Here is a 72,089-nt window from a genome sequence, read left to right as displayed (position 1 = left end):
CATTCCTCCTAACTTACTTAAATCACCTACTGTTGTTCAGTCTTTAGTTAGAAACAAGATTTCATCAGCTGCAATCTCTTCCGTTATGCATGACATTGTTACAACAGCTAAAGGAGATCCATCTAAACTGAGCCTTAGCTATGCAACTACTCAAAGATATAGAGTTGAAACGGTACAGACGATTGCAGAGAAAATTGCAGAGCATTGGACACCACCATTTGTTGCAAATCTCCACTGGGATGGAAAGTTGATGGATAATTTGGATGGTGCTAGCAAACAAGAAAGATTACCAGTTCTTCTATCGGGAGTTGGTGGGACGAAGCTGTTAGGAGTACCAGCAATTCCTCATAAGCCTAAGGAAAAGATCGGAGATCTGATCGCAGAAGCTAGCTGTCAACTAATTAAGAAATGGAACTGTGCAGAGTGTCTGACTGGTATGGTGTTCGACACTACTAATTCTAACACAGGATCCCAAACGGCTGCATGTGTGACGCTACAAAGGAGACTCAATCGCCCCCTTCTCTGGTATGCATGTCGTCACCATGTTGGTGAAGTAGTTCTGACACATGTGTGGGATGCCTTGCACATTGAAGTATCCAAGAGTCCTGACATTAGCCTCTTTACAAGGTTTAAAGAAAATTTCTCAACCATTACACACCAAAACACAGAAGATATTGATTTTCCAGAATTTCCTCCTGCTTTATCTACAAGAAAAGGTGAAATTGCAGACCTGTGCAAGAGCTACTTAATGCAAACATTTAGCAGAGGAGATTACAAGGAACTAGTCACTAGTTCTTCTGTATCTGAGTGGTGGAAATGAGTTGAAAGGGTTTTCGTTCAACAGGCCTGGTGCATTACATAAAGCTCGTTGGATGGCTAAACTTCTTTATGCCATAAAAACTGATCTAATGGGTTCAAAGATATTAAGAGAACTACCGAAAGGGGTCATACTTGCAAGAGATCAGCTGCCAAAGATAAGGCGCTTTGTGCAGTTTGCAGTCTTTTGCTATATCCCATGGTGGCTCACAGCACTTGCACCCTCAAGTGCACCACACAATGATCAACTTTTCATCAATTCTTTAATCAGTTTCAAGGATATAGATGGGGTGATTTCTAATGCAGCAATCAAGAGCTTTGGTAACCACATGTGGTACCTCACAGAAGAACTTGTACCATTAGCTCTATTTAGTAATGCAGTAGATGACAGCATTAAAGAGCTGACGGTGACCAAGATGTTGAAACATGAAGTTGATGATGATCTATTCACCAAGAGACATGGCACAGGATTTGGAAAACCTACTTTTCCAAAGATGCCAACAGAGGCAACACATGATCTTTCAAGGTACGTCGGGATGGATTCTTGGTCTTTTTTCAAAATTATGAAATTAGACCATGGATTTCTCTACAAACCTCTGAAAGATTGGCACATTGACGATGGATATAACAAAGCTAAGCTCATTGTAAGTAGCATCAGCATTGTAAATGATGCTGCAGAGAGAGGAGTCAAACTTGGTTACGACTTTATTGGTACAGCAATGAAGGAAGACCGTTACCAGAAAGTATTGCAGGTAGTTGAAAACTGTAGACATACACTGCCAAATCAACGCAACAGACAATTGGGTTCATCCTCATGGTACCTCACTCTATAAATGGAACTTGCACTAATACTTGGAATTCAGACACTGTCTTACTGTTGTGAACATTTCTACTGTTTAATTTCTGTCTTCATTTATTCACTCTGCTTTGAAAAAGTTGACTTGCCTTTTCGTTTTTCAGAAATTTCGTGCAGTGTTACCCAAATTCGCCAAAAATCAGGTTTTTGAGAATAACTTGACCAATAAAGGTTTTAGACCTATAGTATGTTAACAAGTTGCATATAAACTTGCCAATTACGCATCTTTTGGTGCAAAAATCAAGTCTCTACCCCTTTCTTGAACCGAGATATGGTATTTATACGCCATTTTATTCTCGAGCAACATGTTGTCATAGAAACAAGCCATCTGCTACCCCTTAACATTGTCCAATCAACTCCAAACTTCACAGTCTTTATTTTTAGGATGAACCTCACCACCAAAAAAAAGGTAGGGTTAATAGAAAAAGGTGAGGGCATTCGATGCACCCTAATATGTAGCCTTTGTGAGATATGTAATATTAAATTTTTTGATATGATAGACTGTAGAAATAAAAACAACTGAACTAAATTAAAGACCACGAATAGAAAGAGAACATTAGTAAGCATGTATCTTCTCTAAATTGTTGATTTCAGAGTCATGTTATTCTTCAAACTGGCACAAAATGGGTCGCAAAGGTTCAATTTTGCAATCTTCTGCTTTTGTATCCAAATCTTGTGTTTTTTTTTCTTATATCTTGTGCTTTTTCCAAATTTGCTGTGGCAGCATTGCTGGGAAGGAGCCAGGAGGCGATGATGTGGAAACATGGGTGTAGAAAGCAAGGACTTTACTGACTACGGTCTATGGGTGATGTAACTGAGTTATGTTTTGTTCAAGGAACGTACTGTTGTTTAAATTGTCTAGCCAAGGGTCACAATTTTTTTTATTGTGATATAGTAGGTTGTTTTGGGTGCACAGTGCACCACATTTAAGAGGTGTTCTTAAATTCATAGGGTCTACTGGGGTAATACAGGTAGTATTTTGGCCAATTTTTATTTAAAAATCTTGTAAAATCTTAACAGATGAAGTATTACAATCTTTTAAAAAAATTTGCAATGTAACATTTGATATGGTATTAAATTATATAGCCGATTTAATTAATATTCACTTATATCATATATAATATACGTTAAGTTACCTATATCTTGTCTAGGCCTATCATTTTGAACCTGCATTTTGGTACCGGTACCCATTTTACTTAGGCCTCAGGGTCTTGCGCAAAAATACTTCAAAATCAATAAATGGATTAACTAAACACTTCTCACTTATTTTTGTAATAAATTATAGCTGTTGGTATAAACAACTATTTCTGAAAGTAGCTTTACATTTTAACAAGTTAACAGTTAGGGTCTACAGCAGTGATTCCCAACCGCGGCTCTTAGAGCCGCGTGCGGCTCCAAGCTAGCCTTCTTGCGGCTCTCATTGACCCCTGAAAATCCCACAAAACATATAAAAAATCTATTTATAATAATTAAGGCGATTATTTTTTGACTTGTCAAAATAGTTTACGAAGTCAAAATTGTTTACAAACTGTGCATTGTCGTTGTGTCGTAGAGGTTGGACTGTCAGTGAACTTTTCATTTTACATCTTACACCAGGGGTTCTTTACCAGGGGTACGTGTACCGTTTGGGCGTACGAAGTACCAAAGCAGGGGGTACGACATGTGAAATTATAAATCAAATCCTATTGCAGTTAATGTGGCCACTGCTCCTGATAATTTACAATTGGAGTTGCTACTTGAATTTTGGAGTCGAATTCCAGAGGGAAAGTATCTCAACTTGAAAACCAATGCCCAGAAAAACGCCTCTGTATTTGGATCAACTTACGCATATGAAGCACTTTTCAGCAAAATGATCAGAATCAAAAATAAATATCGCAATCGGTTGACCGATGAGCACCTCAAGCAGCTACTGCATCCTCTGCAATTGCGCCTCGCTTTGACAAACTTGGCTCAAAGCCAATGCCAAGTTGGACATTAAATTGATTTGTGATATTTTTCTTGTTAGTGTCGCTATTCGTTGGTAGCCTACATGCTTTCATGCTTTAAAATTTTCGCTATAATTACTTGAGTGTTTTCATGCGGCTCCATACGCACTCTGAAGTTTGAAATTCGGCCCCGACACCAAAAATGGTTGGGAACCACTGGTCTACAGTATCGGTAATGATGCAACCATTAAAATAATATAATTACCCATTCCACCCCTGTAGACCCTAACCTACTGTAGCCTACTAAATTATTTGTGTTTTTAATGGCACAACCAGTTGCTAGAGGATAGTTCACTCAGTTGAATTTTATTTTTGTCTAGTTTTCCCTAGTATAGGCTATAATATATCTGTTAGTTTTGTAAGAATAGCTTATAGTTATATTTTCACTGTCAACGAGCATGTGTGGTGGCTATACCGATAAGTTTGCTATCTTTTATTTGTTTATTAATAGGAAGTGGCTATTTTTCCACAATCAGGTGTTGCCAGAGTTAGGATTAAAGTTGGGAAGGGTTAAGATAAGGGTTAGAGTTAGGAATAAGATTAGGGTTTTGATGTTCTCAAGACTAAAAAAAATTTCCAAAATACAAGTTTTTGTTTTCAACAGGTTTAAACTTTTCTCAAATTAGGGCAGAATTCTTTATCTGGCAACACTATTCAGGCTATTGTTACACTAAATAGTGTAAATATAGCAACAGCCTTATTAATAGTGCAATAGGAAAATTGGGAGCTGGTATACAAGTCAGGGTTGAGAAAAACCCGGGTTTTTTTAAAAAAGCCCAACCCGCCCGGGTTTTTTTTAAAAAACCCGGGTTTTTTTGGGTTTTAATGGGTTTTTTTAAAAAAGATGCAAAAAAAGGTAGATTCATGCTTATTTCACCTCAAAACTACTTTTTACGAATGAAATGCCTTTCACTCACAGTACATGCTTGCATAACTCAATAAAATAATGCACTAGGGCTGTTGTTGCTTGAATGTTGCATCATCCATTAATTTCAAGATCAAGTTGGATGTTGCATCATCCACTGATTTCTATACCAAGTTGATGCTATCGTGGTAGAAATCACATTATTGCATCATTTGCTTTAGATTTGAAGGCAAGGAGCATTTATGCCATCATGTTTAAATATTTTTTATCATTTATATATATATTATATATAGTAATGAATGAGCAATTGCGTGGCCATTTAGGCAAATGCTCTGAAACAGCCATGCATTAGAATCCAGAATCTGTAATTGGTAAATAGCCTCCTAAATTGCATTTCACATCATATATACAGACTACAGTAGAGTAGTAGCCTACTTTCACCAGTTTAACTATCAGGCCTTCTTGCATAGTTTTAGTGTAGTATATATACACAAAGTGGCATTACTTAAATTTTGTGTACTGTACAATATCCACTGCGTTTTCAGTTTATTTTTGGAAATTTACTTCACAATCACATCCTTAAGTCCTAATTTAAAGTTTGTTTTAAGTGCCTTGTAGTGTTTTTGTTCATTTTTTTAATTTTCTAATAAAAACTGGACACATATGATGCTCTGGGTTTTTTTATGGGTTTTTTTGGGTTTTTTTAAGTGGGTTTTTTTGGGTCGGGTAAAATACCGACAACCCTGATACAAGTCCCCCCCCCCCCCCCCTTGGCAACTCATGACAAAGAGGAATTAACCAAAACATGTGGATTATTAAAGTAGTTTCACCCTATATGTTAAAGCAAAGGTAAAGTAGTTTCACCCTATATATTTGGTCGAGTCCTGTTTTTGTCATGAGTTACCAAGGGGGGGGGGGGACTTGTATACCAGCTGCCGAAATTGTGTATTGCAAGAGTATAATATAGCTTACATTTGGGTGCAACCTAATTCGTACTCTGAACAATCTGTACGGTACCCTCATTTTGTACCCTGAAAAGATCAAGAGAAAAATTAGCATAAAGCCGAAGTCGCTAATCAGAGTTTTCGCAAACATTTTAAAGTTAGGGTTAAGGAAAACTCCAATCTGTGTGCTATTTTAGCTTTTTTTAATTTTTTTAGGATACGAAATGAGGGTACGAATTGTTCAAGGTACAAATTAGGTTGCATCCCCTTCATTTGATGTATACATGGAACATAGGCATCATCGTTTCAAACACATGGTTGTCGTTTGTGGCAACTATATATATTAAGGTTAAGGTACCTGATAACTTTTAACTGTCACTGATTTTCAGATGGAGGAAAGACGAAAAGTTGTTCTGAAAAGAACACCTGATAAGTATGTTTGTGCAATGATGCATTTTTTTATGATTGGGATCTATTTATTTGAATTACTTGTTATCTTGCCGAAGATTTACGGAGATGAGTTTTCATCTTTTCCAAAGATTTGTCATATTTTAACAGGTATGTGATTAACTTGCATGTTTTCACTTGCTAAATCAAAATCAGAACCACAAAAGTTTCAAAGTTGTCAGAAAAAAAGATTCTAAATTTCTAATGTGGCAATGCTTGTTGAGTCAGCACCAGTTCTTAAATTCCTGCAAAGCTTTTGTTGGCAGAAAGTGACCGACATTTTTGGTTCAGTGTTCATAAAATACAGTCTGCCTCAATGGCACACTTGATTAAGTGCATAACTTCATGAGCTCAAACAAATCGCTCGTCTAGAACCGAACTATGTTATGTCCATTTTTCAAGTTTTGGGAAAAACAGGAAAATAGATTTTGAATTGGGTTTTTGTAAATTCTCTCCCAATATATACGCAATATTTTGTACCGGTGTGACTAGTAATATCTAGCTGGTTCAATCAATCAGCAAACATGCAATTTTGCATTTCTATTCCTTTATATCATTATATTGCTTGGCAACCATGCAAACATTTTGTATCATATTATTTAATTATCCCAATTACTTTTTGGATCGGCATACATTATAATTTAAAATGCAAGTAAAATTGAGCAAATGCAAAAAAATTAAACATTACTGCCCTTGGAGATTTCAGATAATAGATTGTGTATTATACAATACATGTATATGTATTATATTCATTTCAGCTTTGTTAGGCAATTCTTATCATTAAATAATTTGCTCATTCAACAAATAGACAATGTTCCATGCCCATATAATATGTACTTTTAAAATGTCTTTAACTTTCAGCTTATATTATATTCACTTTCATTTTACCACTACAGTACTCACACAGTAAGCAAACGTTTTAAGTGCAAGAATGATACTGATATGTTTTTGTTTTTAAATAGAGACAATCTCAAAAGTATGAACTGAAAGTTTTTTAGGGTTTGTGCTGCATGTGAACTAATAGCAGTAGGATAATCGTTTTATTTGGAAGGAGTATTTTTGTTTGACCTGCAGGACATTACTTGATGAATTGCAATTCCGTACATACTTTTTGTCATTATTTTCAAACAAAAAATGTTTCATACAATACATTTAGCAGGCCTTAAAACTCGTGTTTTTTTCTGGCAGCCATCGTGGCCTACCGAGAGCTCCTTCTCGGCGGCCAAATCTGCGTGCTTGGAGGCCAAAATACAATAACGATAGCACAAGTAAATAGCATTAAAGTTGCAACAATGTTAAAATGATCACTATAGCGTTGTTGAAGTCTGGGCGACGTCCTGCAATAGAATCGTTGTACCAGGCATTAAATGCTTTATCGGGATTGTAGTCCGGTATTGCGGGACCATCTAACAACCCTAAATTGTTTTAACTGCTTGCAGCTCAGTAAATTGTTTCAACTGCATACCGCCTTTCATAAAACCTGACCATTTATTCCGTTATGATGTCACCATTGAGGGTGTGAAGTCACTAACCCACAGTGTTCTCAACTATGAAGACACGTGTTTTACCCAAGGATGTCAACTAACCTAGTTATCCTTTTAAACAACGATTCAATGTCCGACAACATTGAATCGATATAAAAACGACAATATTGCCAGCGGATGTAAATTAGCACTTCGGATTAACACTTCGTTAAAATAAACATCGGGAATTGCAAACAAAACTTACAGCGCTGGTGATCGCAGCTGGATGTATTCAATACAACAGTAGTGACTATGATGCGCTGACCTAATTCTGCGTCACTATTTTATACTACATGTTTTCGACATTTAACCCACGATCATTCTATTGCGAAATAAAATAATTGGCTAGAAGAAACCGGCGGCCAAACTTGGCCGACGGAGGAAGTAGCACATGCGGTCATTCAAGCACTACTTAGCGGCCATGGCCGCGATGGCCGCCGGCTGCTTTAAGGCTTGATTTAGCCACAAAATATGAAATTGAAAACTTTTCTGATTTATGGTAGGCTAGGCTATTTGTTGCATTGATTGTTCAATTTATTACAGGAACTTGGATCCTTGTTAATGTTCTGACCAGTTTTTGGAAATTTTTGTTGATTGACGTTGGCAATGGTAGCATGATTCTTCCCAGTGTTTTGAAACCAGGATGGAAGTATTGTTGGAAGTGCCAAGCGAACTTTCCTCCAAGGTAAATTGGTTTTAAATTAATTTATTCTGATTTTTACCATTTGTGGTACCACCGGTAGGTGTTTATTCAGGTTGAAAATAGGTTTGCAGAAGTGTGTGGTAATGTTTGAACTTAGCATATATTGTACAAGAAAATAAATGTAATTTGTTGCTCAAATTACCCTATCCCCAAATTATGTTAAGTTTAGTCATGTTCCAAAATTATACGTGTAAAGAATAATTGTTTCTTGCTAACATTTGGTTTTTAATTGCAATTCTTAAATAGAATGTAAATGGAACAATTTTGTTTTGGATTGTTTGGTAATACAGTGTTATCATTTTTGCTATTCTTTTGTGCTGATTACAGATCTTTCCATTGTTTTGATTGTGACATCTGTGTTCTTGTTCGAGACCACCATTGCGTCATTGGAGCAAACTGTGTGGGCTACAAAAATCGGAGATACTTTTTGCTGATGAATTTCTATCTTTGGTTGGCTTTACTTTATGCAAACATTCTGAACATGGACTTTGTTTGGGAAATATATCATTCACTGCAGTACAAGTATGCCTTTTATAAAGTAGGCTACTCACTAAAAGCAATTTCTGTAGCAACACAATTTAGACCACTCAAGCGGTTGGATTGATATCAATCAGTGTAGCCATGTGGCATACTGTCACATGGAAAGTTGGGTGGTCGGCACCCTTAAGGGGGCAGTTCCACTTAGAAAACAATTCAATTTTTTTTTATTTTATTGATATATATTGGAAATGCAGTCAGTTTTTACCTATTTTCCCCCATTAGGCTTCAAACGGAAGGTTTTCTGAACGCACCTCAGTTTAAAATGTGAATAAAAATTTACCTAATTCTATTTTTCAAATGCGATTTACTCAAAATCATGTTTTTGTGCACTAAAAATATTTCTTCTAGAAAACTACTTGTCAGAATTAACTAAAATTTTTAACAAATGTACAGTAGGCCCTTACAGACATAATGACTGAGTTTTGTTTTAATATTCAGAGTAATAAATATTTTATTACCAAATCCTGAAGTCAAATTTGCTTTCGATGCATAGCAATTATGAATTTTTTTATATTTCAAAAAATAAAAGAGTTAAAAGAAATCCCCTCTATCAATTTATGGCTAGGATACTTCGAGTTTTTAGGGCTGCAATGGAGACAATCGGTTGGTTTTATGTACAAATTCAAAATGGTATAAACCCTTAATGGATTGCCCTAGCCTAACAAAGTAAATATTTTGGATTGCTTGTTTCCTCCTTTTTCCAGCAATACATGGTTTGTTGGGGTTTGTGGGTGAACTTTTGTGTGTAGATTGTTATTTATGACAAGTACGAAAAATACGATTCTAAGTAGAACTGCCCCCTTAACTAGAAAGAATACCGTAACATTTTTATATCATACTTATTTAGATTATATTCGTATCAGTTTTATGAATCCTGATATGTAACTGTGAAGTTTCGTTAAATATAAAGCACTTAAATGTGTCATAAGTGCAACGATTAAGGCAACCTTTGTTTAGATCTTTATTAACTATGTTCATACCTTTGCTCGCTTGGGTTTTTGGCATTGCTGAAGGGGAAACACTAGTGATGGCATTAGTCTCATCATTTTGTATTGCTTCTTTCTTGTATTCATCCGCTATCTTGCTTTACCACATGAGAAACACTATCAAGTAAGTTCAAGCAAGACTTAGACATTTTCCTTATCCTTGTGGACAGCCATTAAATCTTAGCATGCGGTAGTAAGAATAATTGTCATTTAGCTTTGTTTTCAAAGTTTTCAAATATAAAGGTTTGTTCAATCAACCTGCTAAGCAATGGTTACTAATTACAATATGATATTTTAGTACAGTTCATTCGTTGCGGTTAAAAAATAATTTATTATGATATTGAATTGATTAAGTTTTTACTTTTAGCACCATGTATAAGCGGCATTCATTTGTGAAAGTTTGTTGTTAATTTCAGGGGAAGAACTACCCATGAGATGACAAAGAATATTGGGCTTGTGTATGATATTGGTCTTGTTGAAAACTTGAAAGAAACTTTCGGAAAAAATTGGATAATTGCCTGGATTAGTCCATTGATTCCCAGCCCTCTGCCTGGGGATGGTGTGAATTTCAGAGAAAGGGAAATGATTATGCAGAATGGAAAGAATTTGTAGTCTTAGAATTTTACAGTTACGTTTTACTGTGAAAGAACATTAAATATCAACAATATTATACATTATACAGCCATTTTTAAAAACAAATTTATTTTTTCAGAAATTTTAGCACTTTTCATTGGAAGCTTTGATTTGTTTTATGCAAAGTAGCTAGTAGAAAGTTAATTTATGTCACATTAGAATGGTTGAAGTGTGGTTGCTGAAAGTTACTAGTGTTTTCTCATTTATACCTCATTATTAAGTCAACAGATGCTTTAGTGAGATATACAATTATACATAGATCTTGATTTGTATTCAATGAAACTCTTACCGGTATAAGTCAGACAACACTTTGTAGATTACGAACTATCGAAATGAAAGACACAACATGATGCCTCCTTCCTACTCTGAAAACCTGAAAGAGTGTTAACATTTCAACATTCATTGTGAAGAAAGGGACGTTCTTCCCAGCTATCAGCACAAGGCTGAGCACTCTTTCTTCACAATGTCCTCTGCCCTGGCTCCTGCTGGTTTTGTTGGCTCTTTTCTTTCCACAAAGATAAGAAGAGTTAAACTGACTGGTAAAGCAGCGGTCGAATAAATTTGTGGCTAGAATACGGTGCGATACTGATGAGCCCAGCCGCATGGGCGAAACACGTGTCTATCGCTGTCAATTCTTGCTACAAATCGGCTGCCGAGAAACATTTCAACATTCACTTTGTTTATTTTTTCTTGAAGACTTTCTTGGTGTTTGTTGGACAGGATTGTTTTTTTTTTACATCTGCTTTATCGGCGGTTGGTTAAAGCGTGGTTGTTGTTTTGTTCAATGTGCTTTTTCCCATTCTAGTCCGTATGGTAACTTGTGTGCAGCTTCGAATATTTTGGTTTCCACAGCTGGGGCTCACTTAAGGTCTTGTGTCTGTGGGGTCCGCAATACAACGCATGGCAAGGGGTTCTGACTTTAAACTTTGGCCCTTTCACGTTCTTAAGTGATTCCGCATTTCCTTCCCTGTTCACTTGCTTGATTTGCGTGAATTTAGGTGGTAATGATAGCATGACGTCGATCTTGGCTTGTACACAGCGGCCTGATAACAGTCCATACGGTGTTCTTCAATCTAGTATTTAAGCTGTAGAAGGCCTAGTTGGGTTGGCAATTTTGATTCTTTCAGTTTGTTTTGTTCTGTTGGCAAATACCATACACGAAAATATACAATAACACAATGAACACAAGTAATTTGCACAACGAGGATGGCAGCATAAGGACAAAAGGTCAAAAGGAACATTAATAATAATTCTGCTGGTAGATAACGCAAATAATACATCCAATCAATATATACCATACATAACAGTGAAATAATAAAACAAGGCAACATAAAACATAAGGACTGTGCAAGGAGATAAGCAACAGATATATGTTTTACGAGTGATTATTGTATATATGTACAATAGGGTGCATCAAACCCGCCATAATTTTTTTAATGTGAGTTTCTTATTTTGGCAATTTAACAAAAGTGTTCTACCTCCTGAAAAAATGATTTTGTCAAAATTTTGTACATTTTTAATAACATGTACCGGGTCAACATCGAGGTTGAAAATTTTGAAAATATCAAAATTAAAAAAAAAATGTAATATTCATTTCAGGATAAAGAAATATAAGGGTTTCAAGTTCTTAACACAGTTTTTGCACAATTAATGTGAGGTTAATGCGTAATTGTACTTTTACATCATTATTTTATGCAAAAACTTTTTAATAAAAACTCATTTTTTGCAAAAATGTTTAAATTTTTTAGTACAATAATTCCTTGTTATCATGTAAATTTTGAAATACGGTCATCATAACAATAAAACATTGTTTACATGTTTAAAATTCAAACAGTCAGCAGTTATGATTCATTTTCGAAGGTTTGGCCTCTTCTTTCTGTCAGTTTCTACCACTTGGAGGACATTCTGAAAGTGTTCTTCAGCTTTGGCAGCACTAATAAAGTCCGCACTTAATTTCACCCCTCTTTCTGCACAATCATTTACGACATTAATGGCCAGATTTTGGCTTTTGAAGCAATGTAAGATGGCAATTTCTTCCATTCATCTACTTCTTCAGTCAAGAAATCACTATTCAGATGCAAAACGCTGAAAAGAAACCAAGAGTCACACATGACCAAATCATGAAGGGATGTAGAAGGAGTGATATCAATTGGAAATTGTGGCTTCCCGAAACCAGTGCCAATGCGATTTCTTGGGTTTTCCTGATTGTCTCGATCTTTCAGTTTTAATACTAACAGCCTGTCAGCCAAGTGGCGAAGCTCATGTAGTGGGGTAACATCGCTAAAAAGTGCAAGTGGTACCATTTCTGCAGTCAAGTACCATAGGTGACGTGCTAGAGCTGTTACAGCACTCTTTGACACAGTTGGATTGACTGCCTTGTACTGCAGAGACTTCTTGTACAAAGATAAGTCATTCCAAGGAGCATCCGAAGCTGTGGCACAAGTGTTCCACCATGGACTGTATATCAGGCACACAAATGTAATAAAATCATGCAACTTCACACTCTGTTGTTTGCTAGTAATTATTCCAGATGGCAAAGAATTTGTCTGTTGTTGCAGAAAAACAATTTTTGCAGAATACAAAAGTTTGGCCATTCATCTGGCTTTGTGCAAAGCACCGGGACGCTTGAATTTGAATTCTCTGTCGTGACCATCTAAATATAACAAACACAGTTCTGAGAATTCCTTGTAATCATCACGTTGATGGTGCGTGGAAGCTGCTACATGATGGAGTGCCTCATTTGTCCATTCATGTACTAGAGCTTTTGTCTCATCAGAATAACTTGTTAGCCGCTGGTCTTGAGTTGTAGTTGACGAACATAATCTTTGACTATATTTTATGTATTTCATGAAAGTTAAAACCAAAGTTTTCTAGTGAATGAAGCACTGAGCCTATTTTTGGTCTGGTTTTTCATAACTACCGTTTTGAAGAAATATAAAGTAACTTAGGCTACATGCAGGCCAACCGGTAGTCAAAACGCCATCAACGGCTCGGTGGCTTAGTGGTTAGTGCGCCCGCCTCTGAATTGGTAGGCATGGATTTGATACCTTGTCGGGTCATACCAAAAGCTTTTTAAAAATGGTACTGAATCTAGTTCCTGCTTGGCACTGAGCAATGGAGTGGATTCGGGTAATAATGTACTCAGTTCCGCCTCTATACGGCTGCATTGACACTGTCTGCTTTGTAGAGCGCTGAGGAGCAACGCATTCTGCGATGGATACAGTGCTATATAAAAACTAACATTATTATTACTATAACCTTCAGTGAGTAGGCTATCACAGTCTCACATGCAGGGAAGGCTTTCACTTTTACGAAAGTGTTGAACACTTTGAGATTCCAATGAATTTCTGTTGGACTCTCATCGAAAACACGTGGCACGAAACTTAAAGTCAAGAATAATGATTTCGTGGTGAGAATATTTATCCTTGGGATTCATCTTTCGCATACTTACAGAAGGTTTAATCTACTGACCAAGTGAAGTTTCAGTCCATTTACAAGTTTTCCCAAACAAATTTCGAAAAAGCACACCCACTTACACTAGCAGTGACTTTTGGACTGCTTTTGCGGCATTGCAGTCTGGAAGTTACTGTCAGTCCAAAAGTTACCAGGGGTGCCCGTCGTTTTCGCAATTGACAGAAAAGCGAAAATTGTTTTAACTGTAATGAATTCATTGCTCTCAAACCAATGCAAGCTTTTCAGTTAACATTACAAAATACTTATAATTATTAATCTGACCTTTTGAGAGGTTAAAAATTTAATTATTTTTCAAAACAAAATTAAATAAAATTTAAATGAAATATTTGGCAACCCTGGTAACTTTTGGCCCGCAGTAACTCTTGGACTGCTACACCGGTCTCACTGGTATTTCTCGAAGTTTAGCATTCTTTTCAATCAATTCAATAATTTTATCACAGCCCCTTTTATGTGGTACCATTGGAATGTTTCCTTTGAGATAAAATGGAATTATCTTTTCTAGAACAATCTTTGCATTGTCTCTTTTCGTTCTGCTAGATTAGCCGATGCTAGATTAGCCTAGCATCGCCGATGTGTACTATTGTTATTCTGATAAGAGTAAGCAGTGATACTGTAAAACAAGAGTCAGGAACCTGTTACGACATGAGAATGTTAGGACTGCCACTGTAAAAGACTTTTGTGTGTGAAAATACCTTTACATCATGTAAGACTATATCATTCCGCATGATTTTTGCTTATTCTGATTTTGCCATTATTACAGACATTCAAGGCCAATGTTGACCCAGTAGAATTAATTCAAATTTTCTGAAACTTTACAGATTGTATTTTTACCAGAGGTAGAACATTTCTAATTAATTGCCATGACCATTTTTTTTGATCGGGGATTTGATGCACCCTAATGTACAAATTCTTTAATCTTTTACAGTCGGCGAAGACTACCTCTCATTATTTGTTCGTGGTTTTTTCGTATGTATTGTAGTTGTTAGTCTAACTAAGAGTATTTTATGAAAAAAATTTAAAATTTTTATTGCTTTGTTTGTTTTTTATTATGTTCCCAAAATGAGAATGTTGGCATGGAAAGGTACCACTAGTATCGTATCGTGTTGTGTATTTGAATACGACGTAAACTTGGGTACGTAGCCTACTAAGTGTCACACTTTATTGTTGGTGGTATGCGTCGTTTTTTCGCATTTTTTGCATTGCAACCTTGTATTTTTCGTGCACACTACACATCTTCCTTGTGACGATGATACAAGAAGATGATTCAACGAGTTGAATTGCACGGTTGCAGACGGAGGTACAGTAGGTCCCCCAAGTCGACACCTAGGTTTCTCTACTTTCACCCATGACTGAGCAATCTCGTGTCTGAGCTGAAGTGGTTTTCAAAAAAATTGATTTACGTCATTATAAAAACGGAAGGTAGCTACAGTACAATTGAAAGGTTGACAATATGGGCAAAAAGATTCCACTACCATTTTTTCGATCGAAGTTGTGGCCGGGAAGAAGATAGCATACATCTGCAGAACACCTCCCATTCCCTGATTGTACATAGCAATCAGAAATGGTCGTGTCACTGATTTTTTTCTTATGTTTCACTCTTCGTTGAACTGTTTGATTTGGTACTACACGGTACTAATTGCTTGCAACAGTGACAGCACAATTATCGTTCCATCTGGCACAAATTTCAGTACCGTCTGATCGGTAATCAAATTCTCCTCTAGACTTTTTCTGGAAGGTTTTATTACTGGAGAGAGGACCGGAACCGGTCATGTTCTCTCTAATTGTATCACATGCTCCGATGTTTTCTCTGGCAAGATCAGTAAGTAGTTGATGGCTTGTGAAAAAATTGTCAACGAATATAATATGTTGGTCTTTGTGGGCAACACATGACAGCATTGTCTCAACTATGTGCGCTCCCAAAGGTTTAGTTCCTTTTTCATCTTTACCAGCAGCAGATTTTGAAGTTGTAGGCCTGGATAACCATCGGAGCTACACAACATCCATAATTTGTAGCCAAACTTTACTGGCTTTCTATTTATATGTATATATATTGTTTTGCACCAGCGTGTACTGTGTAGTCCTCGATAAGGAACTATCGATTCGTCAATGCTCAGTAACTGGTGAAATGTACCAAATTGTTGACAATTTGACCTTAGCAGATCTAACAGTGGCAGTACCTTGGCCATTTTAGACCGAACTAGATTATGATTGTCAGCCAGGTGCAATTATATACGTTTTTAATTTTATATTGCGGAAACGGTGTCTGCTTATGGTCTTAGAAACTATTGGTGCCTATTCATTTTCTGATGGAAGACTGTGGTAACCACTGATAATTAGTAAACCAATAAATTTTCTCATATCAGCTTTATCAACTTTGAAGTTTATCCTATTCTCGTCTCTCCTTGCATATAAGTTTGTTTGCTCTATGAGTAAAGAGATCATCATGTCATCAGCAAAGGACAGAGAAAATATCTCAAACATGCTTTTCTCTCCATGAGCTTGAACCTTATCGGATGGCTGCAGTTCTTTTGGGTCGCACAGTGATGCTTTATCTTTTTTTCGCCTTCTGGAAGCTTTTTTCGTCCCTTCGATAGAAGTCATAACTTAGAAATGTTTTCTGCTGAAGATCAAGGTGTAAAAACATCAAGCTGTGACAGCATCAAGCTGTAAAAATGTTCTCTTGGTAAAAGTAGTGAAAACTTTTTTGAGATAAACTCTGTTATTTGTGTACCACATGTTGCCAAAGTTCCCATTTTGGGAACACCGTATAAATTTAATTATGTGAAGAAAAAAGTTAAATATAACTAAACAAATGGTACTGGTAGGGGAAACAAGTTATTAGTAATAATCTCACATAAAAAATGCAAATATTTTGAAAAAAAGTTTGATTTGTGTTTTTGAGAAGCACTTTTTTCGAAAGATGAAAACTATGATTTTTGACTAAATTCATCGCTTTTATAAAGGAAAAATTTAAAAAATATTATTTTTTCAACAAATGCATCTGAAACATTTTGGGGACGTTGGCGTGTAAAGGGTTAAAGAAAATTAAAATTTACAGGTGTTGTAAGATTTTTGTTTTGGATTTGATTCCATTCGATTTTCAGTGCTTACTTAAATGACTGGACGATTCGATCTGTGGCCTCATTTCTTGCTAATTGATAAAGTGCGCCTGTCAGATGCACTATACGTCTTTCTTTGCATCACTGCTGGAATTCATCGGATTTAAAGCTTGTGGTGTTGTTGTCTAATGCTATGTTTGTGGATAGCCAAAGTGAGAAATCTTCTTCCAGCAGCTCAGTTGTTGCTTACTATCCATCTGATGTAGTTGGGTGAATGCAAAGATACTTGAGGTGAATGCAAAAGTACTTGAGGTACGCCTGTACAATGACTAGCTAATTATGTCCCTTGAAGTTTATAGCATGGTCGATGTAAACTTTATCCTACAGCTTTTCTGGCAACATCCATGGACGGTTGATCGCATCAAGTGGTTTGTTTGATGGTCAAGACAAGTCTACATCCATAGAGTAAGCAACCATCTTTTACAGACAATGATGGATCGAAGTGAATGCAACACTTCAGGAACAACCAATTTCCATTGCAAAATTTCTAAACTTTTAGTGCAAAGTGCTAGCTTAATTGCATTCCAAACAACACCATTTATAGCGTTCACACTGTGATTTGCCACATGGATTATACACTAAAGAATATGTTGTGGATAATGGATATGCCTTTCTCACTTAGGAACTGTTTTATCTCTTTGGATATGAAGCATTTTGCATTATCACTATGCACTGCAGTGGGCATGCCAAATATGTTGCACAAAGATTTCAAACAAGTAATTATGGTGTGAGAAGTAGTGTTACTACAATGATAAACAAAGGTAAACGCAAAAATTCATCAACAACAGTTAAAAAGAAATGGTTTTTAGTATTTGACGGCAGTAGTCGTTACACTCAATTTTTCAAATGGTTGCGTTGGCTTAATCAATGTGGCTTTCGGATGTTTGTAAAACCTTGGCTTCACTTTTTGCAACAAACTGCAATTTGGGATCTTCAACAATTTGCAATTTGGAATGAATCTTTTCACATCATCTATCAAGTATGGCAAATTTATTGTTCTTACAAAATGTTGCATTCTCACAATTCTTGGATGACACAAATGACACAAATTTTCATGAAACTTAGTGTGTTCTCAGTTGTACTGGCACAATATGCACGAGATAAAGCATAAACCTTACAATTAGACTTAAATTTGAAAAAATTTAGCAAGATATTTGGCATGTCAAACGGCATAAAAGTGACATTCAATATGTTTAAACATATAATGAAAAATAAATAAAAGGACTTTCTGTCCACCTGTTATAAAGACCAGGTCTGCTTCCAGCTTCTCTCCAGCCAACATGTGAGACATTCACAAACAGTTTTTCTACACTAGGATGTACCATTAAACATGATAAATTTGTGCGCATGCGTAAAGGCATGGCATAAATACTAAAATTTTGCATAATAAAATTTTCAATCTTACCTGACATCATCTTCAAGTACCGATTTTTATTTGAAATTGCAATATTTTTCAAAGAATTACCGAAGTTAATTTTTCTAGATCCATAATAACCAGATCACAGTATCAAAAGAGAGTGCTCAACTAGCTCAATACTAGGAGCAAGATTAAACAATAAATACTATTAATAAAAATTACAAAAAGTGTTCAATGCCAAAAAAAAGCCAAGCAGAGCGAACTCTCTAAACCCTTGACAGCCTGTTTCACCCTAAAAGGAGGATCATCAGAAGGTCCTGAAAAATATGCAAAAGCAATAAATCGGTAATACCTGAAAAAATATTAAATATTGTAATAAAATTTTCACACTTACCTAACATCATCTTCAAGTACCGACCTTTACTGGAATGATTGTTGGAATGTTTTGCACATGGAATAAACTAGGCAGTAGGGTTTACATTTAAAATGTGTGTTTGACAACCATTATATCTGCCATCCATGTTACTTCATTATCATATCCTTGACCTCGACAACCACTAATTGATAAGCCGTGATTATGAAGAACATTTAAAACTAGTTCAGCAATATGTTTTCTTTTTTTCTTATTGCATTCAGCAAACAAGAGAAACCTTTCTTGCACTTTCCACTCATCACCGACTTTCTCCATAAATTTCAGTAAAAAAGTTGTTTGCTCAATGTGAGCGGTGTCAGGAGTTGCATCAACAATTATGCTGTAATCTTTTGAGCTGATAAGTTATCAGTGATAACTGACAAAATTATTTGTTGCTGCACCAAGGCTGCACTTGTATCAATAAATTCATTTTGACTTTGGGGAGAAAGATAATGTTCTTGCAGCTGTACATAATATTTTACAAGCTGTGTACAGCTCGACTTGGCTAACGTTCTCCTTATTACGGCCTGGATACACCTAGCTGCGTCCGACAATATTTAACTGCAACCTCCACTTTGTGTCAACGCACGTCTTTCTCCTCACAGTCCAACAGCAGCAGACCATTTGTTCGGAGTTTTAGCGGTTTTCTATTAAGGAACAAAACGCATATAAATAGGCTATTGGCACAGAATACAAAATAGACAGAAAAGTTAATAATTTTGGTTTAGTTAGTTTGACAATTATGGTACTAGAATAAAGTCACAATGTTATTTACCAAACTATTTCGTGTTTAAGGTGCAGATCGTCTAAAGTGACGCAATTACGTAGTTGATTCCAATATACAGCGACAAACAAAACAGTACCACTGCAAAAGGTCTCATACAAAGTTTTGCTGTGAAATAAGCAAATAACATAACTATATTTCAACTATTGCTTTTCTCTGCATTGTGACTACCTCTAACTCTGACATTGCAACTATACTCAACAAATCAAGTACTGTACATAAAAACTTGGTCAGTAAAAAGAATTTACAACATACAAACAACTCTTTTGTTGGTGTTGTCCATCTGCCAATCTTCGCTAACTCAACCGCCCAGAGATACCAGTAAAATGAGGTCTTCGTCGCCCAAGCGAAAACAATTCTTTTGCAATCCAATTTACGCTTCATTTATCTGACCAGCATGATGGCGTCGCACACAAATTACAGCACAAACAAAACAGTATGAAATATTCTACACTCCACCCAAAATATGCTACTACGTCTATACAACATATTTTACAAGCAAAATATTTTAACAATCTTTTTCTTCATTTCTATACAACCACATGGGTGGCTGGCCTCTAAGTTGTTCGTCAGCACGTATGATTAAAAAAAATTTGATAATGGGATGTTTGATTTTGTTGTTTTTACCAAAACCAACCGAACCACTTTATTTTTGTCTGGATATGTCTGAATTACACGCCCTAACAGCCATTGCGATCTCGAAACAGATTGATCAACTAACAAGACGATGTCATTTTGCACCAGATTTTGTCTTAGCTTTTTCCACTTCTGATGATGGGCAATTGTTGGCAAATACTCCTTGATCCATCTTTTCCAAAAAACATAAGCGAGGTATTGTACCTGTATCCAACGATTAGACCAGTTTGCATCACTTTCCGTGGTCTCAGTCAAGGGCAAGTTGTTACCTGGTTTTACCATTAGCAAATCGTTTGGTGATAACGGTTTATCGTTTTTTCTACAAAGGTGATTGGAGTCAAGGGCCGAGAGTTTACAATTGCTTCTACTTCCACAAACAGTGTTCTCAAATTCTCATCCGTATATGTACTGTGTGGAGACAAAGACAACAGGATTTTTCGTACTGAGCGTATCAACCTTTCCCACACTCCTCCATGTTGACTGGCTGAAGGGGGATTGAAATGCCAGTCTATTTCCTTTCGAAGAAGGTAGTTTTTAATTTTTTCTGATTCCAGGTGCGCATAGCACTTCTTATAACCTTTTCCACTTCGACAAAATTTGTTCCATTGTCCGATAAATGTGAGCTACCTCGCCTATTCTGGCGATGAATCGTCTCAAGGCGCTTATGAAGGAATCAATAGTCATGAATGCGCAACTTCCAAATGAACTGCTCTTGTTGTTAGGCAGGTAAAGATACACCCATATCTCTTAACTAAACTACTGCCCTGTTTTGCATTGATATGACCGAAGTTATTAACGCCCGTGGCAAAAAGGAAGGTTGATTTGTTTGCATATGACTTGTCGGTAAATCAGCCATCAGTTGCTCACCAGGTGTCGCATTCTGTTTCCTGCATACTGTACAGTCCTTTATCTCTCCTCGAATGGCAGAGCTACCTTTCTCCACCCAGTATGCAGTCCGTAGCGCTGTGAAAGTATGGTTTATACTGGAATGACCAGCAGTCATGTGAAAGTGTTGAATTACCAGTTTAGTTAGCCATGAATTATGAGGCAAAATGACTGGATGCCTCAAATTGAATACTACTGGCGCCTCAGACAGACGTCCGCGAAGTCTAAGGGTTTCTTCAAGCAAAAAAAGGGTTCAACTTAAGCATAAAATTAGGACAATTTTGTTTCGATGCATCTTTACCTTTGGACAAAAGTCGAAACAGTGCTAGGAAACATTTTCTTTGTTCATGTTGTAGCAAACGTTTCTTGGCTACCTTTAGCTCATCTACAGATAGCCGCGGAGATGTATTTATCCAAAAAAGCTTTGAAACTTTCATCTTAAGAAACTCAAAGTATCTCAACCATCAGGCAGTTGCCCTTTTCAACCGATGTAGTGATGAAAATCTACTAATCAAGCGGTCGGTAGACGTTTCTGCATTGAAACGTGAAAGGACCTGACTGGTAAGAACAACCCATCTTTCAAACATAGGAAATGCATCCGACAGTTCAGATAGTTTCTCCAGCTGATACGGCCAATGTTCAGGAGACTCGACCAGAAATTGTGGACCTTTCAACAACCGAGAAGATTCAGCAAGTGCACCAGCAGACACACTACGAGACACATCGTCTGCCGGGTTGAGCTTTGTAGGCACATGCCTCCAGTTCGCAATCTGACTGTGTTGCTCAATTTTCGCCAGTCGATTTGCTACAAACATAGGAAATCTCTTGCAGCTGTTGTAAATACTCCGTAACATGGCAGTAGAATTAGACCAGAACACTGATTCGCAATCTTTCAACCTCAGCTCCTCCCGAAGCAGTACATCCAACCTCACAGCAGCAACTGTGGCAAGCAGTTCCAATCTTGGAATTGTAGGAACGTTGTAAGGACAAAGACGACATTTAGACATTAAAAACGTAGGTTTGAGCTTTGATCGACCATCCGAAAATATGATACGGCATCATATGCTACACTAGAAGCATCAGTAAAATGGTGTAGCTCATATCTTGTGATGACTCGGTAGCTAAGTGGTTTCAGACATCTTTGTACACGCATGTTCTTTAACAAAGAAAGAATGGCAAGGCACGCCCTCCAGCGGTTAGCATGCTCTTCAGCAATTGGCTCATCCCAGTCGTATTCATTCAAATTTCTCAAGATCTGTTTGGCTTCAAGCGACACCGGGGCTACGAATCCAAGTGGATCAAACAAGGTTTGAGACATAGACAAAATCCCCCTCCTCGTACATGGTTTCTCAGGAATTTCCGCTTTCATGGATTTGGACAGAGGTCTTTACCCATTCCACAGCCAAATCATGGGGCAACTTGTCCACTAAATGCAGCATGGTCCCAATGAGTTGAGGCTCGCATACTCTCCAATGTCTCTGAGCGTTGTTAGAGACTTATCCAGGACAACGCAGAATTTGGCCAACCCTTCTACATCTTCTGCTCGCAACTGCTTAAAAACTTTCAGGGTCTCCTCACAGCAGTTTGCTATGATATGAGACTGGCCATAATCATACTCATCATAGTACAATCTCTGCCTTGCAAACTTGTAGCCCTGAGTTGCATCGGCTGTGTAATGCTCAACCTTTTCTCAAACACGAGGAGAACATTGCTGAAGCAGGTATACCAGCCGCCACTCGTTGCTCAGCAGCTTTGAGGCGATATGTGCTTCAAAGTTATGAACAAACGTTGAATGCTGTAACGGGTCACCATCAAATTTCTGGATACTTGGCCTTGGCAAAAAGGAATCTTCTATTGGGCCTCCGCTATGACGACTATCTCTCTTTTCATCAACCGGTTGCCACGATTGCGAAAACCTTACCACAGTTGGCTTTTCACTTTCCTTTGTGTCATCAGTGGCGGGAACATAAACGGACCGTCCAGTGTCTAAATCGACATTACCTTCCCAATTACCATCCGATTGTTGGAGATATTTCGACGGCTGTGAAGCAGAATTATCTCGCATCGAAATAGGTGGACTGCGCTCAGTGATAATTCTTAATCATGCGTCTTTCTCCTCACTGTCCAACAGCAGCAGACCATTCGTTCGGAGTTTTAGCGGTTTTCTATTAAGAACAAAACGCATATAAATAGGTTTTTGGCACAGAATACTAAATAAACAGAAAAGTTAATAATTTTGGTTTAATTGGTTTGACAGTTATGGTACGAGAATAAAGTCACAATGTTATTCACCAAACTATTTCGTGTCCAAGGTGCAGATTATCCAAAGCACAAACAAAAAAGTATAAAATATTCTACAGCAGCCTTGTTTTACTTTCTTGAGAATTTTTTACTTTGTTTATGTGTGACATCAACAGTGGATCATATCGTGCTAAAAGTTCAATCAAGCCAAGAAAATTTCCATTCCTGGTATCACCAATATGCTCAACAGTTCCTCGGAATACTAAGCCTCTTTCACATCTAGAAATAATACAACATTCAAAATACAACGTACGTAGTATTGCCCTCCATTCCTCCACTTGCCTTGATTTTTGGCTTTGAAGCTTAGTATCAACTTCAAGTTGGCTTTTACAGCGCTTCATAGCCTCGTGCTTTTCACAAAAGCACTTCAAATGCTCAGCACTATTCTCATGAGATTCTATTTTGGAAATTAGTTTTTTAAAGCTTTTATTTTGTTAATAACCATCCGAAGGTAAAGTGAAGGGCTGAAGGCTGGTCTGTGCATTTCATGTTTCTTGCTAAAAATCCGGCATGGCAGACAATATAAAGTTTGTTTTGCATAACTCCAAGCAAGATAATTTCTAGGAATTTTTTCTCCATTTGCTAAGATCATGTTTATAACTTTCTGTGAAAGCATACAGTTAAACTTCGATATTATGCCACCTTGCTATTATGCCACCCTCGCTACTATACCACTTTTGATTGTCACCAGCTAAATTCAATAGAAAATTATATATTTACTATGCCACCCCTTACCCTCGCTAGTATGCCACATGAGAGTAAAGTATTACTGTATTAACGAAACAATTAACGGTACGAACGAAACGATTAAACGGTTGTAAAACGGCAAAAGTATATGTATGTGCATGTAATATATTCTCTCAAGTTATCTACTGTAGCTCAGCCCAAAACTCTGAGGAATCATCAGCTGGCGCATGTTCTTTCGGCGAATTTCGCACACCTCGTCGTCTAGCTAGTTGATCACATCACACTGGGCTTCTCGCTTCTCTGCTGCATTAACTTCCAGACAGTGCTCCATGCCCGCTGGGCGTCTTCGAACGAAACGATTTCCTCAACAGTTATCTCATCATCTTCGCTTTCAACCGGCTCCTTGCTGTGCAACATCTCCTTCGCAATCTCATCCAGTGTGAAAGATCCACCAGTCTCGAGGCGCTCATCAGCTTCAAGAAAGTCAGACAGCTCGATCTCTTTGTTCTGGTGCATCTTTTCCTCAGCAGGCAGCGCTTCCCAGATCTCGAGCAGATTAACATCATCTGGCTCAGATTGGATTTCCTCGTACAATTATAATCGTACAACACAACGTGGCATTACATGGTCACGTCACAAGGCTGTTTTTACAAACTCTCGCTACTATGCCACCCTCGCTACTATGCCATTTTCTCTCGGTCCCAAAGGTTGGCATAGTATCGAAGTTTGACTATATCCAGTGGAGTCTCTTGGTGGCTTAGTTGAAAAGGTTTGAGAGTGGTTTTAATTAAAAATTGGTCTCTGTCACATCTACAAGTTGGTCTGGTGCATCTATTTCAACACTGGATGATTTTGCTTCAGTTGTGGCACTTAAACTAGCACCTGCACTCTGAAGTAGACTACAACAACTAACAACAACTTCTATGCTTGATTGGGCTGCAGTGCCTGCTGAAGTATATTGCCTCACCAATTTCATGAACTGCTGCACTGAAAAGTTCAGAGGGGGGCCTTTCTTGCTCTATCACTGTAGAGTGTAGGGCTGTAGGCCTAATAAAATTAAGAATGGAACTTTTTCTGGCATATTCATGAATAAATTCTTTCTCTTTTTTTCTTTTGTTTCCTTTTATACGCTCCACTTTTGTACCTATAAGCCATAACATGTACTTGTACGATCGACAAAACACTACTAATTTATCCTGCAAAACAGACTATTGTTTAGAAACCAAAATTTGTTTCTTCGAAGTGTATACCAGTAGCCTACTGCGTATGAGATTGATTGCCTGACCATTGACCAACGATCATTTATGACGACTCTTATGACGCAGTAGTACAAAATATAGGCTGACTTAGGGTTGCAAAATTCCCGGGAATTTTCAGAACCGAAACTTTCCATGGGAATTAACGGGAATTTTCGGAAACTTTCAAAACAATCTTAATTTGATGTTGAAACAGGAAAATAATGGCCTTATACTGTTTAGAATAAAAGTACTATGTGTAACTAAAATACTTAAGAACATACAAACACATGGTTTAGTTTAATAACTCCAAAAATGAATCACTACCAATATGTTTTGTTTACAAAGAAAAACAATACTGAGTCAGTTACAAAGTCGTTTTAGTTGCTGCCGGTTAGCATCTCCTCCTGCTTGGCTTCTTCAGTTGATGTACTAATGATTGTTCTTGCAGCGTCATCGACTTCAGAGTCAACTTCAATTTGAGTTGACTTGTCTTCACACAGCTCAAACAATGCAAAGTTTGTTTGTTTTTTGTTTTTCATATCTTTATCCTGCATTGCGGGAAAGCGGACTTGAGCGCTATGCATCGGTGTATGCCTTCCGACGTACACCTGACCCACGCTGCAGCCTACGGCAATGTCTGTTTCCTGTTGTCTACTCTACTTATGACTTAAATTTGGTACTACCCATTACTCGAAATCGATCACATTGATACTGACTGATACTAGTTTTTTACCCTTCCATTCGCGAGCCTATTGCGGACCTTAGTGTGAGTGTTCCCAAATACTGACCAGTATTTTTTAAATATAGAAAGAGTATGCATAATTATGCATAAGCCTCATTCTTAATTAACACTATATTAGTGTTTATAATAATTAAAGAAAATGAGAAATGCTTAAGATAGGTTTTTGGTATTTTTTTCTAATTGATGAAATATTTAACAAATGTTTTAAACATAATAAATGCTAAATGAAAATTCCCAATATTCCCGGGTCCTTCAAAATTCCCGGAAACTTTCCACCCCTTTACAGTTTACAACCCTAGGCTGACTACTCTAAACCTGAGTTTCTGTGTACAGAACAACTGTAATGCAAATTCCGATTGACTAACGCAGTGGTCGCATCTTGATGATTCGTATTAGGCGGGTCAATATAAGGTTTGACCCCAAAAAAATTTATACAAAAGGTTTTTTTGTTCTAAGTGTATGATTAGGTTGTACTATACCCCAGAAAAAAAAAGTCTACAAAAATCTGACCCCGGGAAAGTGATCAATTTACATAATTTGAAAATGGTGACCCCCAAATTTTTCAATATACACAAAATTTTTCTTTAGTTTAATTAACACACTATAAATGTATTAAACACATATAAACATGGTATCTATGCACCAAATGAACATATCAGAAACCGTCTGTGATGTCATTATGATGTCATGGAAGACATAGGCGTCAATTTTTTAACATTTAAGAAAAAATCTGAGGGGGCAAGATGATAAAAAGTGTGAAACATGTACCCAAATTTGAACAGTTCCATAAAATTATACTGTCAAAGCTACAAAAAAGAACAGAAAAGCAGGGTGGCTGCCCCTCCCAAACAATTTCTACTGGGGTGCGCGCCCCCCTGCCTCCCGGGAATGGACGCCTATGATGGAAGAGTATATGCACTAAATGTCAGAGATGAAGTACCATTTTTCAAGTTATGATTGTTACATACTAGTAGTCGTCACAATTATCATCGGTACTGTCTGTGTCGTCTTGATCCAATGGAAGGACATTGTTTGGGTTTTCACAGGACACAAGTTGGCATTGTCCACAAGCAGAGGTACACGGAAATCCGTACCTCCTACATGTACATCGCCGTGTTGTGCAAGCGATCGTGCAGTTACAATGCACAATCTTTAACAGATTATCCGGTGCAGGGTTTTTTCAGAGTCATTACTGGTGCGAATTGTTTGTCCTCAATCTTCCAACCCTAGCCAGTAGGGTCCGAATTGCTTTCTAGTCCTAACCATATTATTATTTGATAGTAAGCACGCAGGAAATGGAATATTGTAGAAGATGCAGTTGGTGGGAGTCGGGCTGGCGCAACGAAGGATGACACTGAAACTACTTTCTTTTTCAACACAGAATGTCGCAAAGATGCCAGCAAATCGCTTTGCTTTCCAGCATAGAGTAGAACCATTGACTGTTTGCCATACTCTTCAATTGCATCCACCCTCTGGCCAGGTTTTGTAAATGCAAGTGCCAAGGATTCTAGCTCTTTGGTGGCTTTCTGAAAGAGTGTTCTCTTTCCTATTCCAAAGATTCGTGAGGTGGTATCGCATCCTGTAAACGCATGGATGAAGAGTAACAGAGAACATAGCTGTTGTCCGAGACATTCCTTTAGGGTATTAATATTGTACACCCTCTGATCTTTTGACCTCTTGTCCGAACGAAAATACATTGTCTTCTTTCGACTGTCCATATGATAAAGGAGAAGAATCAAGAGATCTGTGTCTTCTCCAACCAGGGTTGTAGTGTGGTATTCAGAAGCTGCAATAGCTGCCTGAACAATATCATAGTCGGCATCTCCTTCAGCGTTTATAGCTGTGGGGCCTTTCTCTCGCAGTTTGTTGCTTAGCATATTGATCAGCCCTTGCTTATTGCAGCCCTGTGACAGGAATTCCTCCTTGTTCCAGTGAAGACTGTTGCTGGAGTGAAGCTCACTTTTGGATGATTTTTCTGCTGACGGCGTTGGTGGGTGCAGTCCTTCACTGATGGTTGATCACGATAACGGTCGAAAACGACTGTCGCCATCCCGTAATTGCGTAGGGTAAAGTCGACATAGCCATCCGCAATGGCACCGTATGTGCTTCCCTTCGTCCATTGTACGCGATGCATGAGGGAACCACCATCAAGGACATACTTCTCGGTCTGTGGTACTTCGTTGGTAACAGCCTCATCAGATAGGCTGCTTGCGTACTCATCGATTGCTTTAGCAAGCTGTGTTTTCTCTGGCTTCCTCATAATGTTGCTTGTCTCAAACAGGGCAGGTGGGAATGGGCTCAGTTCGTATTCTAGAACCTCCTCTAGAGAAAAGTCACCTGCATTCGATATGACCAAAAGTCTCTGAAAAAGTAGGGCGGGATCGATGGATCTATCTTGGGAAACTTTGATGCAACGTGAATCACGTAAAGTTTTCACTTTGTCCTTCCGTTTACTTGCATATGTAAAAACTGGCTGACCCTCCATTTTTTCTAAGATTTTCCTCCCAACCGTTCGATAGTCATCAACATTTACGCCATCTTTCGCAATCACTCCAGTGATGATGTTCCTCAGCGTTGGATCCGCACAAAATGGACTGAATGATTGGAGCTTTTCTTTGATTTTCGCGAGGTCGGCCTGATCTCTCTTCATCCTTGCCCCACTCATTTCCTTATGCTGTGCACTCGTTGTAAATGCACGCTTGTTGAAGTCCTCCATCGCATGATTGTACTGATGTACTCTGAACAAGCTGGTGAGGATAACACCCACAAGGCTCGCTGCTCCTCGCTCATTCCACTACCCCTTGTCAAGCCACCGGTTGTCTTTAGCGATCTCATCAATGTCTGTTCAATTACAAGGTCCGAACCAAGGCCAGCCCAGACTTTGTCGGTTCGCCTGATGACATGTAATCCATCCTGAAATTTCTTGAAGACAGCAGGGTCCTTCATTTTGAGGTTTTGCATGTTTTGCAAGTAGGCTACAAGTATGCTGATTTCAAGTAGTTGTGGTGCCCTGCAGCAGCAAATATTGGTAAGCACTAGGCAAAAGCACGAAGATGTCTATCCCAGGAACCAATTCGATCTGCCATCAGCAGCATTCGTGTAGGCTACATTTGACCATGTTCATGTAAGAAATCCAAAGCTTACTTGTCCTGGATTTATCAGACAAGCCAAGTTTCTTCTTGTCAAGTGCTTGCTAAAGTTTAGCATTTGTCTCCGAAGTAGCTACTGTTTCCAATGTGGTCTTTCCTTTTATCAACAAGGTGTACATGTCCTCACACGACTTCACTGAACCAACTAACTCGGGATCACTATCCATCATTTCAGAGACCAGCATCCCATTCAAGCATTTTTCTATCAAGAGGTGGCCCCGCAAAGCTCTCTGCACAGCTTTGCCACCCATCATATGCTTTACTGCATTGTCCCCATAAACAGTTTCGAGAATGTCCATCAGACCTGACCCTTGTGAACAATGCCAACTTGTGTCCTGTGAAAACCCAAACAATGTCTTTCCATTGGATCAAGACGACACAGACAATACCGATGATAATTGTGACGACTACTAGTATGTAACAATCATAACTTGAAAAATGGTACTTCATCTCTGACATTCTCTGACGTTTAGTGCATATACTCTTCCATCATAGGCGTCGATTCCCGGGAGGCAGGGGGCGCGCACCCCAGTAGAAATTGTTTGGGAGGGGCAGCCACCCTGCTTTTCTATTCTTTTTTGTAGCTTTGACAGTGTAATTTTATGGAACTGTTCAAATTTGGGTACATATTTCACACTTTTTATCATCTTGCCCCCTCAGATTTTTTCTTAAATATTAAAAAATCGACGCCAATGTCTTCCATGACATCATAATGACATCACAGACGGTTTCTGATATGTTCATTTGGTGCATAGATACCATGTTTATATATGTTTAATACATTTATAGTGTGTTAATTGAACTAAAGAAAAATTTTGTGTATATTGAAAAATTTGGGGGTCACCATTTTCGAATTATGTAAATTGACCACTTTCCCGGGGTCAGATTTTTGTAGACTTTTTTTCTGGGGTATAGTACAACCTAATCATACACTTGGAACAAAAAAACCTTTTGTATAAATTTTTTTGGGGCTGCCCCCATATTTTTCATATATTGACCCGCCTATATTTTTTGTAATTCAAAAAGCATTGGTTTATTGCTGTTTGACTTTGTTAAGGCATGTCTCATTGGTTAAGAACCACTGATGTACCACTGTAAGTTATAATTTTTTTCTCTTGTTACCTTTGTAGTGATAAATTGATCTTCAACATCATTGCATTCCCAACAATTTGTTCATTGAATTCTTTGCACCTTGCTGATGGCGTTGCTGAATCTTTGCAGAAATAGTGATTTGATTGTGTTAGAAAGAAGGGTCTCTACAAGCTTGTTTTTTGTAGATTTTGTGAAGCTAATCCACATGTGGTAAGTGGTTTAGTATACTAACGGAAGAAGATTTTATAAAAGCATTACGTATACTTTGTTTTTAATTGTGTCATGGGGGGCCATGATAGTATGAGGTTAGTGTTTTGAAAAAAAGTTTGAATTGAAACGCTACAAGAACCCCAGCAAAGCACAAGTGAATTGGAGTTTTGTCTGAATTTTTATCAATTTGATGATATTTTTATTATCTCACAGCGAAATAACATAATCGCTGAAATAAACCATGTTTAATCTACATTTTTAGTTCATCTTCAGCGTAAAGGTATCCCCTTTCTCTCATTGTAATCGATTTTTATGTATACTGTATTGCTGATGGTTATTTCAAACGCTGCAGAGACATAGCGACACACAATTGAATACCTGAAAATAATGAGAATGGTCCAAGTGATAGGCTACTATTTCGAGAAAATCAAAAAAAACTTCACAATTTTTTTTTTGTTAAAGATATCAAAGCCTGGTTAATGTGGGTAGTTACTCATGGGAATAGACAACAAAAAAGCTGTAGGCTATTGTGTGTTGCTGTGCGTTATAGTTTATGCGGTACGGATCGTCAAACTCACTGGATTTGGACCCTTCTTATATTCAGGATCTCACAAATTTGTAATGCACTGCGCTTTGCTTGGATATATTGATAGATAGCACCTTGCCCACTGGCGTAGTAACCCCCTGCAATACCTGCAGTCGCAGGGGGGCCCACACCTAAAGAGCCCCACGTTTAACCCTTTGCTTTTCAACGTTTTTTTGGAAGTTAACTACTCAAGGGGGGGCCGTTTTTGGATCAAATTCAATCAGCTGTTACGTGTGATCCGCTGGTGCTATTTCAACAGAAGTTGCACTGGTGTGAAAAAAAATCATTTGTCTATAATTTGAAAAGTCATTATTCTAAAATTTTATATGTTAAACTTGATATTTCAACTTTTGCAAAAGTACCCAAAAACGACAATTTTGACTTATCTTGCCGCTGTGTAATTACCGTGCTAATCCGATTTCATGCAAAGTTTTGTAGAACAAAGAGCTTGATCGGCCGCACGAAGTGTGTGTGCGGTGTGCATACTCATTGCATTGATGAAGATTTACGACTTGCGAGCAAATCTTATTGTAGGCTACTCATTAATTCTAAAATAGTTACAATCAGAGTAATATTGTTACACGAATTTGAAAAAAAAAACAAAACTGCGTTTGATGTTTTCTATTTTTGTCCTAAACTAATGCTTTCCGAAACTCATGGCCAGCTTCTAGTTTTATGGAACCAAACTTCTCATAAGTAACACCTTAGCCTACTTGAATAGCTGTTTACATCTTCGTTTGTGTATTTTAGGTCTACACTCTACAATATTGAATTTGTAGTATGAACATTTTTAGTAGAGAAAAGACAATTGAACAAGCTGTTGAAATTATCTGAAATTTCTAAGTTCAAATTAGACGCTTTTGGAATTGTGGATTTGTGTCAAGTCGCATCACAAATATCATGCAGGCCACATCATAAGTCATTTCGCTTACCGGTGTTTATAAACATGACTCATGAATTACATCCACTAAAAATACAGCATTTACATCAACAAAGCTAAGTTCGAAGCTCACTTTTTACTGAAGATTGTGTCAATCAATTTGAAAATGCATTTTTAGTCCGCCAGCGTCGAAACAATGCAACAGCGAAGTAAGGAACATGGGTAAACAAAAGAAATGTGAAATAAACCCGCAGTCAGCAAACCTACATTAATTTAACGTTTACAAATGTTGAATCAATGTAAAAGGACTGAATTGCTGACTGGGTCGTTATTGTTTGAAAGACAAAAAAAGGCGTAAAGGCGACAAAACGATACAAGAGCAAGACAGCGATTATGTTTCTGGCCAAAAAAAAATTAACGCTTCACTTCAAAGATAAAAATGATTACAACGAAGCTTCAAAATTTGTCGTAAAAATATTGCAGAGATACAATAAACATACTCATTTTGTGCCAGATTGTGAGAAGACTTCCTAGATTCTTTTCAAACTTTTGCAGGATTGCAAATTATTTTCTATAACTTTATATTGTCGAAAAATGGCTTCTTGGTTGAAAAAACGTGGCTACAATTCTATAAATAATTCTTAGGCCTACTACATTGAAGTAATGAAATGTTTTTTTTTTTGATTTTTTCCGATGACGTTTTACAACACCCAAAAAGTAAAAAATAATAATGATAAATAATTTCACATAACCATGGTTTATAAACGCTTCACAAAATTTGTTGCATAGACTTTACTGTTAGACGTAAAACGTTTGTAAAAGAAAACTGTTGGGTTACGTATTTATAATGTTTATTGCGCTGTTATCGAGTTATAAACTGCCTTTGTTGTCTACCTTTGTGGTTGCCGGCCAGCTTAGAGCAGCATGCAAACTACGCGTTTATGGCATTTGCATCGTGTTATGATTCTCGAAAATTTCCCACAAGGTCTTTGATTTTATCGTGATATTTTTGTGCCTTTTCTGTCCTAAACTTGAAGTCACTGTGCTCTACAATCCACATCGCTTTTTAGACTCAGTGTTCATTGAAATCTTTTGTGTAGTGCATCATTTCAAGTAGTATCTTCCCCTGAACTGTTACACAAACCGCCCAGAACCAGGTCTGACTAAATTCATGCCAAAGTCGAGCAAATTCTGCTTTCGGGATCCCTGCGGTTATTTACGGTATTTTTTGTTGATAAGTTTAGGCAGCACTTTTCCAAGATAAATGAAAACATCGGTATTGTTCGTCACTTAGATTTAGTTTTCTCAGCATTGTTTATTCATTCTTTGATCCATTAGTTTATCCCACTTTTGGTATAATCGGATCGTTTATAAATGGCGGGTCTTCACAATAGCCGGCCTCTTATACATTGGCTCAACGTATTCAGATGTTGAATCAATGATCAAGAAAGCTGATTTGTTGTTTGTCTTATGTGACGCCGAGCATTATGCCTCATCTACATTACAAAATATTTTGTAGTGAAGACTAGGCATTATCATCTTTATTTTACGCTCTTTGAAACAACACACAGTGCACCGTGAAACAAAAATGCAACACATAACAACAAGTAGGCGACATAAAGCCGCTAGGGGACATGTAGTGATCGAGTAAGCTGCTACGTGATCTCATAATTTTGAGTATACAGAAACTCACAATTACTGTTTGCAAAAACGCCATTTCTTCAGCTTCTTCTAAAAACATTTGCAGTGATACATTTCCTCAATTGCAAGTTTTGTCAATGAGAGCATTTCCATAGAACGTTTATTTCAAAACTAGGTTTTTCGTATCATTACCTAAAGGAAGATTTCTTATTGAAACGTTTTTTATTCGTCAATGGATATTTGCTGGTTGAAACAACTGTTTTGAATAGTTTGTGGCCTACATAGCATACTATTTTGATCGTGGATTGCTATTCTTCGTAGAGCTGATAACGCAAAAAACGTTTGCTATTATTGTTTCTAATTAACAACTTTGTGATCACTGGCGTTTCTTTTGTAGCATAAGAAATAACGCGCTTTGTGTTATTGAGGTCAAACCAAACAATGGAAAACAAGAGGATGTTTCTCTCTGCTCGCGCATATCGTTGCACGAAGCAATTATGAGCTTATGGCTTGTTATCGCAATGTAATCCATTTCACGCTTTGCTGGAAGTTAGCTAGAAATAGCAAAAATTCACCAAAATCTTGAATTTACAAGAAAACTACACAACTTTCAGCATCAAATTTAATATCATCAGATCCGCTTGGCAATTTTAGGAAAAGTCAAGAAAAACCAAGTGCATGGCGTTACTGTGCTTCAAGTAATCAAAGGAAATATGAGGGGGGGGGCCAAATCTGGCCTCCCTTTGAGGAGCAAAGTGTTAAGGACCCCCTCTCGAAGTTGAAGACCTTTTTTGTTTTGAAAAACAACTTTTTTGGGACAAAAAAACGGAGCGTTTCTTAGCTGAAGATGCGGTGACAAAAGCCAGCAAGGGGGGGGGGGGAGGCGCTCTCGCTAGGTATGCCACTGACCTTGCCCCATTGTCATATCAAAATACATTCATCATGAAAGAAATCTGAGACTTTTGTTATGTACAGTAAAAGCAGTTTTTCAGTTCATTGCGTAAGATAAAAGCAGTTTGTGTAAAAAGTAACTCTTTAGTTTTCATAGTCTGAGTTTTGTGCATCAAAGAATGCATCTTCCGTTGTAACGAGTTGGTCTATCATGTCTCTTGTTTCTTGGCGCAAGTATTTTTTCAGTTTGATAACATCTTGCTTCTTCGCAGCCTTAGTCAGTACTTAGCTAGTATAGCACTGATTAGCTTCTAAGGTAGGAAGAGCGTTAGGCTTAAGGATCCGAAATTTAGTTCGAACGAGTGCCATCATATTCTTTGAAACGTCAATTTATGAAAGAATGGCCTAAGAATAAGCATGTATATGGCCTAAGAATGTAAGATATAAAAAAATTTATTATGAAAGAATGGCCGAAGTCCTGGACTTGGGCCATTCTGCTAATCATACAAATTTATTTGCCTTCGATAACACGTTTCAAAGCGTGGATTTGGGTCTTTCATTTGCTCATAAGGTAGCGCTAGGCGTTAGTATTACGATGGTGGGTATAACTCATTTTTGCCAAAAATGTGGACTTGGGCCTTTCTGATTTTCAGGTATTCAATTTCAAATGCTGCAGCGACACAGCAAACTAATAATAATTGTAATCAAAAAACTGGAATTTTTAAGTTTTCTTGAAATCCTTTTATTGGGAATTTTAGAACGCTCAAACGCAGGTTTGTAGGGGAAGGGCGGGACCTGCAAGCCGATTTTTAGAAAATCTTACATATTTTTTTGGTTGGTAAGATTTACTTCAAAGTTTATTTATGGTCTTCATACTTAAACGGAGTTTTAGCATGTTCCGGCGGAAGCGGAAGGTTTTAGAGCAAAAAATGTTGCGTTCTTTGAAGTGCTCATACGATGATATGCTCATATGTGGAGGGTCCTGCAAGCTGCTTGAAAAAAATAAGTAGTATTATCGAATTTCCATTTTATGTCATGCTGTTGTCATCTATGAGTTTTATAGTATGTGAAATGGAAAACATTGAATGAATATCCTTATCGAAAAATCTCTCCTACCAACATAAAAGCAACATTGACGACTGTATTTTTGGTGCATATGAAAAAAACAAATAGTCAATGCAAAAGTTAATTTGCAATCAGCAAATTGGACAAACATGACTGTAGGCTACTTCATCATCACAACTTCATTTAGTCGAAATTGTACATGGACAAGTCAACAGGGAATCGCTTAATTGCTTTAGATCGTGCTGTAGACCCAGAGCAAAATGGTGATCTGAAAATAAGAATAACATCTTTAACTGCAACCGAGTGAATGTCCTCCACAATGGGTTTAAGAAGCCCCTGACATTTGTGGTGCTTTCGTAAAAACAACACCTCCAAGTCACCATCTTCATCCTTCTGCTTCTCCAACATAATGCACATTTCGCTTATTAGTGGAAAATCGAACCACAATAAAATCACCAATCTTTGCATCTTCTGGAAGTCTATCTTGCTCCCTGTCAATCACCATCTCATAAGTGATCATTTAACTGCAATGATTCTTTTTCTGCATCATCATTGCAAGCTGCCAATTGTTGCTGACGATGATCGCTGATAACTGCAGATTTTACTTCAATTTGTTTTCTACGTGCATTGAATTTAAGATAAGGCCTCACTTGTTGTGGAAGCAGAGGTGATGACATAGAGCCGTTGTTTTTTTAATTTTTCGATCGCTTATTATCAGCTGAATGAGTCATGGCTGTTGGAGTTGGAAGCGCACTTGAATGAAAGCGGTCAGTGAATTTTCTAGCTAAAAAGCACTCTTCTTTGAAGACATCTCTATCCAAAGGGAAAATTCCTGTAGCGTTAAATCCAGAAGTTATATTTGAAGGAGTAATAGCTTTATAAAATGCTTTTCCACTGATGGCGGCGAGATCATAAATAGTCAATCCCTCTTCAAGATGACACAACATCGAAACGTTGCATCCCGAACTGTAAAAAGTCTTAAAAGGTCTATACATCGAAACATCCAGGGGTTGCATGCGATGACTGCAGTGAGGCGGAAAGGTAACAATGAGAATTCCATGCTTTGGAGCAATCTTAACAACTTTTATAGACAAATGACTTTTGTGATTATCCATCACCAACAAAGAAGGTTTTTCTTGGCTGGTATTCATGTGTTCAATAAAATGTGTGATGACTTCAACGAACAATTGTGAGTTCATCCATCCAGATTGAGTGGGCAATCCAAGACTACCATGAGGTGCACCAGTGAGCATATACGATTTGTAAACTCGAGGAAATACATGGGCTCGTGGTAAGGCTTGCCCAGATGCTTTCACATTACAACACATTGTTACAAGTTCTCTTTGTTCTGCTGATGCTGCTTGTCCAACTTGTTTCATGCTCTTAGCTGAAACCACTTTCTTTTGTCGATGGACTGAGGTGACAACAGTCTTATCCAGGTTCCAAATTTGATGTGGTGCAAAACTACATTTCTCCATAACCCTTTTTATATATGTTACCAAAAAATAAGTTGTCATCATGCGGGTTGAAACTGATGGACCGTGCCAAACTTGTATCCTCTGGTAACCTTAAAGAAAGTTGCTGCTGGCGTTGAAGAGGTCCAAAAATCCAGTCCTTCCCAGCCTCTTTGTTCCAATACCATAATGATGGGATTTTCTTATCATTAGCCTTGGCATGCTCAAAAACAAGGACTTTATATTAAGGTTTTGTTGGACCTTGGAACATCTTGAAACAGGTGATGATGTAATCAGCCAAAAATGTTTCTTCTTCATTGGTAAATATATGTAAAATAAGTTTAGTTATGAAAATTATTAAAATGGAATGTCAAAAACTGCATCGCAAAATGAACAACACAGTAAAACCCCATACACTGCACTGCAGTTATTTAGTCATCTACACTTTTACAGCAAACAGAGGATCGCATAATATCTAATAGAAAGTTGAGTAAACACACCTATTAAAAATTGGTTAGCTATTTATATACGCTTGCTTTATAATGTTTACCTGTGTAGTTACAAAGATTATTTTCTTTGTCAATGTAGCCACATCGTTCGCATTTACATTGAGTTTCACATAACTAGATAAAGTGGTTGGGTTGACATTACGACCTTTTCCTGAAGACCGAACTAAGAACTTGTTGATGATCACATCTTGCGCGGCACGCTGCATCTCTTCAACAAATCCTCCTCTTATCAATTTATCACTTTCACCAGACGAGCAATTGCTTTAGAAATCGAATTGCTACAGTAGAATTCGCCTATAACGGCACCTGTAGGGGATTGCAAAAAGTGATGTTATAGCCGAATTGACGTTATAGACGAACTACCGCAAACTTCCAAAACTGTCTTTTGATTAAAGAAAGAGGTGTATAATCCAGTCAGGTTTACTGTGTACCACCAAACTGACAAAAGTCACGCAGAAAATACAGTAAACAAAGAAATTGTTTAAAAAAAAAACCTACAGCGAAAGGTCAGGTAATTTGCGCAATACGGCTCGTTATATACAGTAGTATATAACGAGATCTCTTTCGACAACTGTACTGTGTAACACTGCGGCTACTAGTTTATACAGTACTGCACGTACAACTGCTGCTTTGAGTTGTTTAAAGGTCAGCTGTGGAGCTGCTTTTTACACGTGATAGTTTCTCACGCGGGAAAAAAGTTAATTAAAGTCCCTGCTGCAAACGACATAGCAAAATAAAGGGAAGACATTTTGTAAGCAGCAGCGCTAACTGGATTAAAAGACTGACCGTTCGTGGTGAAGGTGATGGCTTAAAGTGACGTTATAAACGAACAAATGACGTCTGGGGACCAATAAAGGGTGCTGTTACATGCGAATTGACGTTATAGGCGATGCTGTTGTAGCCGAACTACAATGTACGGTACGTAAAAGATAGGAATTCTGCCAGGACCGAGCGAAATGTGACGTTATAGGCGAATTGACGTTATAAACGAAGCCGTTATAGGCAAATTCTACTGTATAATATACACTCAAATATGCTGTAATAATCACTAAACACATAAGCACAAAATTATAATAAATCATGGAGTAATTATGAAAAAATTGCAATAGGGGAGAGTGGGGCTAGTCGGAAAGATTTTTTTTTAAAGTGAAATTTAAAACAATTGGTGCATAACCTGACAACTTGAAGCGGCTTAAATTATCATCTATGGTGTCCTCTATCATACAACCAAAAATAAGTATTGAGTCAATTCAGCTTTTAATGAAAATTTAAAATAAACAAACGTACAATTGAGTTTTCAACTAACCTCATGCCTGGGGTTAGTTGAAAAACGTCAGTTTAATGCCCACTAATGAAGTGGATACTCTTTTTTCATCTAACAAACATTTACATGGGGTTGTAAGCAAATATGTTTACTTGCTTTAACATCAAAATGCAATGAATTCTACATCTAATCACCGTAAAAACATTTTTAATAAACGCATTGTTAAAACTTGTAATGCCGCATAGGCTATATAGCACTTTCCAAGTTATTCAAATTAAAATTTTACAATGTATGTCTGCTTAAAACAAGTACATTGAAGCTTATACTACTTATTATCATACCACGACGATATACTCGTAACATACTACATAGTCATACCGCTATCAAAACATTTTCCAACTAGCCCCACCCACTATTTTCCAACTAGCCCCATTAGCATATGACAAACTATTTTCCTAAAATATTCAAGCATAGTGCATTGGACTAAAATTTGTTTATTTCTTAGTGTTGTAAAACACCTATAGCTGACACACACCAAAAAACTTGTGCCTATCTTTAACGATATCGACGCATAAGATGTTTTTTAATACGACAAAAAATTTACTTCGAAAGTAAGAAAACACAAAAATGTCAGCCAAACAAACATACCTTGACTCAACAAATCGAAACTAACATGGATTATGTGTTTTTATAAACTACTTCACATGTTTGCAGTAAATATTTAAAAAAGTTATGGAGAGTTAAAAAAATGATCATTTTTCAACTAACCCCGCCTTCCAACTAACCCCACTCTCCCCTACTTTCATTAACATTATTGTAATATAAATAATTTAATCATACTGTGCCGTGTGATTATACAAACCCTTAGCCTACATACTTCAGACTATTGTAATGTATTTACACGAAGCGAAATGCGCTTGAGCAACGCATTTCAGGACTGCTCTCCATTCAGCGGCACCTAGTGAATGGAATAATTTCTCGGTAACAACAATCGGAAAACTTCACTCTGCCACTCTCGGTGACCGGCCCTGCGTCAAGAGCCTCTACAAGTATGCGAAACTACCAGGAATAACCAACTAAGGCTTTGTCAGTCCGAGGAGAAAGATTCAAAACCAACCAACCGGCTTTCGGAGTGTGCGCTTGACCATCGCATTTTAGGACTGCTCTCCATTCAGCGGCACCTAGTGAATGGAATAATTCCCCGGCAACAACACTTCAACAATCGGAAAACTTAACTCTGCCAATTTCGGTAACCAGCCCTGCGTCAAGAGCCTCTACAAGTAGGCTATATGTTTAACCTATCAAGGCTTTGTCAGTCCGAGGATAAAGATTCAAAACCAACCAAAGCCCTGTTGCTAGTAAGCAACCTTTACTGAGTGTACTTTTGCTGATAATTTTTTGGTTGTCTTTGTTTTGCATTGAAATGCTGTCAGCTTTACTTAGTGCTACGAAAACATTCAGTTACTCTGTCCCTCGTTAGCCTATTCCGCTCGATTGCAATCTGTGAATTTGACATAGAGAAAGCTCTGACTGCATCATTATCTGACGGCTGAGCGTATTTACAATCTTCAGGCCGCTGCAGCAGATGAGGTTTATTAACCAAACAAAGCCAAGATTTAAAATAGCTGATTGCAGTCAGGCTACTCCTGTCCGTTGGAAAGTAAATTAAGTGTGCGTTTCGCCGTCGGCAGCCTGGCCTAGTGTTTTGAGGATTAGGAAAGTAGTCATTTCGATTCCCACCCCTGCTGTTACTCTTTTTTTCTTCTAAAATTACTGTACTAAAAAAAGTTTAGGCCTACCATACCAAAGAATCAACTCTCTGACTGTGTACAAAAAGGTCACAATGCTGCAGTTAGCTGGTTTACAGAAAAATAATTGTCCAATGTTAAAGTAGCCCATCTACCGGTCAAAACACCCTATCATGCTGCAGCAACCTACAGATTACAAATAGCCTACGCTGACGGTTGACCGTGCGCCAAATGGGAGCATGGTCTGCAAGAATTGCATAGGGGCTTGTTTTCACTAAGCCAGTAGGCTACGTGGTAACTTTTGTTACGGTACGCCAAAATGTTAGCTTCAATTGTTCAGTTTACTTTTGCTAGGCTATATAGGTTACTCACCTCCAGCTGGTTGTCCAAGTTAACGCTTTTCAAACTACTTTGCAGCTGACTTCAATTTTTAAATTTATGAAAACTTTTCAAGAGCGACTATGCCGTTTTATTTGTAATTTCAATTAGGCATGCGGTATCTGCGATCTCCGGCGTATACGAATTGATCAACTATTCTTCCATCGATTACTTTGCTTCCTAATTCTAAGTTTTCCGATTAGTAAAAGGGTGTTTCAATAGCTTGGAACAATGCTAAACGTGAATTAGGCTTAAACGTTAAATAATTTTTAACCTCTTCTTTTCAGATTTAACAAATTAAGTCTTTGACAATTTCACCCATGACAAGATTAACAATCGAACAACGTGTTAAGAGTTATTGAAGCCTATTACGAAAATGGACGTTCAAACAGAAATGCATTTCGCGCACTTTGCGATTATTTTGGTCAGCATAATCGACCAACCGAGAGTGCAATTGGGAAAATTGTTCATAAACTCAAACAAACTGGGTCGGTCGCAGATGTGAAAACACCATTGCGTGCTCGTTTATGCCGTTCGGCTGAAAACATTGCTGCTGTGCGCAAGAATATGGTCGAGAGTCCAGGCACCTTTATTCGCCATCGCGCACAGGAATTGAACCTCTCCGCAACCACGTTACATCAAATTTTGACGAAAGATTTAGGCTATCTCTACACGCTTACAAAATTCAATTGACACAAGAACTCAAGCCTGCTGACCATTTGAAGCGTCGTACGTTCGCCGATTGGGCGCACGGGCAAAAACAAATCGATGAGGATTTTTCACAAAAAATCATCTTTAGTGATGAAGCCCATTTCCATCAAAGTAGCTTCGTTAATAATCATAATTGTCGCTTTTGGGCTAATGACAATCCAAGGACAATTGTTGAAAAACCGATGCATTCATCAAAAGTCACTGTTTAGTGTGCATTTTTTGATGGCGGGATAATTGGACCGTTTTTCTTCGAATATGATGCCTGTAATTCTGTTACTGTAACAGGCGAGAGATACCGTGCCATCATAACCAACCTTTTTTTTTCCTGAATTGAATGCTATGGGTGTCGAGAATTTGTGGTTCCAACAGGACGGCGCCACATGCCAGACAGCTTTTGTGAAGGATGTCAGGGTGCTTATGGAAGTGTTTCAAGAGATGGGAAATCCCTTTCTAGAGAGCTCTCAAGATTTACTGGTCCTTGACACGAGGGACATCGTGGAAAGCCCAGTAGCAGAAACTGTGAGGAAAATTGAATACCTTGGTGAGAAGCAATGTACAATGTTTGTTGAAGAAAGGCTGGAACTATGCACGAAGCCAGTTACACACTGACCAGGAACAAGCTTCAACTCTTCAGTCGGCCACAGACCAAGACACAATCAAAGCAGTGAATAGTGACTGCAGTCTTCTCTCGAGGCTGTAGTGTATATTGCACGTCAATCACGTGACAGGGATCTTGACCAGTTCTTCTCCCATGAGAACCAGGCAGCTCCACCTTTATTATCAACAGGGGGCCAACTGCGCATTGGAGTCAAAGCAGATCTACTACACTGCCAGAAATCAGACCAAACTGAAACCACAAAGCACATGTGGTTGATGCCATAATCCTTGATGGGGCAGCTATTGTTCAAATGCTTAATCCTATTGCGGAAAAGACCTTTGAAGAGTATATGAACACAGTTTTTGCACCTTACATCTTCACTCTACTGGAAAAGGTCTAAAGGCTGGACCTCGTCTGGAATGTACAGTATATCTGCCTGACAGCCTGAAGGCAACGACCAGACAGAGGAGGGGTAAGGGCATCAGGAAAAGAGTGGCTCCCTTTACCGTTATGCCTAAGAACTGGAAGGACTTCCTTCGTGTTGACCAAAACAGGACAGAACTCTTTGGTTTCTTGTCACGAGAGACCATTCGTCTTCCAATTGCTGATGGCAAGGAAATGTATGCGACCTGTGGAATTGATGTCCTGTGCTCTCCTGCCGAGTTCGACATGAGTATGACCAACCTCTCCCCATGTTCTCAGGAGGAGGCGGATACACACATGCTTCTACGTGGAAGATGCTGTCCAGAAGGGGATGAGGAAGGTGACCATACGCACTGTAGAATGTAGATACTGATGTTGTGGTACTGGCTGTGGCTTCCTTCAACCACATTAACCCTGACGAGCTGTGGATAGCTCTTGGCACTGGGTCCAGCTTCCAGTACATAACTGTTCATCGTTTGGCTGCCACCGTGAACCCCAGACGATGTGCTACTCTCACGGTCTTTCATGCCCTTATAGGGTGCGACATTGTGTTTGCATTCACTGGCAGAGGGAAGGAAGACTGCCTGGGAGATTTGGACAGTTTTCCCAGAGGTGACTGATGCTTTCGAAGAACTACTACGCATGCGAAGTGATATCAGTGAGGAGTCAATGTCACTGCTGGAGCGCTTCGTTGTGCTGATGTATAACCGCACCAGCGACATCATGGAAGTGAACGACGCTTGGAAACAGCTCTTCGCACACAAGTCAAGGGCTCTAGAAAACATCACTCCTACGCAGGCAGCATTTCAGCAACACATCAAGCGGGCTTCTTTCTAGGCCAACTGCTGGAACCAAACTCTGGTCCTAAATCCCAAGTTTCCGAGCCCATCTGACTGGGGCTGGACAAAGGAGGCTTCTGGGTGTCAGCCTCTCTGGACGACACTGCCAGAGGCATCAAAATCTTGCCAAGAACTGATCCACTGCAACTACAAGAAGGGGCCGCGTAGCCTACCAGCTACTGCAAGTGCACCCAGGCTGCACTGAAGTGCACTGCATTATGTGCATGTTCGGGAGACTGTTAGCTGCGATGACACACCTCGACATTTATGCGGCAATATGGAAAATTCGTCTGTATGTCATTACCGATATGTAGCCTACTATTCATGTGTCTGAGGCCCCGCCTGGCCTCACTGTACTTCAAGCTTTTATAGCCTCTTTCTAATGTAGGCTACATTAAACATTACACTGCCGCTAATTATCTTAACATGTCTTTTAAATAATTCCCGAGACAAACAAACTGCACCAGAATCGTGAAAAACTGTAATTTAAGTCATTGACCTTTCAAGGTCATCAGAGGTCAAATCTGGCTTACCTCCCAATTTTAAAATGAACCTTATAATATGTACTAACACTGGTGAAAATTTCATGCTTTAGTCATAATGCACAATGGTTATGATAACCAGCTGCCCTATAGGGAGGACATCTCATGCAGGCCAGGAATGCTTGATTCCTGTCTTTGCTTCTTATGATCACCTGGTTCTGTTTGTAGCCTGTCGTGAACATAGGCGTAGCCAGGGGGGGGGGGGGCGAACGGGGCCATGGCCCCCCCCCCCCAAATTTTCAAAGTTTGGATTCCGAAGTTGAACCCTTTGTTGAAAATATAATATAATTTGTATAAATTTATATTGTTTTCCAAGACATCTGGCTATTAACACCCCCCAGGACTTGTTTTAGACACACAGAAAGACACCAATAAATTTTGCAAATCGTAAATCGCGCAAAGTTTACGCGATTTACGCTTCTTTTAACTAATCTGTGGAAGCAATTTCAGAATCGCTTACTCTGGAAGGTTTTTGTGTAGCTGAGTTTTTTGTGTTCTCTAATTTTAGCCGCAGTTTTTGCCCGTTTGTGTGTAGATAAGAGCTACCTTTAATAAGTTAATAGCTGTTTATCTGCTAATAAGTTTCATACAAATATTACCCTGAAAGTGTTTCCAGAAAGCGTTATAATCCATTATTCAAGTGTAATTTTGCAAAAATTTTCCGGGGGAGCATGCCCCGGACCCCCCTAGAATACGCGTGCCTTCGGCACGCTCTAACCCCCACCAGCTTTATTGCTTCCCTTGCTTAACCCACCAGGATGCGCCACTGCACATCAGGTGGCGATGTCTTAAATCAAACATTTTGTCGTTCTCTTCAATTCATCAAATATTTGGCCCCCCCCCCAAAAAATTTTTCTGGCTACGCCACTGGTCGTGAATTCATCATTGAAGCGCAACACGTTTTTTTTTTTTTATGAAGCTATCAGTTTTGTTTATAATAACACTCTCAAAGTTTAAACAGTAACAATAATCTTAGTCAGTCACTCCTGATTTTATATGTTTTGTAATTTAGGCTAAACAACCTTCAGCAATTGCTCTTTCGAAAACAATCATCAAGCGAACGTCTGCAGCGGCTGGTCAAAACCTGATTGAAACCAAATAGACTCTTTTCAATGCTTAGGTGTGAAGTTTACTGGATTACATCATAAAATGTTTGTAAATCTATCACGTTACCAACATGTGTAGTTGAGTAAAACCGACATTTTGCATTAAAAGAAAGGTTTTTAACGTTCATTTTATAAAAAATGTTGGTCTTGTGAATCACATAGTTTTTTCAGTACAAAGATGGGGATAGAATGAACGATGCAACAAGCATATCAGACAAAAAAGTGAGAAGAGTATAAAATATCAATTTTATTAAAATACAAACAAAATATATTTTATAAAAAATTAGGCTATCTCTCATTTGGGGATTTGCGTAAAGTCAACTTTCAGTATCCAATGTATCACGTCAGTAAGTTACAAGTGTCTTCCGTTTGTTTGGGTTTTAAGTCTGTATGAAAGAATTTGCAAAATAGGAAATAAAATTTACCTATTTAAAACTGATATCATTAATTAAGTCATGCACACAATCAATGCTTGCCAGTGATAATGTGAGTTTCCTTTCACAAAAGAAAAAGAGTTGCTTTTGTAATGGAGTCTATTTGTTTGTGTGAAACGCTAGAACTATTTTCAGACTGCGACCTTGCACAGATATTTAGCTGAAAAATCAACTAAATTATTTCTTTTTTGTTTTATATCATCATTCCTTTAGTTTAACTACAAATAAACAACTTGTTATGTTGTTTAAAACTTTGCTATGCTACTGACCTCCTGAAGTGGTTGGAAATTTACAAAGATAGAAACAATTTTCTTAAATGCGCCAATGGTTTACCAGTGTAGTAGACGATTTGTTTTGGATTTTTTTTTGATGTTTAACATTTTGAACGGAATGATTCTGCTTGAAAAGGCTTTAGGGTGTAGCTTATTATGACGTCACTGTGCAAGCAATGACTTACGTTAATGATGTTAACGATCTTGACGTGAATAATGAAATAGCTTGAAGGGCATTTCTTATGTTCGAAACAAATAGACAAACAAAATCTTACAATGAGAATGTTATGAGTTTCACATGCTTTAGTATAAAAATATAACGTTTCACTCATAAAAACGCACCTCTTCTTTATTTGTGCCAGAAGCAAATCTTCTTGTTGAAAAAAATTATTAAATTTGCAAAAAAGATTTAATAATATTCTTTGTTATTACGTTGTCAAGGATTGAATCAAAATGATAAAATAAAAAAGTTATACTAGATGTTTTCCTTTCAATAAAAATTCTATGAAATTAAAAAGATCGCTCATTGAGGCGATTGGCAATGCAGTGTAGCCGAGCAAGTAAACATGATTCTCGCATTTTATCAACGTTGCTGGGCGCTGAATCGACGTAAATTTTGATCGCTGCAAAAGATGCAACTAACAAAACTGTGTTTTTTTTTCGCTGTAACAGCAAAAACAAAATTCTCTAACTATGGACAATACAACGGAAAGCAGCAAAATTATATTGAACAACTTGCTTAGCTTAGCCCGGATTTCATAAATGTAACGTTAATAAATGTAAAACAATGTCAGCTGTTTGCTGAAAAATGCTACTGACTAAAGTATCTGATTTTATCATTACAACAAAGAAATTTCCCAAACAAATGTTTGAGCTTGTAAATATTGATTTACAGTGACAAGACCTTCTGAAGGGATTCTATGCAGGTCATATGTGCATGTGACTTAGTTTGTTCATTAAATAAAAAAGCTAAATTGTTGTTGTTTAGTGAACATCGTGGTCATATCGACAAAAAAAAAGTAAGCCGCGATATTTCAACATAGTTGCCTCAAAAATGCTTGTTTTAGAAAGAGTTTGATTTCAATTTTTCAACTTTCTTCTGTAACTTATTACTGAAACTTTGATTGATGGAAATTCAAAATATTAAATAAAAAACTATCGTGGTAAAAAAGGATCACAAAAGTTGTCGCGAGATGATATATGAAACGACACGAGAACATAAAGTTACATAAATCTTCTGACAAGAAGATTATTGCAAAAGTTGAAGAGGAACTTAAAACACAAATTTACTTACACTTTCCATCACATCAATTGCTAAGCAAAGGATTTAGACCTACTAAATAAATACTATTCACAGGCTGCAGATAACATTTATACAACATTAGGAGACATTGCGTCATTGTAAAACAAGCTCATGGGGACAATTGGAGCAATGTTCATGTTCCCTTTGTTTGCTACGTTCGAAAAAAGTTGTTCTGCATGCACATCAGCCTGTCTATCGGGTTTCCTTCAGCAGTGGATTGGTTTGCAAAGGGAGTCAGTGCTTGGGAGGGTACAAAGGTATTTTGAGGCGACACCCCCGACATTAAGTCACCATCCAGGTTTAAAGTTCCACTGGCGGTGCTAAAATCGGGCATAGAAGTCGTCATGTCCACATGGAGTCTTGCTTCCATGCTTAGTGATGAGGAAGGTCCGGATGAACTATGGGGTGCTGCAGAAAGATACACGTCGTTTGATGGGTCTCCGGAAAGAGGATTAGAATCGAAGTCTTCATACAACAAGTCGGGTGCTTCTGTACATATATTGCATAAAGATAGGTTTAAAATATACAAAAGACATTCATTTACACTTGAATCTAAAATTTTTAGAATGACTTTTTGCCAGACGCTAAATATCTTCATAGTTTAACGTTCAGTATTCAAATACGACATGCTTTCGAATATGTATAGAAGCAAACTATTTCTATTGTAATGACTAAAAGTTTGTTTTGTTACAATTGGTTTTATGACTTGTCTGTGCCTACCATGTGCTGGAGGTGTTGTGTGAAAGTAGTGGCTGCTTTCTGGTGCTGACGTAACTGGAGAAGTCTGAATACTTCCTGGTGACCGGTAGGTGTCGTGATAGAGCGAGTTCTGATGAGGAGTTGGCATTGAGACATACGATCCAGGACTCGATAGTAATTCATCTGAAAGTATGTCACATGTTAAACACTCAAGCCGTTTTAGATATGTCAGTTATGCAATAAATCTCAGCTATAAACAGAATGTTTGGCCTGATGCCATGTCACGTACAAAATGCATTTGTTTTGTAACAAGTGACATATTTGTTTAATCAATGTCATCTCAATTAAGTACGTCAGCATCGATGATTTGTAAGTGGTTGATTGGTAATCGAAGGAGTGATGGACCATACCCAATCAAGCAAAGTTTAATATCGTCTTTTATGCTTCAAGACTTTACGAAAGCAAAACAACTTCCTTTTTTATAAAAGTAATACTGTTCGTAGTAAATGCTTTGGTGCTAATAAATCTAGGCGTAAAAGTTGGATGAAACAAAACTTTAAAATTTGCACACATTTTTGCAATTAAAAATATTTAAGTAGTAAAAACATTTTTAGAAGTCACATGTTCAAAATGACGCATTACTTGTCGAGCATCAGCATTCAACAACTCTTCACAAATATCTTTTGTTTAAAAAACATCAAACAAAAGTTGCTCACTCAAAAATAATTAAATTGCTTTATATAAATGATGTAAACAGATAAGTAGGCTAAAACTTTAATACATTTCATACTAAAGATGATAAGCAACTGCACTAAAGCAAGCAAATGTTGCTACGAAGCAGCAACTAAGATGAAGACACCTTTTAAAGCCAACGTCAGAACCGAATCATTCAAAATAAATGGGGTTACTGTTCAGATTTGAATCCAGCTGCGATGTTTCTGCACTTGACAAAATAGTGGTGAACAAAAACGTTTTAAAACTGAAACTCACTGTCCGAGTCTGAGTCCGTTGTTTTCTTTCTTCTTGACCGGTTGCCTCTGGAACCCCTTGAGCCATCTTGTTGCCTCCGCGCTAGCTTTTTTATCTGACAAACATCAATACGGTAATAAAATTTATTTTCTAGTATTGCTATCTATTTTTTACAAAATAATAAGCAAAAGTTTTGTAACTGTTTTAACGAAGTTTTGAATCGTCGTTTAGGTATGACACACAAGCCAAAAGCCTGCGTGGATGAAAATCTATTTCATTTTCAAAGCAAAAAAAAACAGGCATTGAAAAAGACACAAGAAGATACATGGACTCACTTTTGCTCGTTGATTTTGAAACCAAACTTGAACCACTCTGGGACTTAGGCCTGTTTCCGCAGCTAAAGTTTCTCGGACCTGAATTGAAGATATAAAAAAAAATTCATTTACAAAACGTCGATCAGTTTAAAATAAAAAAAAAAGTAGGAAAATGCAATACGGGAGACACCCCCACACCAATATCACCATGTATGGTAAGAACCAGTGTCGGTTTGTCTATAGAACTAGTGACAACATAACAGCAACCACTTGTTTTTCTTGCATTGTTGCGTGTGACCAGCTAAGTCTATACAAATTACATACGTTTTTCCGTTCGTAATGAATGTCAATACAGCGATGTCTTCGAGAGCACTTGATGGATCAACAAGCATTTGTTGAAAATATTTATACTAAATTTAAACACCAGCACTCAGTAAAGAATACAAATTACCATTTGAAAATTACGTCACATTACTATCACGTTTTTATTGGCGTTAAATATTTAGATACCTAATTTATTGCCAATATCCATCTTGAAGATTTTTTTCGTTTTAAATGTGAACTATGAATGAACTGATTGTATAGTGGCGTGACATACAGTATGTGTAGACATGGCCACCTGGAGATGCGGCCTGATTTGTCACATTTTGCAGATTTTGATTACAGCTACTGCTAGTGCTTGACTGACATGTTTTGACATGTTATTACTTTTTGCGGTTTCCTAATGACAAAAAACTTTTTTGTAGCCTTCGGGAAGCAGTAGCAAATGAGAAAAAGTAAGTTGAAAAACGCAAATCAGACTGTTATTGAAAATTAACAGTCTGACTAAAATTTACAAAATCAAATTTTCTTTGTTTTTCAACATGTGAGGATGTTAAAACCTATTGTGTCATCTGGGGAAAAGAATAAAGAAAGCGTAAAAATCTAATTTTTAGAAAAATTTATTTAAACGTTCGCCCAAAGTTAGAAAAACCTGGAAATTTCTGCAAAATGTGACAAATCAGGCCGTATTTTTAGGTGGCCATGGTGTAGATAATTTGAAACTTTGTAGAAAATTAATTTCAAAAAGCGATATGAAAAGAGTAGCGGACATGGCAAAATGGTCACGCGAAAGTAACCAAATAAATGAACACTAAAGACTTGCTCGTCACGAATAAGATAGCTATTAGGCAATCGATTAAGCCCAAAATTTTCTTACTTTTCTGCATGGCTTTTGTGAAACTTCAAACGATGCTTTAAATTTTCGACGCTGGGCTGTTGTTAGAATTGTTCTTGGCCTTTTCACTCGTTTTCCATCGACTGTTGTGGTGATCATGGACAAACTTGAAGATTTGCTTCCGGCTTTTGTTCCCATCATTCCATGAGGATGTTGAAACCCTAATTAAAAGCAAAGCATTACAAAGCTGTTGCATCCATTTTGGCCTAATACGTGCACATGAAGAGTTTTTGTCATGAATCATATACCAGGTCATAATTTACTTTCATCGAGTTTTTTTTGTAAACATAAACTATAAACTTGTAAGAACTTATAATCCTTTGTAAAACAATTAAAAAAATAACATGTAGTGCCGACAATTTGTCGAAACGAACAATATGTTGTACATTGAATGTACCAGGTCATCAGTTTTTCTACCAGATCCAAAATTAGTAACCCGCATCTCGGATGTGTACTGTATGCTAACCAGAACAAACAAACTTTTACTAGCAGCCAGAGTCCCAACAAGCGAGAACGTGACTATCAGAAAGAATAATGTAAATTTATCACAATTCATCCCCAAACCAAGGGTTCTCAAACTCTGTAGTCGTTCATCCCTCTTCGACTTTTCAAAAAACAAACTTTCTCTAACTGATCATTTTCTGAGTACAATTTACACATATGCCACACTGTCTGTCATTTTTGAAATCCCCTTGTAGGACAATATGGGCTTCTTTTATCAAGTTGTTCGGCAGACAGTGGTAAGGGAACTTGTTACAGCACAAAAAACAAAGCATGCTGTCTCAACACTAAAAATAATACTAGAAGTAAATATAACATAAAATAAAAATTACGTTGAATGTTTAGAAAAACGTCGTGACACTAAAGTATCATAGCACGTGCTCATAGTCACCCACCTCCAGACGTCACATAGCTATGCATGTGTCCCAGACCAGACATGTGTGAGGATTGGTGGGAAAATACGTCATCGTCGCTTCTCTCTGAATGTAGTAACATAGCAGGATTATGTGATATGTCGGTGGCATATAGCTGCTATTTATAGAAGGGAGAATAGTTTTATTATTTTATCAGTATCGCAATAGCGAAACTGGAATAAGAAAAAGCATTGAAAGGGAAGATACTAGCAGTGATCAAATTAAAAAACCACTGTATATAACTCTTTGTCTGCAATAAAACTGTAGTAGAAGTTACAACATTCAAGAAAGCACTTTTATTTTTAGCTAAACAGAAACACATCAAGGATGGTTGCACTCGAAGAAAAAAAATACATTGTCGGGCTTAAGCCACCAAACCTTCTGATAATTAAAGAAGCAATTTATCTTGTATTTTTAAGATATTATAATTTGGAAAAACGCATTGGAATTATAACGCAGAGAAAATTGTGTGCTTCGCAATGAAAAAAGTAGTGTTTTTGCCAAGTCTTTACTCCTCTCTGTTAGTATTAACTGATATGATAAAGTATCAGTTAATCTCAAGCCAAAAAAAAACAATACGTCATAGGACTAGCTTGGCTCATAGCCTATCAACTGCACAACATGGTTGGGATAATAGAATGCAATGTCGGATTTCGAAACAAACTAAAAAAAATAATTTTAATAAACAAAGTGTCTGTCACGTACACTGTGCATAGTAGGCCTACACCCGCTAGTGGTTAACACATGAAAAATATTTTTGGCAAATCTGTTAGTGTTAACATTAGTGCAAGTGTTGATAGTTTTGCATTAAAAAATACTTAAAGAAAATTTAAATTGAGTACAGCCATTGCAAATGCAGCTAAAGTTTAAAAAAAACTCTCATTGTATCAATGCAAAGACATCCTGGAAAGCATTGGTCTAGTATGTACATTTTGATTTTGCTTCACCTATTTCTATACAGTATGCTAATGGATCGCTTGAAAAAAAAAGGTTACAAAAAACCAACATCATTAATCGCAAACGTTATACCTGAATCTGAGGCCGAATCGTTGTCGTGACAGTGATGCGACGACATCGTGACGTCATCGCCCTGGTCTTTACATACTTTGCAATGAATTTGGTTGGTTGAATTATCTATGACGTACTGATCTCCGGACTAAAATAACAAAACAGAAATAAGTTTATTAAAAAAGGGGTGGGGAAAAGTTCCTTGTATGAATATTTTGACTGTTAGATTAATTAATAAAAAAGAGTTATGCCAACTGCAAAATTATGCTATATTTTATACCAGCTCTTTGTATTGAAAAATGATTTGGTAATATTATCATTGCAAAATTAACATCAACTTAATATAGAACCTAACAATTTTGAATTTATCAAAATTAATTAATTAATTAAATTTGCAACTAAAATATGTTTGTCAGTAATCAGTATCACGCCACAAGGTTACTTAAAATCAAGTTGCCACAAGTGAGAAAAAATCTAATCTAAAAGTGATGATTGCTTTTAGTCAGATAGGGATCAATTAACCATTTTCCTATGTACAAATGTATATTTTTACCCATGGTTTCATTCACCTGCAGTTGCTTGTGACAGATGTCACAAACAAAGCATGAACTATGGAAGGCCAGTCCTCCCGCTCTTTGCATGAGTTCATTGCCTGATATGATTCTTGAGCATCGGCAGCACACTTGCAATCTGCAACACAAAAGAATCCATAAGAACAGTTAAAGCAACTGCGACATGCTTCTGTGTGGAATTTTAAAACGATGCTACAAAAATTTATGAAAATAAATAATTTTTCAGGACCTATTGCCGCTTTGGTTTCATTGTGACAAATATTTGTGTTGCGACCGTGTCTTATTTTAAACTGATTGTCCTGCTTTGGTACCATGCACGTTATAACGTCCGCGTTTTGCCGCTTCTCCCATTTTCTAGACCTCTGCTATGTCATATATTGTTTCTTTCGTTCTGATGGTCAGAAATAAAAACAAACTGAACTGAACTGATTTAATTTATTTGTTTAGAACTAAGCCTAATTTTTTTTCCAACGGACACACATAACAATCGCATAAGACTAAAGCAATCTTCTGGATAAAATAAGCTAAGCTACACCAGTATTGCATGTGATAATCTGGATTTATACCAACGTTTCATCAATCAAAGACTACTGACATCTTTAGGAAGCATCGGGTAACGGTAACCTGGTAAACATAGGGCAGAGCACTAAATTATGTTGATGTTAATCGTATAACATGCCAAAACACCGTGAGTCAAATTATAAACTAGAAAAAAGAGTTTAAAAAACCTATATTGCAATTTTTATTAAAAAAGTATCTAAACCTAACAAGTAGATGTTGTAACTATCTTCGTTTACATGTTCGATTTAACAGATATGAAACGGTAAAAATGACGAATTTGTTCATCATCATCATAATCCATCGTCGGTTTGTTCCCCACTAGTGGGGGTGGCCGATTGTTTCCGCGCAGCAATTGTTTTTATCCCTTTTCTCCATTTCATTTGTTATTTTTGTCAATTACAACAAAGGCGTTGCAACTACAAATGCATTGGAATTTAATGTGATTATTTTCAGAAATAACTTATAATTCTTCAATAACATCAACAAACCAGTTAACAAATCTTTATGTCAAAGTTCGGCCAAAGAATGAAATTGATAGAAATTGGCAAAAAGTACTTAACAAAGCATCGGAAAATCGTGTTCTTAGAAGACAGACGGACCTATAACCAAATTTGGTATGAACAGATCCGCCATCACCAACACAATTGTGTCCAAATCATGCAGAAGAATGCTAAATATACATCCATCGTGCAACTTCTCGCCTTCTATTATTTGCATTGAGTAAAATAACGACAAAATTTTATGTTTGGGTTTTGCTACATTTATTGACAGGAAAAATGTGATTTAGGTTTTGCATAGTAGTTTTAATTATACTCATTAAGATGTCAAACAAAAAAGCGCCATATTTATGGCCCGTTTTTAATGTATCTATTGTATTTTTATACATCTTAAATCAAAAACTAAATTGTTTCTTCATAAATTACAATAAAGGGCCTATCTTTCTAGAAACAAATCAAAAAATTTTCAATTAAAACGAGACAAAAGTACAATCGCTAAAATGCGTTCATATTTTTACCTATGCTGATAAATAAACTTCCGGATAAACTTATTGAAAAAGTGTAAAGAATAATACGTTTGCGTGAGTATTATCAAAGTGCTGTGTCTAAAACGAAAAATTTAGCAATTGATGTATAAATATTTTTGTTTTAATTTGCTACAATTTTAAAACGCTTTATGAAGCTAAAGTGTAATAAAAAAGTAACCAGAAAAAATATTGTATGTATTTTTTAACTTTTTCTTGAAGAGTGGTTGCTACTTTAGAATATTGAAATGGTTCAGTGGAAAATTAAAGCACAATGTCAACAAAAACATTTTAATAGAGCATTTAGAAAAAACGATTTAGCGTTAAATGGGTGAGATGGTAGCCTACTATCTATTATAGCAATAGCAGATGAAGAATACACACAATGACTGTTTCTGCATTTGTCGATTATTGCAAAAAAAAAGAATTTGCAGTAAAAGAAAACGTTTGAAAGCTGAGAAAAGCAACTGTTTCAATTTTCAAAGTGTGACCTTTCATGATTTTCACATTGGATTCGGCACAAAACTGTTGATAAGCAGCAAATCTTTTTTTGTTTTAACCTCGTGAACTCGTCCTATGTCCTTATGAACTATTAATTAAAGCTAAAAGTTATTTATGCTTTGCCTTATTGGGTTTTTGATACTGTGAAATGTTGATTTGTGAGCGAACGCAAGATGTGGTGAAAAGCACATTTTTACATTGAAGTAAAATAAAAAATTATTAAATTTATTTACGAATGTATATTCAAAAACAACACATTTAAACCGGTAATCACTTTAGTTGTAAGAGCTTTTTCTAATTAAAGTCCGATGAAAGTAGACTGTGCTGTTAATTTAGACTAAATCAGCTATTTTGCAGCAACAAGCTGAGGAATTATTGCAAACATTGAAATACAGTATATTCTTTTAAACCTCTTAGGCCTTAGTCTAACTCTAAATAATGTCAATTTAAGATACAAGAGTTAAACATTTCTTTCTGCTACATTGCGTCTTGCTCAAAAGTTGCATCATAATAATATTGAGAGCTAACTCAGGACGAATGACCAAGTAGCCTACAAGTGGATAAAATGTTATTCTCAACTAAATTACATATCAAGCTAAAGCTTTCTTTGTATGCATTTCACAACGTTTCAGTGATGTCTTTCAAACAGAGCACAAACACATTCTCCTCACCGGTTGAGTATGAAATTAATTGGTAAATACTTTGCAGTAGAATGTCATTCAAAGTTGAGATTTATACTTGGTTGTGAAGGTTTTTAATTCGGTTACCGTAGAAAAAAAATGAAGAAATACTAATTTAAATTTGTAACTTCATAAAGTTTGTAACAATTCAAAAATATTTATTGCGACTACTTTATTAAAAAAAATTACAATTTAAAATTTTAACAAAGGTAGAGATACTATAAATCAATTGCTCCAAAACGAAAATTTTAAAAATAATGTTGTCACTGCTGTTAGCTTGTGATACAGTAAAGCTGAGCGAGCCGTATTTCTTTCAAAAAGAATTTCTGAGTGCAGCAAACAAGAGAAGCAAATATAGTGCATGATGTAAATTCACTAATACAACACAGCTGTGGGAAAACTAAATATAGGATTACGTGACCCACGGCCGTTTTTCTTCGATCAGAGTTGTCCAGAAAGTTGGATCGGCTTTATGCTTTCAAATGTTATTAAACAGTGTTGCCAACAAAAATAATCTTATGACAACAATATCTGTCATTTTTGCAACTATTTTTTTTCATGATTCGAACAACGTAAACTAAAACTAAAATCGATCCTTCCTTAAAAACGTTTCTTGGGGCAACGAATAAGGCAACTACACCCTGAACCGATTAATCAAATCATATTTTCTTGGCGGGTAAACGAGTTGAGATCAGTTTTGTTTAGCAGCCAAGTCACAAGACAGCTCAGTCATTCGCGTATTGATCTTGGACAAGTTGTCGTAATATTTTCCCATTGTGTACGTACAGGTGCTGTGTTAAGTATCTAGTTTTCTATTGGTTTCTTTGTTGCTAAGCAACAGCACACAAGTCTAATACACTTTCAACTTACGGTCGAGCACCGACTTTGTCAGAACAATTTGCTCATAAACTATTTCCTGACACGAAATTTTTCTGTTTTTGTTTTAGTAATTCTTACCCTTCAAAATTTCACTAAAAAACACACTCTTCAAAATCAAGTCAAAAGTTTACAAAAATTCTGTGTATTATTTTAATATTAAATTGTTGCATTTTTATAATCGTCATCAAATATCGTCGTGTATTTGTTATTATTAAAATAAAAAGTACAGATTTTATTTACCAAGGTCAAGAATCACGTTTTGTTTCAGAAATTTTTCACAAACAATATTCCTATTGCTTTACTTTAGCTAGATATTAAGTAAGCCTACAATACTTTCTGTTTATTGTAAAATATTTGTTTTTGATCACAACTTTCAAAACATGAACAAGAGCGAAAATACTACAGGAGAGAAAAGTTGTTGGAAAGCTCTGGCCATTCATTAGAAAAATTAAAGTGTTATTATTAAAAAAATTTCATCGACTCACACAAATTTCATCAGAGGTATTAAAAAAGTTACATCACTTCATGAAACAAACCACAATAAGCAGCCATTAAATATAAATTACTAAATCACTCTAAAATATCTAGATAAAACATAGTTAAAAAAGAAAATTGAAAGAAAGATTATGAAATGTACTGTAACTATACAGTATTTCGTTTTGTGTAAATGTTGCTTAGCTACGGTTATGGAATAACACTGTCGGAGGTATTTTTCACATTTAACCACTCTGTTTTGAACTTATTTTACTAAATTAAAGGATTACAATCATTAGCCCCTTATTTTCCGGGTAAACGATAATAACTTGTTTTTGGATTTTAAGTAGCCTAAATCAACACTAAGATTACGTCATTCAGTTTCGAAGAATGGTATGTTGTTTATCTTCAAGTAGACATCAAAACAACGTTACATAATAACCTTATCGCAACTAAAATTCAAGCTTTAAGTACAACAATGCTGCGGCCTTTGAAGGCTCCTGAAAGCTTATGTGGCTACGTGTTCCAGCTTTATATCTATAAAATGAAAAGCTTTAAGAAGGAGAGGTAGCAGAAGATTTAGATTTCTTGTTTATATATTATTTGTCAACCTCTGAAGCTACCAAAGAGCTCACATGTTGTATTTACACAGCAATAACATCATCACACGTCGGCTCTGAGTACACGAAGTTAGAATGTAAATTAGCCTACACATCTCAGGGGTCAATATCATTGTGCAGCTGCTATGCAAACACACTATTCGAAAAATTGTTCTATCACCACTACTACCCAACCAACTCGTCCAGTTTGTTAGATTAAACCATTTTTTAAACATTGTAACCTATCTTCCTCAATAGTCGCACGTCATTTATACCTATAGAAGATTTGGGCTTAAAGTTTTGATTAAATAAACGGGAATGCAAAGCAGTGTGTTTCATGTCTATCGTCTGACATTATATTTTAACAAGTTTTTAAACGATATCAAATTTTCTTCTATTGAATATTAGTCGATTCAAGAACGCTTTTCAATTTTGACTTAAGTACAATTGCAAAATGGATGGTTCACCATTTTGTTCTTTCATTCCAATCACGAATCAACCAGCAAGCACAGCAAAACTTTGTTGCTGAATTGTGATATTGACTTAACAAAAACAAGGCTAATATTTTGATAAACCTTCTACGTCAATTGATACCGGAACCCAAGTCCAATGTCTTCCTTTCGTTACTAAACTTTATATTAAACCTGTTGTTTCTTTGATGCTGTTCCAAAAGCATCAAGCTTTGATATTTCACCTACTTGTTCTATTAAAGTCATAATAGCAAAAGCAGAAACAAAGCCAAAAGAGTAAACCAAGAAATTCACTATCTAGTTATTAGTTCTTCTGCTGCGATGGCTTTTTAGGACTTGGTTAAAAGAAATTGTTTATTAGGTTCAATTGAAATGCCTTGATTCTGCGGCGTCGGCTGTTGACAAGTGTTTAGAGTGTCTGGTCGGCGCATGAAGGAAGGTCAGTAATATGAGTAGCCATTAAAAATATAACTATTACATGTCGAAATTCAGCGTGAAGTTTACCGGTCTATCTCGATTAAAAAGTACCTCCCTAATTTCTTTTGCATCTGCACTTAATTACACACATTCAAATCGGCGTTTGGTGCTTTCTAGAAGGGAAGAGAGGCGTTTTCCGCGAAATAAACCACCCCGTGCCACTTCCAATACATTCCGAAAGAATCTACCTTCCGCTTTCACTGTGGTCATTATGGTGTAATTAGTAGATGACAGCAGTCAAATTTTCCGCACGTGTTCTGTGATATTATAGGTGGATGTTGGGCCAAAATAACAATTAGACGGTAATTTAAAACACACGAAATATTTAAAACATTTTTAAAACTCAGTTCACTATAACCACGTATTCATAAATAGATTTTTTTTAAAAGGCACAGAAACTTTTGGACTAGTAATTGTTCAATTAGCAGTATTTACTGATCTCTTTGCACTAAAAGCATCTCAAGCGGCTACATGGCGGCATAGACATTATTATTTAAGATATTGCCATGGGATTTATTTCCAGCTGAAACGGTTGTTTCATTTTTCAAATCTGGTGTTGCATTTAGCAAACACTTAAAAGGAAACATTTCCCGTATTCATCTTCAATTATCTGTAGAGTTTGGGTTGCCCTGTCCCCTGTGTCATTGGGCTGGGTAAATGCCCAAGTATAATTGTGCTTGTCAGATGGCTACTCATGACAAGGTGCGAATGTACCTGCTCGTTTGGTTTGGTATGCTTAGTCTTACACGATTGCACTGCAACTTGTCGAGGTCACGGGCCAAAAATAGAAAACTCTTTCAAGTTCTAAGTTCTTCAAGTCATGGCAGCATTGGAAAGATCGTTATGAAGAAGTTTAATTGCTACTTCATCGTGTTGAACTTTCACATTTTGTGTTACTGAGCACAAAATAATTAGTACGTTTAAAAATTAACGACTAATTATTTTAAGTATTTCCACACCGAAGTTATGAGTACCAGGTACACATTCATGAACTCTAATGATTCCACTTCAAGGATAGAAAATACAAATTACCAACCAGCGGTAAGGGATATAAATAAATTAACGTACAAATTAAGAAACATCTCAGGTAACTCTTTCTATTAAAGTGGTCGCAGCAATTGTTTGATTTCTGCTAGAAGATACATATTTTTAATATTTTTGCACGTTGTTTATTATGCTGAAAAACATGCCAAATCAACTTAACTGGAACCTAGCGTACACATTAAGTGCGAAAATATAAATGTAATTGATGGCGCAACGCAAGAGAGCGCATAAAATTTAAATTGCTGAAGTTTTGCTGCTTCAATTTTTATTACACTTTATTTAACCTTCATAGTTCACTAATGAAAAGTAACAACAATAAACTAATGCATTCGGATGCATGAAGCACTTGGCTTGCAAGCAGTTTTATAAGCAAATGTGAACTAAGCGAAATTTTAAGTTATATAATAAAGTGCCTTCTTGGCAAAGAAAAGCTGATCAACTGGCACGCAAGGTGCAGAACTGTAACGAAAAAATGCATAATTTACGTTTGGTTATTAAAAGTGAAAACTTTATAAGGTAAGCAGACCTGCATCATAATAGCTTTGGCATGACACCGTCAACAATTGTTATTTCATATCCGCTGAAATGTTTATAAAACACGATGTTTTTCTATCAGCATTGTATCAATTATTTAACTGTTTGTTCTGGCGCGCCCGCTACCTTGTAGCTGTCAGTACTTCTTCCATCAATAATGCACATAGATGACTACAATTTGAAGCTAATCTTGTGTAAACACAAAAAGAAATGGCATTAACTTACTAAACGCGTTACCTTTAGATACCGTGACAGCATATGGCATTGCTATTCATTGGAGTCAAGATACTCATGAAAGACTGAGAGCCTATGATTGCAGAGCAAGATTTTTCCACCAAAGGTCGCACATTTTCATGACCAATTCATTGTTCAAAGAAAAAGATAATACATGATTTCATGAACATTGCACAAATCTTTTATACATCATCTTGATCAATGACCATCATATCATTATGTAGAGCTGACTTGTCAGAATTTTTTTGCAGAAAATTTTTCTTGTTTATTATATAAGTCGCTTTCTAATTTTTGGTTTAACTTTGTTATGAACGTTTACAGTATTTGCAATGAGGAAGATAAACTCGCAGAAAGACTAACGCAACTGGTAACTTTGCAAAAAGATTGACAAACTATGACGTGTTTGAAAAACTTGACATATTCATCTACTTGGCAATATACCATTATTGCATAAGACAAGAGCAGTGCAGTTATTGGTTAAGTAAATTTTGTAAATCGTATGGAATTTATCGGATTGATATATACAAAAAGCATAGGCAATGTTGGACTAACTGGGAAAAGGTTAGGTTCAACAGAGTTAAGAAAACTTTATAAATGGCAAGCTTTTCAGGTGTATCTATTTTCTGGATTTGCTCAAGTAACTCCAAATGGCTTAGCAGCTGGATACAGCGCATGTCCTGTGCTGACAGCTTATTTCTAACAAACTAAAAGGGCAACTTCTCCTCACTCGCTCTCTATGGTGCAACAAAAGAAACACCTGACACCGACCAAAATATAAAGATTATATTTACTGTACGATACACCGGGCCATGAGAGGCTGGGTAGAAACTCAAATCCTAGTTCCAAATTGTTCAGTTTTGTGTTGTCTATAGCAACAAAGAAAATAATTTAAATCGAATCAAAAGACATGTACTATATAAACAATTTAAAAATAGGATGCAGTTGTGAAAGTTCACATATCGGGCTTATCTTAAGCAAAAACAGTTCAATGCATATTGCATAGTCCATTGCATCACAAAACATTTAGTGCATGGCGAAAGCGGCCAAAAGAAGCAACTGAAATGATTCCATCAACTGCTGCTGGCAAAAGTTAATAGATCAATTCTTATTGGAAGATAAGAATTCCTCTGCACCAACATAACACCGAAACGAAAAGTAGTATCGCAAGATTTTCAATTTTATAAGTTGTACGGTAAACACAAGTGTTAATGTTACTTTAGTTTACGATGTTCAGTGTTCTATATTAGTCTTGTTAAAATTTACATGTAGAGCATTATTGCTAACCTGTTTTAGATCCATGTCAGGGAAAATACAGGGCTGCAATAAGCATGGGCTTTACTTTCAAAAGTAAAAAACCGTTCATACTATTTTCAAGCTATCAGACGCTGTTACCGTATATAGGCTACCTTTTCGTATGGCGGTTCGTTTTCGTTAAATGAACGCTCAGTAACGTGTTTGTAATGAAAAGGTTCGACAATAAAAAAATTTATCAAAGTGCAAAAAATGGCAACTGCATGTCAATAAAACTTCAAAATGGCCGCTTGGAAGCGGAAAGTCGTCCTCCGGAAAGCAATTGTGACGTCATACAACTAACATGAACTAAACAAATAGTTTTAACTGCTTAGGCGGGTGGATGAAACATAAAAGCAAATAAAATACCAAGCTCTTTGATGTAACTGCAATCGTAAATCAACTTTTAAAGTATGTGTGACGTCACAAAGGCACAATTTTGAGCCATTGTTTTATAAGGTATGGAATTATGTTGCAACAAAAGGCCATGTGGACTGTGAAACCAAACAAATAATCCACTGTCTTTTAAGATAAGCTATAATGTAACGCGTTTCTTTATGGTTCTTTCTCGACGACTGAATTACTGTTCTATTCATGCTGTGCTCAAATAATGTGAGGGCAACGTCATTATTTCGTTAATAAACTCAAAGCAAAAATTCTTGTTCGGTTAAAGATTCACTCATCAAATCGCAGTAAATCGTGTCCTCCTTAAAGCTAGCAAGCATTTATTTGCTTTCGAAGAGAGGTGACAACTATATGGTTATTTGCAAGAATATAACATACGGCTTTGAAGAGTGTGCTAAGGTCAATATTTGTCGTCTTTGATAGCTTCTGCTGCACTGGAACTGTGTGATAATGCAAACATCGAATCTGCTTTTCTGCTTTGTTCCTTTCCTGTTTCATCTTTCACTTGCTGTAACAAAGTGAAGTTTGCAAGAACTATGCGGTTGAAAAGAGACTAACTGATTTTTGAGATATGATCGGGGAACTCTAGAAAAAACTGAAAAGCCAAATGCCTTAATTTATGTATTTTATGATTTAAAGTTTGCAACAAACAAAGTAATGTGTCTTTTGATTGATTCAATATGCACATACATACCTGCTGTATCATTTTTTCAGCAGTAGCTTTTGTTGCTTTAAAGTACAAAATTTTGAAAGGTTGTTTGTTGTTGTATGTGATGACGTTTGTACGGTATGTTGTTGTGTGTTGATTTGCATACGTTGACTGTTGAATTTATCGGCCTGCAATATGACAACTTTTCACTCACTCACACCTACATGTGTGGGCCTATTGGGCGTTCTCCAGTGGGTCAAAAGGCATTGGTTGCTGGCGCAGGTTTTTCGGTACATTGCATCAATGCAAAACACAAGGAGTTTGCTAAAAGAAATTGACATCTTGATCAACAATCAGCCAGCTTTTGATTCTCGCCATGTTGATTGATCACCCACATGAGAGGTTGTTAATGTAGATACACTTGTCACCTTAGAAAACTTGTTTAGAAGCTAAAATAACGGACCACAGCCAAGCAACTGCGGCCTGCGGTTATTGTTATAAGCAAAATCTAACTGCTACATCTAAATGTTCAATGCTTAGACCGGGGCAATAGCTACTTTTCTGAAAGGTGATGTTTTTCAGAAAGTTTTTCATACTTTTGACGATTCGTAATTCAACAAAAGTGAAACTATGTTTTCAGGAATATTTTCTTTGTACACAAACAAGTACTTAAAAGAAGTTCGTACCTTTTAGTTGGACCTAGTTCTTGTAAACTATTTAGTTACTATACTGCAAGCTAAAGTTTGAAAAAAAATTCACGTTCTTTAATGATATGACCGGTCATTAAATCAAGCACCCACATCCTACCAGGCACTTACGTTGGCGTGAAATCTTTATTAAATTACTAGACTATCGTTATCACACCTAAAAACTCTCAAGAGACTTCGGAGCAGAAACTGCAAATACTTTTAGGACGACAGTAAATATTATCAAACGAATAACCATCGGTGATTTCTTTTGTACAGTATTTAAACTATACAATCTCTCTTCTCCACATCACGAAAAATTTAGAGCTTTTACGTACCACAGTCTGTTCAAGAGAAGGATCTTCAATCAATGACTCAGAAGCCTACACCAGAGCATCTTCATCAACACCAGTTCGATCCCACAAAGCTTTTTGAAAGCAACTAGCTTACCAGCGGTGTCACACAGACATTTGATTAAAAAGTTATGAATATTTTAAAGGTCGTTCAATATTAGGATTCACCAAAGAAAGCCTAAAACTACTATACTTTGTGCACATCCTACAGACAATAATATAGTTGTGACAAAAACGTTGCGCAGTTTTCTGGAGATATGAAGAGGTAAACCGTTTTTTTTTTAACATCTGCAAAAAGCTAATCAAAAGATAACATTGAATGATTCTCTTCAAGGAGCCCGATTCACAGTAAAAGTTTGCAGGTTGAGTACCTTCTAGAAATTAAACAAATGCAAAAGTCACCCAATCTTACTGCGCCACGCTTAGTACAATGTCGCCTTTCAAATATTTATGGTTATGCTATAAAGCATGTCCACCGACCTCACGTATAATGTTTCGAGGACAACTTTCTGATATCATCTTTTACATTATACATGCAAACTGCTCAGTGCGTTTTGTATTAACTTGACAACCAAACCATCATAAACTCATAAAAACCCTCTGTCTCATGACAACTGTTAATGCGCGGCTAAAAATTGTAGGTGAAAGGTTCAAGCACACAGAGACATTTTAAAGAGGTCAATAAAAGAATTCTTACTATTTAGGTATGGCTTTTGAATCAAACACGTGACACAGCCGTCTCATGTAAGTGTGAATGCATGAATAAATGAACAAATTGATGCTAAAGTATTACTTATTCAACTTTATTTTCCATGTCACAATTACGAGTCTTTCCGGTTTGAATACAGGCACCACGACCAATGGTCAATTTTTAAATATTTTAAATTGTTTTATGGTTCGAGCTGTTTCAAGGTCGTGTTTCTTAATATATTTATACTTTTCCTTAATGGAGCTATTTCCATTTGTCTCCTGTTCACGTAACCCACGAATTGTAGTCCTTTAAGCGCATGCAAACGCGTGGGAGTTAACGATATAGAATTAAAGATAGTTAGTTTTCTTTGCCGAGATATGAATTAGTAACATCCGTAACACATGCCAGAATTCAACGCCTATGAATTGCACTTAACAAGGAACCTGTTAATATTATTTGATAGAAAAGTGCTGTGTTAACCTTGTTATCATGTAACGAAACTTCAAGCGCAAAACCTTGTCAAATGACAGAAGAAACGCTTCAATGCATATCGAAGCCTTCCACTCCTTGCCGAAACATTTGCTCAACTAATGCAATAAACTAGGTGATCCACAACAGATCAATGGAGCGAAATCTTTTTCATTCTCGTCTTTTTTTGTTTCATCAAATTACCAGGACTTCTTGTAAGAAACGACTTCCATTTGAAAAATAACTCTAAGTTGCCGAAATCCACATTTGCTTATGTAAGATTCAGAAGAACTAAAAACTTTAATTGTACCCTAACAATTGCTTTCCAATGCGAAATTGCATATAGTACTTTGTATTCGCTATCGTTATATAAAATCAATAAACGCAAGGGCAACGATGCACGACCATAGTATGAAAGACGAATGTGGTTTTATGGTTAAGCTTCGCTTACAAATCAAAAACGGAAACAGATGTGTCTCGTGAGCACAAGTTACAATCCATCGCGTATCTCCTGTCTTCTCACAATGAGACGCTACGTCATAAACAGGATTAAGTTACAGAAAGTCGCTACTGTCAATGGTGTAGCCCAAATTGCATTTCTTTAAGCATGATAAAGTCGCTACAATATTTCTGATAAGACTATTTCTAGAATATTCAATTTTCCTTCATCATTATAAATGTAACGTATTTCGAAGAGAGGATTGTTAACAATGATTGAAAAGATAAAATTAATTTGCGCAAGGTTTTCTCATACCAACGATCTAACATCATTAAACCACTATTCTCTACTGGTTTCAATGTTAACAAAACAAGCTTTTTTTGACCCAGTATTTCTTTGTTAAGCAAAGTGTCAAATGTTCACTTTCCATTAGCCTACTTGGTGATGGGCAAGAGCAGAGGAAGTTAGTAGCCAGTCAGTTCGCTCATCAACAGTAGAGAAGATTTTTTAGTTCTAATTACATCCGTAATTATCGTTACGGAACAAGTGTCGCCAGAACATGTGACCGTAAGTCTGAAATTGTATGGCAAAATCGTTTAGCAAAAAATATGAGCCTTATCAGCGCCGGTAAAGTTTTGTATTTGAAAGACTTCGATGACTGGACTGGACATACTGTAGCTTGACATACTGGACATATATACTACGGCTGGACAATGGACATTGGACATACTGTAGTTGAAAACAAGTTTAGACTAACGTTGCATTGTTTAACTGCATTATGGCGTCATACAATCTTCCAAACTAACAAAATCGCGTAAAAAAGTTGTTGATGTTCATTTTCCATTGCGAATTTAGGTCCAAATCCTATTATTTTCCGCCAACATCACTCAATCAAAACAAGAACACAAACTCTCGGACATTTCTAAAACGTCATCAAACGCTACTGTTGCGTGTCGTATATACAATTGTCAATGTAAAAATATTCTCACGCCAAATTAGAGGATCAGTGAAACAAATCTACCAAAAGTGAAGCCAAGCGACGTTAAAAGCATTATCTGTGTCCCTGGACGCATAAACGAATTAGAAATTGTGAGGATGACCGGGATGACACATGCGTCCTCAATCAAAGTGTGAGTTATACGCAAGGAAATTTCTAGCAAGGGGCGGTCGGTACGAAGTTGTCGCTGTGGCACAAATGAGTATTCCTTTGTTTAGGATTTATCTCAAACTAATCTGTGGCACCTTGTCAATTAAATAAACCAACTTTTGTGTTTAAAAACCTATTTTCTTTGAGAACAACTCTTCAAAACTTTTTAATTGGAATAAAAATTTACCCACTCAACATTATATTTTTAATATTAATATTTTTATTTTTATTTCTTTATTTTTTTTTTATTTTTTAATGGCCACACAATTTATTTCTTATTTCAGTTACTTCACAACAACTGCTAACATTGTTGATATGTAACCGGAATGGCGAACTTGGAAAGTGGCAATTGCTTGTAACAATAAAGCAACACAATACACTTAAGGTATCTACTCTATTGTCCGCAACTACATTTAAAAATAATACCAGTTTGATTAACAGGTTACTGAAAGAAATAAAACCCCGTCCAATGGTAGATGAGCCCCTAACAAAGCACTGACATCTGGTTATCAGCATGGGTGGCAAGGCGTAATTCACGGTTTAAAAAATTGTTAACCTGACAAAGACGAGAAACCTCTACGTATGCTATTCTGTGACTTCAATGGTCAGACAATGAATAAACCTTTGCAGTAAGAACACCCAATATCAACGTTTTCACGATCTAATGCAGGGGTCACCAACTGGCGGCCCGCTGGCCGCATGCGGCCCACCACGCTGTTTTGTGCGACCCGCGGAAGGTATCAGCGCACAAGTATAACCAAAAATACTTTTCTTGAGGAGTTAAAGGGCATGAAGGAAGAAAATACTTTCCGGGAAGCGTATTTTCGCTTTGCATACGATTTCACCGACCTACCAATCAAATTGTAGTTTTAGGTAGGGGTCGTTTAAAGTTATTCCAATGCGATGTCCACTTGTCCAGCCACACTGTCCCAGTGGTTGATTAAAACGTCTGTTATCGAATTTCGAAAATGTCTGTGAGCGTAGGGTTGCGTATTTTAAGTTTGTAAATGTCCTGTAAACACTAGCGTGCGTTTCACCGTTATTGGATTTCACGAGCAGTGTTCCTTCATGCAAGTTTTTGTTTGCAAAGTAGGTCGGTGTGCCAACTCAATTTATAATAAATTGGAAAAATATTATATATAAATTTAAAGACTTTTTCTGGTATGAAAATATTTAGCTTAGTACTGCAAAATGTTGTTAATCAACAATTCTTGTCATGCTGATAAACACAGCAAGTGACATTTGCCTATCAAAGAAAGACGGTTTTATAGACTCACACAAAAAGGATGAAAAACCAATTCATTGCTTTTTTATAGGGAACACTGTTCATGAGTTACGATAGAAACGTTTTTTTGGTGATTTCCACAAGCGTTTGTTTCATGGTGCTTGATTTCTTTCTCCCTGTTATTGGAGCCTATTTTTCGCTGATATGTTTGCAGGTCACTATTGTTGCCTGTATTGTAATGTGTCAAACATTTCCATGTTTACTAAAACTGTTAATGGCAAGATATCTGTTGTGAAGTGAAGTGACAACACCACTCTTTGCTTGGCGATGAATATTCTGATGAAACCGCTCGCCTCGCTATGCGTGCTCAAAACAAGTGGCCTCGTTTATTAGGCAATGTTAAAAAAGTCAAAAGTGTTGTTAAAGGAGCTTGGCCTGGCAGTAGCGTTGTTCGGCTAATTTTGTTGCTGCGGTATTCTAAGATTAAAGAACATGTAACGCTGGATACTGGGTACGAAATGCGTTCTTTTCTAGCATAAGAGTCAACCTACCCAAAATTTTATTAGTGCGGCCCGCCACAGCTCTCCTAAGGGCCAAAGTGGCCCGCATGCAAAAAAGGTTGGTGACCCCTGATCTAAGGTATTGTTTATTTTCTTAGTTTCAACAATCCAAACATGATTTTGTAAGGTCAGAAAGGTCCTTAATTCTTTTTTTCAAATGATTTGACTTTGAAATTCAAATTACTGGTAACACTATAACCACGGTACCAAGATTTTTCACTACTCAGTAGAGCCACATTGTCATTTATGACCGTTGTTTCACCGTTTCAAAATACCGATTTCGTTTTATAGATAGAATATGTTAAAGTTTTTCGCGTGCGTAAGCTCATGAACATAAACTTGAACAACAGTGATAGTCCAGAGTTTAAAATAGACGAAGTACAGTAGACTACCATACACTTGAAAATGAAAAACGGTTAAAAATGACATCTCGGTTCATAGCCATAATAAAACATAGCCAGCTATGTAAACACTATTTTAAAATTTCAATATGTACAAAATTCCTCCATACTATAATGAATGTTATACAGTACTTGAATGAGCTATAAATTGCATTCAATGGAAATTAGCTCACCGGTAACAATCAAGAGTAGAAACTGAAGATGAATGCGAGGTTTTGATGTTTTTAATAATTATACAGAAACACAAGTCCTGCCGTTGGCGAAACTGGTATCAATTCCTTTGTACGCGATGTTTCACATCAAATGCTTCAGCCATTCGTATTTGAAAGATGTGGCAGAAGTGAGAAATAAGTCATTGACAGAACTGCTGTTAGTTTTGTAATCTATTTTTTTTCGCGCAACTTTTTTTTTTGTAATTTAAATGATTGCGATGTTGTGAGTTAGGGGCATCAAACGTGGCTTTCCTGTTCAATTTATGGAAATCGCGCGCGTTTAACAATGCTTTCAATGCTTCGGCTAATTTATACATATTAGCTGTAGTAATCATTTTATCTATAAGTTTTCTGCATCACAAAGTATTACCAGAAAATGCAAAAGAGAAAACAAGGGTTTGACAACTCTGAATATGTCAGTGTTATAGGATATAATGTTGTTGTATAATCTACTCTCAATAAATATATGGAATAACAATTAGTTCTAGGGTATGTTGCTCGGCAGCCGATTTGTAGCAAGAATTGACAGCGATAGACACCGTGTTTCGTCCATGAGGCTGGGCTCGTCAGTATCGCACCACTAATTCTGCCACAAAGGTATTAGACCACCGCTTTACCAGTCAGTTGGTTGGTTCACAATAGTTCTAGGGTACTTACTGTTTGTAGTCTTGAGGGCAGTATAGTTGGCAGTTTTTCGTGTAGCAGGAATCAACCAAGGCCTGTCTGCAAACACTGCACTGGACGCATTGTTCGTGCCAGGAACGATTGTCAACCCAACTGTAATATTGATCGTATATTGGCTGGTTGCATCCGTAACATTTGTAGAGATCGGTGCTTGCCACAGATTCGGCGGGGTTCGGTATCTCTGATAACCGCGAGTAATCGTCGCAGTGGTCGTGGTTTGTCGTTGTTGGAACATGAGCCGTCATGGTAACTCGTGAATCTAGAAGAAACCATGAGAAATTTGAAAACTTTTAGCAAAAATGTTTAGAAAGTATTTTTCAGTTTACTGACAATATAAACCGCAAAAACGAGTACCAGGGTCTTTTAACTGAACAATGTTTGAAGGGAAAGTGCAAATTACATTTTAAAAGATGCAAACTTTCAAAAGAATAAAAATTTTGTCATTTATTCCATCTGCTTGTTGCTGATACAATGAGTTGAAATCTGTATGATCCGAATTCGATTGCATTGAATTTTAATTGATATAAGTAATACTGGATTTGTATAAAAGCTAAATTTTGAAGTTTAAAAATTACATCAGGTGTTTCGAGCATTTGTGACAAGAGGTTATGTTGAATTTTCAATGTCGGATTACTTCTCAAGAAATCATTAAACTACTTTCAAAACCTATAACATAAAAATGGTATTTTAGAGCAGCCTACTGATAAATGAAGCAAAATAAAAACTGCTACACCATATAATCTTGCGACATAATAATAATAATAATAATGTATAATTTTGGTCTCAGCTTAGGTTTTCCATTGTAAAAGTAGGTCTAATCAAAAAGTCAGAATGTTCAGAAAAACTTTGCAATTATTCTTTAAAACTGTAAGTCTGTAACCCTTGACGCAATGAAAACATACACAACATTCTTGATCTATAAAACCTAATCGCCCATTATTTGTTTTGACTAAAATGTTAAATGATTTAAAAATTAGAACGATCAACACTGAAAGCATACAATTTTTTAAAACTTTATTGTTTTCTAGCTATCTAGGGTAATTGAGTTTGTTTAAACCAAGTCCTTCAGTTTGGATCCGCAGGGGAAAATATTTTGCAATTATTCTTATTTTTCACACGTTCTTTGGCGTAGGCTAGCACTCACGCTTGACAAATTCTAAGAAAATAAAATGCTTTTTTGTTGTTTTTCCAAATATAAGCAAAAGCCAACATCCGACTGGGCACACGGTGACAATGCAAATCAGACGAATAGACACCCGTTCCCTGGGGTCAGTCTCATTGCATTTCGAAGAAACAACGCGGTGTTTGATTGTCCAACAACGCTTCAGCTTTGTAGCCCACGCGCTTTCACGCATCCGTAATGCTCTCAATAAAAAAAAATAAAATAAAAGATTGCTTATTGATTCATTTGTTGGATCCGATAACAATTAACCCAGGGAAAAGGTATGTAGCGTGTATTTAATACAAACGTATTTACACAAATGCAATTTGACATTGAATTATTTAGGTGAAGTGCATAAAACTAAACAGCGAATAATAACCTATTTTCCAAGTAGAACTTTTTAATTTCCTCAAAATTTGAATAAAAAAGTCATTTATGCTAGAATGCTGTTAGTCGTGATTTTTTAGATCATACCCAACAATTTTTTAAATAGAAGACGACATTTTTCAAATAAGCATTGGCCTGAACAAATGAAATCAAATATCTACCAAACTTTTTGAAGCCAGTGCAAAGCAAAAGTTACAGCATCTTTTACTTAATCGTGACTAGAAAGAAGTTGTGCATCATTGAACCACTCAAAGTTGAAGATTGCTGTCTTTATGAGTAAAAACTTGATTGAACTGTTCTGATGTATTTCACAGTATATATAACCTTACAGAATAATAAAAATAAGAATAAAACCACAGAAGCAATTACACATTACCGTATGTAGAATACAACATTGTAATATATAAGGTATGTTTATCACTTTTGTGTGAAATTTAAGTAAAGAAAAAACAAGAATACTTTTGATTTTTTGAAATGCAATTTGCAATCAATCTCAAAGTTCTAGATAATGTTTTTTTTTTAGCAACAAGCAGAAGAAAATCAAAGAGGTTGCATTTACATTCTGCAAACAAGTAAAACCTGAAAAGCATTGTAATAAAATGTTTCTTAATTTAATATTGTGTCCAGGTCAAAGACATATCCTAAAGCCATATCAAGTTCTAACTAACATCCCTCTGAAATCATATTTTACATCTTAGTTTTTCTTACCTTCCTCGTGGACATCATCGTCATCCATATTTGTCATATCGAATTATCCGCTTTTTCTTCCTAGCTTACTTTGTCATGGCACGGAACAAGAGGAAAGCCGACAAGTATCAAGCAACGAATACAATTTTCCAGTGTTGGTTTATCAGCAGACGTTCAGATAGTTTAGTCTAGTCACAATTGCCTGTTAACAAATACACAAGCTGAGAAAAGTTGTCTATTTACAAAGAGGAAATGTCACCAGACGTTAGGGTAGTATAACAATGAAAATGTTGGTTAGCTAAAGGACAACCAAATTATGCAGTAATATGAAAGCCTACGAAATATCCACAACTACAATTGTTGTGTATGCTGGAGTTCAAGACTTAGTCTTGCTAATAATGAAACTGACACATATGAAACAAATAATTTTTTTTATTGCATTTGTAAAT

The 72,089-nt window shown here is 36.7% G+C and overlaps 2 protein-coding genes across 2 annotated transcripts; one reads left to right on the top strand and one right to left on the bottom strand.

Moving 5' to 3' along the window:
* The first annotated feature begins 5,790 nt into the window (after positions 1-5,790).
* LOC145780942 (putative palmitoyltransferase ZDHHC24) lies at positions 5,791-10,585 on the top strand. Its single transcript, XM_082592623.1, has 5 exons — positions 5,791-6,024; positions 7,980-8,121; positions 8,467-8,661; positions 9,637-9,789; positions 10,082-10,585. Exons 1-5 carry the CDS (start codon positions 5,856-5,858, stop codon positions 10,275-10,277), a joined length of 855 nt encoding a protein of 284 aa, XP_082448749.1. The 5' UTR covers positions 5,791-5,855; the 3' UTR covers positions 10,278-10,585.
* Positions 10,586-45,029: 34,444 nt separating this feature from the next.
* On the bottom strand, positions 45,030-71,792 carry LOC145772226 (LIM homeobox transcription factor 1-alpha-like). The gene is made up of 10 exons (XM_082584082.1): positions 71,662-71,792; positions 69,378-69,663; positions 52,718-52,838; positions 52,170-52,296; positions 51,123-51,206; positions 50,209-50,387; positions 49,032-49,109; positions 48,718-48,811; positions 47,749-47,910; positions 45,030-47,517 (listed from the first exon to the last, which is right to left on the bottom strand). Exons 1-10 carry the CDS (start codon positions 71,696-71,698, stop codon positions 47,180-47,182), a joined length of 1,506 nt encoding a protein of 501 aa, XP_082440208.1. The 5' UTR covers positions 71,699-71,792; the 3' UTR covers positions 45,030-47,179.
* Positions 71,793-72,089: the final 297 nt, after the last annotated feature.

This window comes from Aplidium turbinatum, chromosome 1, assembly GCF_918807975.1.
Source record: "Aplidium turbinatum chromosome 1, kaAplTurb1.1, whole genome shotgun sequence".
Lineage (NCBI taxonomy): Eukaryota > Metazoa > Chordata > Ascidiacea > Aplousobranchia > Polyclinidae > Aplidium > Aplidium turbinatum.
The sequence above is the reverse complement of the archived record's forward strand: the minus strand, read 5'-3'. Positions and strand labels throughout refer to the sequence as shown.

Excerpts from the sequence above, each read along its gene's own strand:
- LOC145780942 (XM_082592623.1), top strand. The coding sequence starts at position 5,856 with ATGGAGGAAAGACGAAAAGTTGTTCTGAAAAGAACACCTGATAAGTAT. Across the intron at positions 8,122-8,466 it reads CAAGCGAACTTTCCTCCAAG|ATCTTTCCATTGTTTTGATT; the intron begins GTAAATTGGTTT and ends TGCTGATTACAG. Across the intron at positions 9,790-10,081 it reads CACATGAGAAACACTATCAA|GGGAAGAACTACCCATGAGA; the intron begins GTAAGTTCAAGC and ends TGTTAATTTCAG.
- LOC145772226 (XM_082584082.1), bottom strand. The coding sequence starts at position 71,698 with ATGACAAATATGGATGACGATGATGTCCACGAGGAAG. Across the intron at positions 48,812-49,031 it reads TTCAAAATCAACGAGCAAAA|ATAAAAAAGCTAGCGCGGAG; the intron begins GTGAGTCCATGT and ends GATGTTTGTCAG. Across the intron at positions 47,518-47,748 it reads CACAACACCTCCAGCACATG|AAGCACCCGACTTGTTGTAT; the intron begins GTAGGCACAGAC and ends ATATATGTACAG.